Raw genomic sequence first — 72,089 nt, forward strand, 5'->3', positions numbered from 1 at the left:
GCTGTTATTACACATTATATCTCAATACTTATGGGTATTCTCTCTTATTTTACAAGGTTTACCATGAAGAGGGGGAATGCCGGTAGCTGGAATTCTGGCTGGAAAAGGAGCAAACATTGGAAACCTATTCTGCACTGCTCCAAAAATCCTAAAACTCCACGAAACTTGTTTTCGGAATTAATAAGAGTTATTGAGCGGAAGAAACACCTCAGGGGGCCCACACCTTGGCCAGGAGAGTGGGGGGCGCGCCCACCCCTACTGGGCGCGCCCCCTTGTCTCCTGGGTCCCCTGGTGGCCCTCCGGTGTCCATCTTCTGCTATATGAAGGATTTTACCCTGGAAAAAATTCGTGGGCAAGCTTACGGGACGAAACTCCGCCGCCATGAGGCGGAACCTTGGCGGAACCAATCTAGGGCTCCAGCGGAGCTATTCTGCCGGGGACACTTCCCTCCGGGAGGAGGAAATCATCACCATCGTCATCACCAACGATCCTCCCATCGGGAGAGGGCCAATCTCCATCAACTTCTTCACCAGCACCATCTCCTCTCAAAACCCTAGTTCATCTCTTGTATCCAAACCACAAATTGGTACATGTGGGTTGCTAGTAGTGTTGATTACTCCTTGTAGTTGATGCTAATTGGTTTACTTGGTGGAAGATCATATGTTCAGATCCTTAATTCATATTCTTACTCCTCTAATTATGAACATGAATATGCTTTGTGAGTAGTTACGTTTGTTCCTGAGGACATGGGTGAAGTCTTTCTATTAGTAGTCATGTGAATTTGGTATTCGTTCGATATTTTGATGAGATGTATGTTGTCTTTCCTCTAGTGGTGTTATGTGAACGTCGACTACATGACACTTCACCATTATTTGGGCCTGGAGGAAGGCATTGGGAAGTAATAAGTAGATGATGGGTTGCTAGAGTGACAGAAGCTTAAACCCTAGTTTATGCGTTGCTTCGTTAGGGGCTAATTTGGATCCATATGTTTAATGTTGTGGTTAGGTTTACCTTAATACTTCTTTTGTAGTTGTGGATGCTTGCAATAGGGGTTAATCATAAGTGGGTTGCTTGTCCAAGTAAGGGCAGTACCCAAGCACCGGTCCACCCACATATCAAATTATCAAACTACCGAACGCGAATCATATGAGCGTGATGAAAACTAGCTTGACGATAATTCCCATGTGTCCTCGGGAGCTCCTTTCTCATTATAAGAAATTGTCCAGGCTTATCCTTTGCTACAAAAAGGATTGGGCCACCTTGCTGCACTATATTTACTTTCATTGCTTGTTACTCATTACAATTTATCTTATCACAAAACTATCTGTTACCTACAATTTCAGTGCTTGCAGAGAAAACCTTGCTGAAAACCGCTTATCATTTCCTTCTGCTCCTCGTTGGGTTTGACACTCTTACTTATCGAAAGGACTACGATAGATCCCCTACACTTGTGGGTCATCAAGACTCTTTTCTGGTGCCGTTGCCGGGGAGTGAAGCGCTTCTGGTGACTTGAACTTGGTAAGGAAACATTTATATAGTGTGCTGAAATGTTTAGGGTTTAGGGTTTAGGGTTAGGGTTTAGGGTTTAGGGTTTAGGGTTACTTGGCGCTATGGAAACTAATCCTTTGAGGGGCTTGTTCTGGGTATCTTCACCCTGACCAGAAGAGCAAAGAGTTTATCCTCAACCTACTGAACCTATTGAAAATATTTACTTTGAGATTCCTTCGGGTATGATAGAGAAACTTCTAGCTAATCCATTTGCAGGAGATGGAACATTGCATCCCGATTTACACCTTATCTTTGTGGATGAAGTTTGTGGATTATTTAAGCTTGCAGGTATTCCTGATGATATTGTCAAAAGGAAGGTCTTCCCTTTATCTTTGAAGGGACATGCATTGACATGGTATAGGCTATGTGATGATACGGGATCTTGGAATTATAAACGATTGAAGTTGGAATTTCACCAGAAGTTCTATCCTATGCATCTTGTTCATCGTGATCGTAATTACATATATAATTTCTGGCCTCGCGAAGGAGAAAGCATCGCTCAAGCTTGGGGGAGGCTTAAATCAATGTTATATTCATGCCCCAATCATGAGCTCTCCGGAGAAATGATTATTCAAAAATTTTATGCTCGGCTTTCTCTTAATGATCGCAACAACCTCGATACTTCCTGTGCTGGTTCTTATATGCTGAAGACTATTGAATTCAAATGGGACTTATTGGAAAGAATTAAACGCAACTCTGAAGATTGGGGTTCCGACGATGGTAAGGAGTCAGGTATGACACTTAAGTTTGATTGTGTTAAATCTTTTATGGATACCGATGCTTTTCGTGGATTTAGCGCTAAATACGGACTTGACTCTGAGATAGTAGCTTCTTTCTGTGAATCTTTTGCTACTCACGTTGATCTCCCTAAGGAGAAGTGGTTTAAATATAATCCTCCCGTTGAACTAAAAGTAGTTGCACCTATTACAGTCGAAGAAAAGACTGTCACCTATAGTGATCCTATTGTTCCTACTACTTATGTTGAGAAACCTCCTTTTCCTGTTAGGATAAAGGATCATGCTAAAACTTCGACTGTTGTTCGTAAGAGTAATACTAGGACTTATACACCTCCTGAGCAAATCAAAGTTGGACCTAGTATTGCTATGGTTAAAGATCTCTTGGATGATTATTTAGATGGGCATGTTATTTATTTCTGTGGTGAGACTGCTAATATTGTTAAACCAGATGCTAAGATTCATAGACCTGTTGTAGGCATGCCTGTTATTTCTGTTAAAATGGGAGATCACTGTTATCATGGATTATGTGATATGGGTGCTAGTGCTAGTGCAATACCCTATGACTTATATAAAGAAATTATGCACGACATTGCACCTGTTGAATTGGAAGGTATTGATGTTACTATCAAGCTTGCCAATAGAGATACTATTTCACCAGTTGGGATTGTTAGAGATGTTGAAGTCTTGTGTGGGAAGGTTAAATATCCCGCTGATTTTCTTGTTCTTAGTTCCCCACAAGATGACTTTTGTCCCATTATATTTGGTAGACCCTTCTTGAACACTGTTAATGCTAAGATTGACTGTGAAAAGGATATTGTTGAAATTGGCTTGGGGGATATGAAACATGAGTTTAACTTTGCTAAATTTCATAGACAACCTCGTGATAAAGAATTGCCTAGTAAGGATGAAATAATTGGTCTTGCTTCTATTGCCGTGCCTCCTACTGATCCTTTAGAACAATATTTGCTAGACCATGAAAATGATATTATTATGAAGGAAAGAAGGGAAATAGATGAAGTGTTCCTTAAATAGGAACCTTTGCTGAAACATAACCTTCCAGTTGAAATTCTAGGGGACCCCCCTCCACCCAAGGGTGATCCCGTGTTTGAACTCAAACCATTACCTGATAGTCTTAAGTATGCTTATCTTGATGAAAAGAAAATATATCCTGTTATTATTAGTGCTAACCTTTCAGAGCAAGAAGAAGAAAGATTATTGAAAACTCTGAAGAAGCATCGTGCTGCTATTGGATATACTCTGGATGATCTCAAGGGCATTAGTCCCACGTTATGCCAACACAAAATTAATTTGGAGGACAATTCCAAACCAGTTAGAGATCCTCAACGACGATTGAATCCTAAGATGAAAGAACTGGTAAGAAAGGAGATACTAAAGCTCCTTGAGGCAGGTATAATCTATCCCGTTGCTGATAGTGATTGGGTAAGCCCTGTCCACTGTGTTCCTAAGAAGGGAGGTATTACCGTCGTTCCTAATGATAAAGATGAATTGATCCCGCAAAGAATTATTACAGGTTATAGGATGGTAATTTATTTCCGTAAATTAAATAAAGCTACTAAGAAAGATCATTACCCTTTACCTTTTATTGATCAAATGCTAGAAAGACTATCCAAACACACACATTTCTGCTTTCTACATGGTTATTCTGGTTTCTCTCAAATACCTGTGTCAGCGGGGGATCAATCAAAAACTAATTTTACTTGCCCTTTCGGTACTTTTGCTTATAGACGTATGCCTTTTGGTTTATGTAATGCACCTTCTACCTTTCAAATATTTATGATGGCTATATTCTCTGACTTTTGTGAAAAGATTTGTGAAGTATTCATGGATGACTTCTCTGTTTATGGATCCTCTTTTGATGATTGCTTGAGCAACCTTGATCGAGTTTTGCAGATATGTGAAGACACTAGTCTCATCTTGAATTGGGAAAAGTGCCACTTTATGGTTAATGAAGGCATTATCTTGGGGCATAAGATTTCTGAGAGAGGTATTGAAGTTGATAAAGCTAAAGTTGATGCTGTTGAAAAGATGCCATGTCCCAAGGACATAAAAGGTATAAGAAGTTTCCTTGGTCATGCCGGTTTTTATAGGAGATTCATTAAGGACTTTTCTAAAATCTCTAGGCCTCTGACTAATTTATTGCAAAAAGATATTCCTTTTGTCTTTGATGATGATTGTGTAGAAGCATTTGAAATACTTAAGAAAGCTTTGATCACTGCACCTATTGTTCAACCACCTGATTGGAATTTACCTTTTGAAATTATGTGTGATGCCGGTGATTATGTTGTAGGTGTTGTTCTAGGGCAAAGAGTTGATAAGAAATGGAATGTTATCCAGTATGCTAGTAAGACTCTTGATACTGCCCAGAGAAATTATGCTACTACCAAAAAAGAGTTCTTAGCAGTTGTGTTTGCATGTGATAAGTTTAGACCTTATATTATTGATTCCAAAGTTACTATTCACACTAATCATGCTGCTATTAAATATCTTATGGAAAAGAAAGATGCTAAGCCTAGACTCATTAGATGGGTTCTCTTGCTCCAAGAATTTGATTTGCATATTATTGATAGAAAGGGAGCCGACAACCCCGTTGCAGACAACTTGTCTAGGTTAGAGAATGTTCTTGATGACCCACTGCCTATTGATGATAGCTTTCCTGATGAACAATTAGCGGTCGTTAATGCTTCTCGTACTCCTCCTTGGTATGCTGATTATGCTAATTATATTGTTGCTAAATTTATACCATCTAGTTTCACATACGAGCAAAAGAAAAAGTTCTTTTATGATTTAAGACATTACTTCTGGGATGACCCACACCATTATAAAGAAGGAGTAGATGGTGTTATTAGACATTGTGTACCTGAGCATGAACAGGAACATATCCTATGCAAGTGTCACTCTGAATCATTTGGAGGACACCACGCTGGAGATAGAACTGCACACAAGGTATTGCAATCTGGTTTTTATTGGCCTACTCTCTTCAAAGATGCTCATAAGTTTGTCTTATGTTGTGATGAATGTCAAAGAATTGGTAATATTAGTAGACGTCAAGAAATGCCTATGAATTATTCTCTTGTTATTGAACCGTTTGATGTTTGGGGCTTTGATTATATGGGACCCTTTCCTGCCTCTAATGGTTATACACATATTTTAGTTGCTGTTGATTACGTTACTAAGTGGGTAGAAGCTATTCCAACTAGTAGTGTTGATCATAACACTTCTATTAAAATGCTTAAAGAAGTTATTTTTCCGAGGTTTGGAGTCCCTAGATATCTTATGACTGATGGTGGTTCACATTTTATTCATGGTGCTTTCCGTAAGATGCTTGCTAAGTATGATGTTAATCATAGAATCTCATCTCCTTATCATCCGCAGTCTAGCTGTCAAGTAGAATTGGGCAATAGAGAGCTCAAATTAATTTTGCAGAAGACTGTCAATAGATCTAGAAAGAATTGGACCAAAAAACTTGATGATGCATTATGGGCCTATAGAACTGCATACAAAAATCCTATGGGTATGTCTCCGTATAAGATGGTTTATGGAAAAGCATGTCATTTACCTCTAGAACTTGAACATAAAGCATATTGGGCTATTAAAGAGCTCGACTATGACTTCAAACTTGCCGGTGAGAAGAGGTTATTTGATATTAGCTCACTTGATGAATGGAGAACCCAAGCCTATGAGAATGCCAAGCTATTCAAAGAAAAAGTCAAACGCTCGCATGACAAAAGGATACAAAAGCGTGAGTTTAATGTAGGTGATTATGTGTTATTATTCAACTCTCGTTTAAGATTTTTTGCAGGAAAACTTCTCTCTAAATGGGAAGGTCCTTACGTTATTAAGGAGGTCTATCATTCTGGTGCCATAAAAATCAACAACTTCGAAGGCACAAGTCCGGGGGTGGTGAACGGTCAAAGAATTAAACATTACATCTCAGGTAATCCTATCAATGTTGAAACTAATATTATTGAAACCGTAACCCCGGAGGAATACATAAGGGACACTTTCCAAAATGTTCCAGACTCCGAAAAGGAATAGGTATGTGGTACAGTAAGTAAACCGACTCCAAAACAATTCTAATGGCAATTTTTATCAGTTTTGGAATATTTAAGAATTTTAGGAAGAAAGAAGTAGTCCGGGAAGGACACGAGGCCTCCACGAGGGTGGAGGGTGCGCCCACCCTTACTGGGCGTCCCCCCTATCTCGTGGCCACCTCGTGTACCTCCCGGACTATGTTTTCTTGCACATTACGTATTCTGTTCGGTAAAAATCATTATATAAACTCCCGAAGGTTTTGACCACCGTATCATGCAAATATCCCCTGTTTTTGTTTCGAGTTGTTCCTGTTGCAGTTTAGGAGCAAGATGCCTTCTCAAGAGTTAGTCAGGGAGAGTCGGGTGTCTCACCCGACACCAGGTCCAGGAGCAAATAGTGATGCTTATATCTTTGGACCATCAATGGAGGATGAGATGGAGGCCGAATTGAAAAGGATAGATTCCATGGAGGAAGATCAAGAAGTCACCTCTCGTCTCCAAGCAGAATTCATGATGGGGGAACTACATAGCTCGGCTATTCCAAATTCGGTCATCCCTTCCAACTTTAGATTTCTTTCTTATGAAAATATGAAAAAGAGCGTCACTTGTTGTCCAGAAGCTATGCAGCATCCTTGGGTAAAGGGAGCTTTAGCCGTTACGGGCAAGCTCCACAAAGAAATTATGGACCTCAAACAACAAGTCAATAAGCTCGAGGAGGAGAATCGTATCCTGAGGGGCATCATTGCCAAGAAGATCATAACACCAACTGTGAAGAAGGAGGCATAATTATATGGGTATGGGCACTCCCCTTGGCAACTGCCAAGCTTGGGGGAGGTGCCCCGGTATCGTATCACCATCACACTCCTATCTTTACCATTTTATTTAGTTCGATCCTTTTAGTAGTATATTGATCTAGTAGATTGAAGTTTTAGTATCAAGTAGTTTTGAGTTTTGCTTTGTGATCTCTTTATGTAATCGAGTCTGTGAGCTATCTATAATAAAGATTAGTGTTGAGTCAAGGGCTTTGCTATGTTGTTATGATCTTGAGAAAGTAGAAAGAATAAAAGAGTTCATATTGATCTTATGGATAGTAATGACTTCACACATAGAAAGTATGAGGCATAAAATTTGTTGAGAGTTGATAAACATAGTTTTGGTCATTGTTGCAATTAATAGGAAGTAATAAGGAAAGAGAGGTTTCACATACAAATATATTATCTTGGACATCTTTTATGATTGTGAAGCACTCATTAAGTATGACATGCTAAAAGAGTTGATGTTGGACAAGGAAGACAACGTAATGGTTTATGTTTTCTCACATCTCAGTTAAAGTATATTGTCGTTGACCTTCCAAACATGTTGAGATTGCCTTTCCCCCTCATGCTAGCCAAATTCCTTGCACCAAGTAGAGATACTACTTGTGCTTCCTAATATCCTTAAACCCAGTTTTGCCATGAGAGTCCACCATATCTACCTATGGATTGAGTAAGATCCTTCAAGTAAGTTGTCATGTTGCAGGCAATAAAAATTGCTATCTAAATATGTATGACTTATTAGTGCAGAGAAAATAAGCTTTGTACGATCTTGTTGTGGAAGCAATAAAAGCGACGGACTGCATAATAAAGGTCCACATACAAGTGGCAATATAAATTGATGTTCTTTTGCATTAAGATTTTATGCATCCAACCCTAAAGCACATGACAACCTCTGCTTCCCTCTGCGAAGGGCCTATCTTTTACTTTATGTTTTTTACTTTATTGCTTGAGTCAAGGTGATCTTCACCTTTCCCTTTTTCATTTTATCCTTAGGCAAGCTCCTCGTGTTTGAAAGATCATGATATATATATATCCAATTGGATGTAAGTTAGCATGGATTATTATTGTTGACATCACCCAAAGGTGAATACGTTGGGAGGCAACTCAGTAAGCCCCTATCTTTCTCATTGTCCGGCTGAAACTCCATAACCACAAGTATTGCGTGAGTGTTAGCAATTATAGAAGACTACATGATGGTTGAGTATGTGGACTTGCTGAAAAGCTCTACTTTTGACTCTTTCTGATGTTATGATAAATTGCAATTGCTTCAATGACTGAGATTATAGTTTGTTAGCTTCCAATGAAGTTTTTGAACCATACTTGACATTGTGAATTGATTGTTACTTGAGCATAAGAATTCATATGATAAAATCTATATATGTTGCTGTTATAAGAATGATCATGATTCCCTCATGTCCGTATTTTATTTTTATCGACACCTCTATCTCTAAACATGTGGACATATTTTTCAATTTCGGCTTCCGCTTGAGGACAAGCGAGGTCTTAGCTTGGGGGAGTTGATACATCCATTTTTAATCATCCTTTTATATCAATATTTATTGCATTATGGGCTGTTATTACACATTATATCTCAATACTTATGCTATTCTATTTTATTTTACAAGGTTTACCATGAAGAGGGGGAATGCCGGCAGCTAGAATTCTTGCTGGAAAAGGAGCAAACATTGGAAACCTATTATGCACTGCTCCAAAAATCCTGAAACTCCACGAAACTTATTTTTGGAATTAATAAGAATTATTGAGCGGAAGAAACACCTCAGGGGGCCCACACCCTGGCCAGGAGGGTGGGGGCATGCCCCTGTCTCCTGGGCCCCCTGGTGGCCCTTTGGTGTCCATCTTCTGCTATATGAAGGCTTTTACCCTGGAAAAAAAAATTGTGGGCAAGCTTACGGGACGAAACTCCGCCGCCACGAGGCGGAACCTTGGCGGAACCAATCTAGGGCTCCAGCGGAGCTGTTCTGCTGGGGACACTTCCCTCCGGGAGGGGGAAATCATCACCAACGATCCTCCCATCGGGAGAGGGTCAATATCCATCAACATCTTCACCAGCACCATCTCCTCTCAAAACCCTAGTTCATCTCTTGTATCCAAACCACAAATTGGTACATGTGGGTTGCTAGTAGTGTTGATTACTCCTTGTAGTTGATGCTAATTGGTTTACTTGGTGGAAGATCATATGTTCAGATCCTTAATGCATATTATGACTCCTCTGATTATGAACATGAATATGCTTTGTGAGTAGTTACGTTTGTTCCTGAGGACATGGGTGAAGTCTTGCTATTAGTAGTCATGTGAATTTGGTATTCGTTCGATATTTTGATGAGATGTATATTGTCTTTCCTCTAGTGGTGTTATGTGAACGTCGAATACATGACACTTCACCATTATTTGGGCCTGGAGGAAGGCACTGGGAAGTAATAAATAGATGATGGGTTGCTAGAGTGACAGAAGCTTAAACCCTAGTTTATGCGTTGCTTCGTTAGGGGCTGATTTGGATCCATATGTTTAATGTTGTGGTTAGGTTTACCTTAATACTTCTTTTGTAGTTGCGGATGCTTGCAATAGGGGTTAATCATAAGTGGGTTGCTTGTCCAAGTAAGGGCAGTACCCGAGCACCAGTCCAGCCACATATCAAATTATCAAAGTACCGAACGCGAATCATATGAGCGTGATGAAAACTAGCTTGACGATAATTCCCATGTGTCCTCGGGAGCTCCTTTCTCATTATAAGAAATTGTCCAGGCTTATCCTTTGCTACAAAAAGGATTGGGCCACCTTGCAGCACTTTATTTAATTTAATTGCTTGTTACTCATTACAATTTATCTTATCACAAAACTATCTGTTACCTACAATTTCAGTGCTTGCAGAGAAAACCTTACTGAAAACCGCTTATCATTTCCTTCTGCTCCTCGTTGGATTCGACACTCTTACTTATCAAAAGGACTACGATAGATCCCCTACACTTGTCAGGTGCCTTGGGCATCCCCAAGCTTAGGCTCTTGCCACTCCTTATTCCATAGTCCATCGAATCTTTACCCAAAACTTGAAAACTTCACAACACAAAACTTAACAAAAAACTCGTAAGCTCCGTTAGTATAAAAAAATAAACCACCACTTAGGTACTGTTGTGAACTCATTCTAAATTCATATTGGTGTAATATCTACTGTATTCCAACTTCTCTATGGTTCATACCCTCCGATACTAGTCATAGATTCATCAAAATAAGCAAACAACACATAGGAAACAGAATCTCTCAAAAACAGAATAGTCTGTAGTAATCTGTATCAAACGTATACTTCTGGAACTCCAAAAATCATACCAAATTGGGAAAACCTGAGAAATTTGTGTACCAATCCAGAGCAAAAATAATCAGATCAAAATCATGTGTTTGTGAATTATCAAAACTAATTTACTGGGTGCAAAAGTTTCTGATTTTCAGCAGGATCAACACAACTATCACCTAAGCTATCCTAAAGGTCTTACTTGGCACTTTATTGAAACAAAAGCTATAAAACATGATTACTACAGTAGAATAATCACGTGGACACACAAAAACAGTAAGAGTAAATATTGGGTTGTCTCCCAACAAGCGCTTTCTTTAATGCCTTTCTAGCTAGGCATGATGATGACAATGATGCTCACATAAAAGGTAAGAATTGAAACATAACGGGAGCATCATGAAGCATATGACTAGCACATTTAAGCCTAACACACTTCCTATGCATAGGTATTTTGTGAGCAAACAACTTACGGGAACAATAATCAACTAGCATAGGAAGGCAGAATAAGCATAACTTTAAAACTTTAAGCACATAGATAGGAAACTTGATATCATTGCAACTCCTACAAGCATATATTCCTCCCTCATAATAATTTTCAGTAGCATCATGAATGAATTCAACAATATAACCAACACATAAAGCATTCTTTTCATGATCTACTTGCATAGAAATTTTACTACTCTCCACATAAGCAAGTTTATTCTTTATGGCATACGTATCATCACAATAGTCATCATAAATAGGAGGCATGCTTTCATCATAATAAATTTGGTCATCAAAACTTGGGGGACAAAAAATATCATCTTCATCAAACATAGCTTCCCCAAGCTTGTGGCTGTGCATATCATTAGCATCATGGATATTCAAGGAATTCATACTAACAACATTGCAATCATGCTCATCATACAAAGATCTAGTACCAAACATTTTAATGCATTCTTCTTCTAGCAATTGAGCACAATTTTCCTTTCCATCATTTTCATGAAAGATATTAAAAAGATGAAGTGTATGAGGCAACCTCAATTCCATTTTTTTGTAGTTTTCTTTTATAAACTAAACTAGTGATAAAACAAGAAACTAAAAGATTCGATTGCAAGATCTAAAGATATACCTTCAAGCACTCACCTCCCCGGCAACGACGCCAGAAAAGAGCTTGATGTCTACTACGCAACCTTCTTCTTGTAGACGTTGTTGGGCCTCCAAGTGCAGAGGTTTGTAGGACAGTAGCAAATTTCACTCAAGTGGATGACCTAACGTTTATCAATCCGTGGGAGGCGTAGGATGAAGATGGTCTCTCTCAAGCAACCCTGCAACCAAATAACAAAGAGTCTCTTGTGTCCCCAACACACCCAATACAATGGTAAATTGTATAGGTGCACTAGTTCGGCGAAGAGATGGTGATACAAGTGCAATATGGATGGTAGATATAGGTTTTTGTAATCTGAAAATATAAAAACAGCAAGGTAACTAATGATAAAAGTGAGCACAAACGGTATTGCAATGGTAGGAAACAAGGCCTATGGTTCATACTTTCACTAGTGCAAGTTCTCTCAACAATAATAACATAACTGGATCATATAACTATCCCTCAACATGCAACAAAGAGTCACTCCAAAGTCACTAATAGCGGAGAACAAACAAAGAGATTATTTTAGGGTACGAAACCACCTCAAAGCTATCCTTTCTGATCGATCTATTCAAGAGTCTGTAGTAAAATAACATGAAGCTATTCTTTCCGTTCGATCTATCATAGAGTTTGTACTAGAATAACACCTTAAGACACAAATCAACCAAAACCCTAATGTCACCTAGATACTCCAATGTCACCTCAAGTGTCAGTGGGCATGATTATACGATATGCATCACACAATCTCAGATTCATCTATTCAACCACCACAAAGTACTTCAAAGAGTGCCCCAAAGTTTCTATCGGAGAGTCAAGACGAAAACGTGTGCCAACCCCTATGCATAGATTCCCAAGGTCACGGAACCCGCAAGTTGATCACCAAAACATACAACAAGTAGATCAATAGAATACCCCATTGTCACCACGGGTATCCCACGCAAGACATACATCAAGTGTTCTCAAATCCTTAAAGACTCAATCCGATAGATAACTTCAAAGGGAAAACCCAATCCATTACAAGAGAGTAGAGGGGGAGAAACATCATAAAATCCAACTATAATAGCAAAGCTCGCGATACATCAAGATCGTACCACCTCAAGAACACGAGAGAGAGAGAGAGAGAGAGAGAGAGAGAGAGAGAGAGAGATCAAACACATAGCTACTGGTACATACCCTCAGCCCCAAGGGTGAACTACTCCCTCCTCGTCATGGAGAGCACCGGGATGATGAAGATGGCCACCGGTGAGGGATCCCCTCTCCGGCAGGGTGCCGGAATAGGGTCCCGATTGGTTTTTGGTGGATACAGAGGCTTGCGGCGGTGGAACTCCCGATCTCTTGTGCTCCCCAATGTTTTTAGGGTATATGGACATATATAGGCGAAAGAAGTCGGTCAGGGGAGCCATGAGGGTGGGGGCGCGCCCAGGGGGGTAGGGCACGCCTCCCTGCCTTGTGGCTTCCTCGTTGCTTCCCTTACGTGCACTCCAAGTCTCCTGACTGCTTCCGTTCCAAAAATAACTTTCCCGAAGGTTTCATTCCGTTTGGACTCCGTTTGATATTTCTTTTCTTCGAAACATTGAAATAGGCAAGAAAGCAACAATTTGGGTTGGGCCTCCGGTTAATAGGTTAGTCCCAAAAATAATATAAAAGTGCTTAATAAAGCACATAAACATCCAAAACAGATAATATAATAGCATGAATACTTCATAAATTATAGATACGTTGGAGACGTATCAGGCATCAAAGCGGGCCACAAGAGGAGGGAGCAGGCAGTCCCGCCGGCGCTAGTTTAGGCGGCTGGAGCAGGAAGATCAGAGATTGCGTGTTCCAAAAAGATCGCTCCAGAAGGTTTGATTCTGTTTGGACTCCGTTTGATATCCCTTTTATTTGAAACACTAAAATAGGCAAAAAACAACAATTCGGGTTGGGCCTCCGGTTAGTAGGTTAGTCCCAAAAATGATATAAAAGTGTAAAGTAAAGCCCATAAACATCCAAAACTGGTAATATAATAGCATGGAACAATCAAAAATTATAGATACATTGGAGACGTATCAGTGGGATGTATATATGAACGGAAACGTTTCGCGGGGACTGACTGTGTGGGATTAACTTACGGCCGGAAATGATTTCGCCTGTATAATAGTACTTTTTTGAGCACTACTGTATGTATAACCATATTTGCTCGCTCGCCGGTCGCACACGACCTCATTTTGCCAAGCGTGTGTGCCAGGAGGGCATATCCCCGACGGTTTCTGGGTCTTGTCGGAAGGACCCCCCTATCGCCCACACTCACAAGGTGACAGTTCTGAATGCCGTCACGGAAAGGGTTTAAAAACCGTTTGTATAGCACCGACACGTGCCAGTGGAAGGTCGAAATGTGGAGGAGGGAGTTGGGGGCTAGATCATGGAAATCTAGCCCATAAAAGAACATCAACCCCCTCACAAAGGGATGTAGGGGAAACCCCAACCCCCTAAGGAAATGGGGGGAGAAATACAACCCGTTCGCCTGGCCAGGGGATGATCTGGCGCTGTTCAGGAGTCCGATGGGCAATGTTGACCGACAAATAGCCGGCCCGCTTTAGCTTCTGGATGTCGCTATCGGTGACAGTGGAGGCATCCCACTTCCCGTTGGCACCGGATCCGGCCATGGCTAGGGGGCGGGGGGGATGCGTTATGGAGCAGAGAAAACGGGGCGCTGGAGCTCTGAGGATCTGCATGAGCGGGAGGTGGAAGAAGGTGTGGGATGCTGACTATAGTAGCTCCCCCTTTATAGGCTGTAGACAGGTCAGGGGTTCCTTTTTCCACACCGTTGGCTTCTCCACTTCCCGATGTGCCCGCAATGTTATGTGCGGGGAGGGGAATCGAAATCATTGATTGTATCCCCTGAAAGGCGGAGCATGATCCCCACCATGATGAGACATGTCAAACGTGGGTGGGCCTCGAGCCACGCTCCGAGAAATACTAACCGCTTGGCGTTATGGCCGGACGTGACTCTTCGTTGAAAGAGAAAAGGTTGTCAGATGAAGGCACTGTTTAGTCCTGAATGTTTTTTTGTTATTGCCTTCGTTGTTAAGTAAAAATACCATTTAAGATTCCGGACATCACTTGGCTCCGAATATGAACAAAGCACATTAAAGAACTCACCTCGCAAGCCGGATATTGTTGAGTGAGCGGATGCCGGATACAAGCCTTGGCGTTGGAGGGAAGTTTGAGGGCTACTGAGGGAGTTAAGGACTAAGGGGTCCTCGGGGCGCCGGCCCATTGAATACGGGCCAGACTGGTGAAGCCGCATAGCGACGGAAGATCAATGAAGCCGTGGTGTGTCCTCCAAGTTAAGGATAGACATGAACTTTTTATCCCTTATTGTAATCTATCTCTGGTAACCCTAACCATATCGGTGTCTATATAAACCGAGGGTTGTAGTCTTTAGGGGAGATATATTCATTACCTCATCACCTTAGGGTTTAGCTTATGCTGATCGCGAGGTAGGTCTACTCTGTAAACTATACTATACATCTAATGTAATCAAGCATGACGTAGGGTATTACCTCTTCGAGAGGGCCCGAACCTGGGTAAACATTGTGTTCGCCGTCCCTTGTTCCCCATTGATCCTAGATCCACAGCTCGGGACCCCCTACCCCGAGGTCTGCCAGTTTTGACACCGACAGTGGGCCTCACTCCAAAAGTTCTTCTACTTGGCGCCCAAGACTTCGCCTTGTAAATCACCCTGGATCGTTAGGCCGACAGGACCAGACTATGGCTCTTGTAACCCTAGGCCTCATCCTTCTTTATAAGCTGAGGCCAAAGACTACTCCAGGGCATCTCATATTCGCATAGGTGAAATCCTAGCTCTAGTATAACCTTCATATTCTCCATTGTAATCCTCATACAAGGCACCCATACACCAATCCAATCAAAGCAGGAGTATGGTATTACCTTCAAAATGTGGGAACAAACCTATATAAACACTTCGTGTGCAATCCCTTATGTTTCTTTGGACCGACAAATCCTCTTCCATGGCTTCTTTATGTTCATAAATTTCAACAATAGGCGATGTCCCTCGTGTGCTATTGCGTACCACGACCATTGCTATTTTACTAGTGTCGAAGTTTACCTGTGGGCAAAGTGGGCCGAGATTCCACCTCAACTCTCCTTTTTTGTCCCTTCCAAGATCACGCTCAAGCTCCACCACCGATGCCATGCATATCCGTTAGATGTCACATCTGCCCATCCTAAATGGCTTTCGCACCACGACCAAAACAACCCCTCCCCACCGCACCACGACAACAACCCCCCCCCACCGCACCACGTCAACAACAACCCCTTCCCCACCGCACCACGACAACAACAACCCTCCCCCACCGCACCATGGCTACAACAACCCCTCCCCCACCGCACCCCGACAACAACACCGCATCCCGACAACAACAAACCCTCCCCCACCGCACCACGACAACAACAACCCCTCCCCCACCGCACCACAACAACAACAACCCTCCCCCGCCGCACCATGGCAACAACAACCCCTCCCCCACTGCACCACGACAACAACAACCCCTCCCCCACTGCACCATGGCAACAACAACCCCCTCCCCCACTGCAGCACGACAACAACAACCCTCCCCCGCTGCACCACGACAACAACAACCCCTCCCCCACCACACCATGGCAACAACAACCCCTCCCCCATCGGCCACCGCACAATGACAACAAACAACCCCCTCCCTCCACCCCAAGCTTCCTTGTATCAACCCTCGCCAAACATTTGTTAGAACACAACTGTCACGGGCTACCTCACTGCCGGCATCCATATACACAAACATGGAACTACTGGAGTGGCAACCAAATGCATCACAAACACGAGGCGGATGATACAACCATACAAAATACCTATAATGACGTGAAAAATGACCGATTACGCCTAAATAAAGGGACACATACCGCCCGTCCTTTCAGCCCGGGTGGCGACAGTAAATTAGGAAATCATGAGCGTGATGATACAAAGATTATTGTCCATTCAAGAACATAAATACCACGTATTATTGCTAGAAGTTAACCCTATTTGTTAACTGTTAAGTTAACCTTTTCACACTAAGAGATTTCGTCCGTGTGCTATTGCACACCACAACTGTTGGTATTTTACTAGTGGCATAGCTTACCTGTGGCCAGAGTGGGCTCGGACGCCACCTCGACTCTCCTTTAGGATTTTGGTCCCTTGCAAGATAGTGATGAAGCTCCACTACCGATACCATGCATATATGTCAAATGTCGCATCCGCCCACCCCCAACGGCTTCCGCATCACGACAGCAACAACCCCCCTCCCCCACCCCAAGCCTCCTTGTAGCATTTCTGGCCGAACATTTGTTAGAACACATCTTTCATGGACTACCTCACCGCTGGCATCCATACACACAACCACACAACTACTGGAGTGCCTGCGAAGTGCATCACAAATGCGAGGCAGGTGATACAACCATACAAAATATATATGATGGCGTGAAAAGTTACCGATTACGCCTAAACAGAGGGACACATACCGTTCGTTCTTTGGGCTCGGGCGGCGACAATAAATTAGGAAACCATGAGCATGACGAGACAAACATTATTGCCCATTCAAGAACATAAACATATTATTGCTAGAAGTTAAGCTTTTTTGTTAACTGTTGAGTTAGCCTTTTCACACTAAGAGATTTCACCCGTGTGCTATTGTGTATCACAACCATTGGTATTTTATTAGCGATGTAGCTTACTGTGGCCAGAGTGGGCTCGGATGCCACCTCGATTCTCCTTTATGCTTTTGGTCCCTGATAAGATCATGCTCAAGCTCCACCGATGATACCATGCATATCTGTTAGATGTCTCATGCACCCACCCCAAACGGCCTCCGCATCACGACAGCAACAACCCCCCCCCCCCCCCCCCCCCCACCCCACCCCACCCCACCCCAAGCCTTCTTGTAGCCTTCCTCGTCGATCATTTGTTAGAACACATCTGGCATGAACTACCTCACCCGCTAGCATCCATACACACAACCACACAACTACTGGAGTGCCAGCAAAGTGCATCACAAACGCGAGGCAAGTGATGCAACCATACAAAAACACATAATGACGTGAAAAATTACCGATTACGTCTAAACAAAGGAACACACACCGTCCGTTCTTTGGGCCCGGGCGGCGACAATAAATTAGGAAATCGTGAGGGTGACGATACACACATTATTGCCCATTCAAGAACATAAATACCACGTATTATAGCTAACCCTTTCTTTCCTGTGAAGGATTCGTTCTCCCTAAAAGGAGACTTATTCATAAAAAATAATATATGAAATCAAAACTGATAATGCATCGCATTAGGCACCCATGAAAGGTACGCGAAACCAACGAGACGGCTGCCAAACGTGTCAGCGGTAACTTGAGCGACCCGGGCTCCCTCCCGTCTCTCCATCCAATCCAATAATTCAAACTGGCGCTTGAAATCGCACGGCTAGGCCGAGCAGAGAACACCTGCACACCACCGCCAGAAATACGCTTTCGTGCGCCCGCTGGTAATCTCCCCCTGTCGACGCCACCACCCGGATCCAGTTCATACGTAGCACCGCCACCAACACGGACCACGCGGGGACCATTTCGCCTGCCATGTCACGCGCGCACTGCCTCCGACGCGTTCGCGGTATATAAACAGCTCACCACCCAGTCCCACCACCCTCCCTCCCTCTCCCTGTTTCCTCCTCCCCCAATCTATTCTCCCCCCGCTCCGAATTCGTAGTCGCAATCCCCAGATCGAGAGCTCCGGCAGGTTTCGCGGCGGCCGGCCGGTCCGCCCGTCCCTCTCTCCGTCCGTCCCTCCCCGGCGCGTCGTCGGCGGCCTCGCCCTCCGCCCGCGGGTCGGCGGCGCGCCGCGGGTGTTTTCTGCGCGCGCGCGCGCGCGTGCGTCCCTGTCTGACGGATTCCCCCGGGGTGGATTTTCCGATCAGGATGCCTTCTCCGCGCCCGTACGTAAGCTTCTGATGCCTGGGCTTTTCCCGGATCGGTGGGTTTTATCGGGGTGCCTGTTTGACGGCGCCAAGCAATCGCGGGCCTGTCGATTCCTGCGAGGAGCTCCTCCGGCGATCGCGAGGCATTTGTTTTTTGTTTGTTTCGCTGTTCGTTAGTTGCCGCCGTAGGCTTGCGCCGCCCGCCGTCTCCTTAGTCCCTGCGTGCTCCCCGGCCATCGGGCTACGCCTCGACGCCCGCCACCTCTCTCCTGCCGCGGACAGTCGTTGAGCGTTGCTGTGCCGCCGGCTTAGTTTTTTTTACCAGAGTTGCGTGTGCTGCATCCGGAGGTCAGGGGCCGAACATTTGGATGCATCCGTAAGTCTATGGGCTTAAGAATTTTATATTTGACGACATGATAGGTGAACTACATGTGGACTCGGTGCTTTCCACTGTATAGATTATTTGGCGTCTGGCTACTACTGTTGGGACAGTCGGTGTCCTTCAGCAACACCTGTTTTTGGAACTTTTTAGTTTACTTGCCCATGTTCTTAGAATCCTAGTAGTACGTATTATTTTCGGGAGTACTGTACACCATTCAAATTTATTCTGTATTATTTTCGGATGTTACATGAGCTTAGTGGTGTGACTTTGTAGAATCCACTGGTTGCTATTATTTCGACACAGTAACTTATTTTGCACTATCTCTGTAATTCTGGTGTGTCCTCTGAACTTCTGCTTCCAAATTCCCAATTTACGCTGGAACTTACAAACCAACGTACAACTAGACAAGCTCAATGCGAATAACTGGAGATTCTTGTAGTGCTGACCTGGATATTTGTAAAATTCTTAGATCGCTGTGATGGATATTATATATTTCTATGCGTAGTCCCTTCAGTTCTGGGACTAGCAGTCAAGATGATTCAGGGCTATTATATTTGCAGGTGGTCATATTTTTTGCTTGATAATCTGGTAAATCTGTGTCATGAGTAAAATGTGTCATGCAGTTGACTCAGAAGAGGCAACCATGGATGGGGAAAATAACGTCCTTACCTGTAGTGATTCTTGCTGGTACAAGTGTAGCCATGGTATTGATTCATCAGTTACAAATGGTGAGATGGAATGGCTGAGCATGCAGACAAGCTCTTGTGGCACTCCTTACAACACTCCTTACGGCTCTCCCCGTTTTAGCAGAGGAAGTTCTTCTTCCAGCTTTGCTAGTTGCTTTTCAAGCTTTGGTAAGTCTCTGTGCACCATTCTCTTATAGCTAAAATACTACCACTTCTATCATTCTGATTATTTGTTGACTGAACCTAACTATATTTTTGCTCCGTATTTCTCAGGTGGCTCCCTCATGGATACCGACTCTGAAGAGGAAATTGAGCTCCTAGATACCGGTCAACTTCATCCTGATATCTTCGTCAGTGATGAATTTATGGAGCAAGGAGAAGAGAATCTAGTAAAAGAGGAAGAATGTGAACCCAGTCATACTACTGTATTCAGTGGTGGTGCTAATATTCCCATCCCGCCTGACCAAAATATTCTATCTAGTCAAACGCAGTTGGAGACTGATCAAGGTGCCACCAAGGAAAGTTTTGATGCTGGTAATGTCATCTTGGACACAAATGTATCTTCCGAACCTGATCGAGATATCCTGACCAATGATCAACTTACAGGAACACAATATGGTGAGGAGGTTACTAGCCTTCCCATGCCAGGAGGTGAAATAGTTCCATTGAATGAGCAAGTTATGGATCAGGTTGACAGTAATAAGGAAAATACTATAGTTTACAACAACATATTGAATGCTGAGTCCGGCATGAAAGCAGATGCTGACTCTGAGAATGGAATTAACTGCCTTTATCCACTAGTTTTGCCCAGTTTTGAGACAGACCCTTTCATTTGGTTACCACCAGACCCAGCAAATAAGGAGGAGGATGTTGATACTCTTGCTAACCCCGATGATGATAGTGACAATGATACTAAGTGGGGTCAGTCAAGTTTGAATCCTAGCTTTGACGAGGAAGGAAGCAATAATAGCCGTGAAGATCAATTGCAGAAAGCAATGTCAGAAGTTATGAATGGGCAATTCAAGATCCTTGTTAGTCGTTTTTTGGCTGCTGAAGGATTCTCCTTGTCTGATGGAGCAACCGATAATATCTGGCTTGATATTGTTGCTTCGTTATCGTGGCGTGCTGCCTTACTCGTCAAGCCTGATGCCAATATGGGAAATGCAATGGATCCAGGGTTGTATGTAAAGGTGAAATGCATAGCTTCAGGATCTTGCCAGCAGAGGTAACGTGCTAGCGTTCCTCCTCGTACTGCTCATTTTGTTGCCTTATGATGCCTCAACTCTGTACTCACTCTCTTTCTTTGATAGTGAAGTGATCAACGGTCTTGTTTTTAAGAAGACCGCCGCACATAAGCAGATGCGTGCCAACATTAAGCATCCTAAACTGTTGATTCTTAAGGGTGACATTGGTCAATTTTCCACAGGGCTATCATCAATGAATTCAATGAAACAGGTGTGCATGCATGCTCTTAGTTAAATTTATTTATGTTACAGAGTTACAGTATCAGGTGATAAAGAGAATTTACAAAATTCCCATTCATCATCATTGGCCAGGAAAGCGAGCAGTTGGAGAAAACTCTCAGCGATATGATAGGCAAATGCCGGCCGGATGTTATATTGGTGGAGAAAGCGGTTTCACGAAATGTAAATGAATATGTTCAGAAACAAGGAGTTACCTTGGTTAGTGACATGAATATCCATCGCCTGGAAAGAATCGCTCTTTGTACTGGTTCTCCAATCATCTCATTGCAGGATGTTCGTACGAAAACTAACCTTATTAAGCAGTGTGAATCTGTCAATTTCAAAAAAATTGTTGAGGAGCATAATCTAACTGCAGAAGATGGAAGGAGGTCATCCAAAACATTTTTATTTCTAGAAGGTTTTCCGAAACCTATGGGATGCACAGTATGTCTTCTTCTTTTTCCTTATTTTTATGTCATCTTTCCTCTTTCTGCTCTGCAATTTCAACTTTGTGTTTTTTTACTTCATAAAATATTTTTTGATGTTTATATGTTACTACCTCCTTTTTGGTTTAAAAGGCCCACGTGTATCCCTAGATCGATAATTTGACCAATGTAACACGAGTAATATATCACAAAAATATACCATTAGAAAAACTTCAAATGTTATATCTTCTAATGGTACAATTTTTGTGATATATACAATTTGTATTATATTGGTCAAATTGTTGTCTGGGGATACGTCTGGTCCTTTTAACCAGAAAGGAGGGAATAGACGATTCATTTTATGATCATTATTAGGACTGAGTTGAAGCGTTTGTGGCTGAGACTGAGGCAGTGCTATTCTTCCTTCTCTATATATATTGTCTCCTTTTTGGTAACTTAGAATAATCTAGCCTTTTTTCTTCTGTTTCTCGGTGGTTTGTACTTTCACTTTCTAAAGCTTTTTCTTCTAATACAAAATGACATACATTTAGGGGTGTGTTCGAGAAAGAAAGTACTGAGTTGCTCATGATGCAGCTGGTAACACCATTATTCTGTTTGTTTGCATAGTATTGAATCGGAAATTCGGGATGCATGAGCAAGGGTAATCTATTTCATTGAACCTTATATATAGCGAAGTGCACAGAGTACACATTTTTGCTCTTTGGTTGTGCTAAGATGTCCATTTGTGTTCAGTATCCTATATTGTGTGCTCTTTTATTTTTGCTCTTTCTGATTAGCTTGAACTTCTCTTGTAGATATTGCTAAAAGGATCAACAAGTGAAACATTGAAGAAGATTAAGCGTGTTCTCCATTTCACTGTCTTTGCAGCTTACCATTTGATCCTTGAAACATCATTTTTCACCGACCAAAGATCATTTATAACCGAAAAAAATGCTTCCCGTAAAGAGGACTGTTTAAAAATTGATTCACAGCTACATTTTCCTGGTCGCACTTCTGATGAGCAGTATGCTAATATGGAGGAGTTAGCCGACACTAAAAACTCCATGTCGCAGCATCTTCATGATTCCGACATTACGAATTCCAGCGATTCCAACAGCCAATGTATTCAGTCATCGCGGCCTGATCCAGAACCCTCGACAGATATTATTGGGGACATCTCATATATCAGCTCTGCTGAGTCAACTTCAGGTGATGGGTTTGATGGGTCAAATATTGCTGCTGCTCCAGAAAAGTTAAATACGCATAAAAAGGAAGCATCTGGCAAGAAATTTAAAGAAACTTTTGATGATGAAACGCACACGGGGACTAGGATTTCTCTAAACCCTCAGACCATACTAATTTCGATGTCCAGCCAAAACATCAGGAATAAAGCAGTTTGTGAGCAGAGTCATCTTTCCAGGATAACTTATTATGGGAATTGTGACACATCTCTTGGGATGCATTTGCAAGATACTTTACTTAATGAGGTCATACATCTTAATTATTGTTATATTAATTTAACAAATCATTCATTGGCTTTAATTATGCGTCAGTAACAAGTAGATTACTTGCAGAAGCACAATTGCTTATCATGTGGTGAGCCTCCAGAAGCTCACATGTACTCTTACACCCACCATGATGGTACCCTCACTGTTCTTGTGAAAAGCCTTCCATTGGCGGAAGCACTTTCCGGTGAGGGTCAAAGAAGAATTTGGATGTGGACCAGGTGCTTGAGATGCAGTGGTATGCCCACACCGAGGGTTATAATATCTTCCTCTGCACGCAACCTCTCGTTTGCGAAGTTTTTGGAACTCAGTTTCTCAACACATTCTTCTGCTAAGAAGCTGTCAACATGTGGGCATTTGCTGCACAGGGACTGCCTACGTTTCTTTGGGTAAATTTTAGCAGGATGTTCCTACGTAAACATAGAAGTTCATTTCCAAAATGATATCACTAAAAATTTCTTCCTCTTGCAGGTTGGGATCGAAAGTTGCTGTGTTCAGATACTCATCTATTGAAATATATTCCGCTACTAAGCCACCAATGACTTTGCAGTTCCATAACCCAAACAGAAAAGATTGGCTCGATGTTGAAGTTCAGAGTGTGCGTTTCTACAAATATTTTGCTGCAGCCGTACATTTTTATTTAGCTAAATCATTCCTCATCTTAACATACTTCTATGCTTGAAGGTCCTTGTTGAATGGAAGCTACTTTTCTCTCAAATTGAAAACACAATACAAGGCTTGAAATCAAGATACTCTGGTGAAGCCATGGGGAAGAACACAAACAGTTCAGCATATGAGGGAATATTTTTGGAAGTCAGTAGTATGCTTGCACAAGAAAGGAATGAACTTGAGGTAAGCCTATTTTTTTCTCTAGGTTGATTCTTCTCCTGACCCAAGGGTTGAGTTTTTGACATGTTAATATATCTTCTATATACTAGGTTTCTCTGAAGGCATTTGACCACATTGCAAGGCCTGAGACTTGTGCTCACGAGATTCTTAGCTTGAACTGGCTGTATCAGCAACTTCTTCTTGGATTCTATGTTTGGGATGTCCATTTGTATCATCTTCTTCAGTACATTAAACTTGATGGCGCATCTTCACACAATTCTAACCACAAAAGCATACCGGAGAATGAGCTGAGTTCTAAAAATATTTCCATACCCATACATGGGGACGCACTATCTGTCCTGAATATTGGAGTGGAAAGACTGGGAGCAACTATAAATTCTTCTGACGATTTTGACAATTCTCGTGGTGGCATAATTTCAGAGAAGGATCAGCTTACTGAGAAATCACCAATTAAAGAGCTTGGGTCTTCTCCAGGTGAGGTTGATGAAAATGGGTCACATCAAAATGTGTTACCAGTTAAGAATGATGAACACCCTGCACCAGCCAGAGGAAATGAAATTTACCCTGTTGCCATGCCAAGTAAACATTTGCCTGTATTACAAAACTTATTGGATTTCATGAGTGATGACACCAGAGAATGGGTCTGGAATAAGTTGAGTCACTTGGAAATGGAATACAAGAAAGAAATTGAAACTGGTGATTTGAATAAGTTCCATCTCATCAACAAATACACCCCAACTTCTTCATCACTGACACAACTCAAATGTCAAATGAATTTGATGCATTTTGTAGCTGGCCCCTGTGGTAATATTTTGTCAATTGTTGATGAAGAGATATCTAGCATCATTGCTTATGCACTGGCTATATCTGAAGAGCAAGGAATTTATTCTGAAGCTGCATTTGAAAAGGATGAACTTTTATCTAAAAGAAAGCTTGATAAGGTTGCACCTAGCAACTTGGCCAGAGGTACCTCTATGCAGTCATCAGTTATCTCTTCGAAGGAGTCTTTAGAAAAGGATCATAGCCTATTAAACAATACATCGTCATTATCATATGAGGAATCAACATCTGGATTTTATGATTCATTTCTGTCAGCATTAAAAGATATGCATCCTGAAATTTGTCTGAATAGTGAAAAGCTAGGTTTGAAGAGCAAATACACTGTGGTTTCTGTATATGCAAGGCAATTCTATGAGCTTCGGAAGATATGTTGCCCATCCGAGCTTGTGTATATTTCATCCATAAGCCGTTGTAAACTATGGAATGCACAAGGTGGTAAGAGCAATGCTTTTTTTGCGAAATCAATGGATGACAGATTTATCATAAAAGAAATCAAGAAAACAGAGTTTGACTCGTTCTTAAAGTTTGGTCTTGAATATTTCAAGCATTTTAGTGAATCTCAGGTCTCAAGTAACCCTACTTGCCTTGCAAAAATTCTGGGAATATATCAGGTACAGAATGCATTTTCTGCAAAGCTCTACCCTGTTAATGCTTGCACTATTAATTGTTTATGTTCTAATTATCTCTAACCACTATTGTAGGTCAAGGAAATTAGGAATGGCAAGGAGGCAAGGACTAGTTTCATGATTATGGAGAATCTTTTATTTGGCCGTAACATACTGCGTAGATATGATCTGAAGGGTGCTCTTTTCTCACGATATGTTGCTGATTCAACAAATCCAGAAAGTGTACTGTTGGATCAAAATTTTATTGAAGACATGCGTACCATGCCTATCTACATTAAAGGAAAAACCAAAAACTTCATGGAACGTGCTCTTTGGAATGATACATCCTTTCTATGTGTAAGTATGCCTATATTGCCGCAAAGTCGAGTTCATATGCATTTGGGCGTATGTCCATTACGTTGCCTGTGAAGCTCATAAGTTGTGTTTCTTGTGTTTCCAGAACATGAATGTCATGGATTACTCCTTGTTTGTTGGAGTGGACAAACAGAAGAAGGAACTTGTATTCGGGATAATAGATTACTTGAGGCAATATACCTGGGACAAACAACTGGAGTCGTGGGTGAAGACATCGCTTGTGGTCCCCAAGAATCTATCTCCAACAGTAATCTCTCCAAAGGAGTACAAATTAAGATTCAGGGCATTTATGTCTCAGTACTTCAAATCAGTTCCAGATGGTTGAGCCTCGAGGCGTGATCATTTGTGATGTTGGTGCCTGAACTTATCTTGAACTCTTGAGTATGATCCATGCTGCCATGGTCCTTGTCTTGCTGGAAAATATGGTTGAGTCCATGTTTAGCATGCCAACAGAGTCTTATATATGTGTTCAGTGTTTAGTTTCGTTATGTTCATATTTGTGGTGTGTGTATGATTGTCGATATTGCTTCTCGGCTGGTGTACATAGCATTAGGACTTGAGATACCCGCAAAAAGGTCAATGAATGGTGATTGGCATGCACATACCCAAAGAAATGATCTTTGTTGATGATCCTAGGGTGGAACATGTGTAATCAAATTTTGAAATTGGGAATAGATGCTGGTAATAAAACTGTCGAAAATGACTCTCAGAATGCGCAGGGGAGCCGCGCATCTTTCCATAGTGTGAAAGTTTGAGGCTTCTATGTTTTACTTACTTTGTTTAAGCAATGACCGGTAATTTGTGTCTATGAATTTCCATTAGTAGGTCGAGCCTTCTTTTACTACTAATGTTAACGTTTTTAAAATGTTTTCAGCCATTTATTAAACAATACTAGTACTCTATATCATTGCTTCAACAATCCGTTAATTGCTAGAAGATGGTTTGGTTATTAGATGTGTGTAGCCCATATGTACACGAGATTGTTTCTATTAGGTGAACTATGGCGTGCATTAGCGAACCTGAACCATTTCAATTAAACAAAAAGAATGAGGATATAATGCAACAATTACGAATCATAGTAGAAGACACTTGCACCAGAAAGAACAAGGGAAACCGATACAAAATCGGAAAGTGAGCAACGTCTAGACTACGACCAGTGGAGGCAGGATTTGCAAAATCTGAGTGTTGGAGGGGGCGGCTAGAGTAAAAAGTATATAGTCTGCCTGTTCATATTGGAATTAGGCGTCTTGCCGTCGAGACGCCTCCAGACTACACAAAAGAAACACCTCCATGTTTGCCCAACGGCCACTCTATACCTTAAGCCAGGATTGTCAGTGGCACCGTTCAGACTAGCCATAGTGAGAGTAACTTCAGCAGTAACATTGAGTCCAACTCAGCAAATTTGCTTATGTGGCAATGAGTTAATGAGGAGAGAGGTAGTTTGAGTAACTTAGCTAGTTACTGTAACATCACATGTCCCAATGCAATATGAGTCTATAACCTAATAAATGAAGCTCTGCATGACACCGCAATTATGTTACTATCCACTATCAAGGTAGTAACATAGTCTAGGGATATGTGTATGTTACTAGGGTATGTTACTCTTCATTGTGGAGTATCACACACCACCGAGATCACATCGCGACATCAGGGGTGATGCCACCGAAGAGCAATGTTCCATCAAGATGATAGATCTGGACCTCAAACTCGACAACCATGACCATATGAGCACTATGCAAAAGGAGGAGAATGCCATACACTATTGAAATGAAATGGCGAACAGTCGGAACAAGGTGGATAGAGTACTTAGGGAATATCCAACGATATACATGAAAACATACACACCAAATGTGTGTGGACACGTTCGGACATGTCCCCGGATGGCTTTAGGGGAGCCGACCATCCAACCCGGTGCGTCAAATAAAAACTGGCATGACATTTTTATTAGTATTGGGATTTTTTGCATAGCAAAAGTTAAGGGTTTAAACCCACCCTAGTCTAAATCTTCACCGGCCATGGCACGTCCAGGTCCCACGTCCTTTTACATAAATAGAAATATTATGGTCAAGTCTTACACATCAATGCCTCACGAGCGAAACTCCAAATGAAAAAGCGACAGAAACTCCAACGATAACGGGAGCCCTAGCCATCATGCTTTATCCCTACATGCATTCTGACTGGGAGGTGTCCTAATTCGCAGGGGCGTCGTCAACAAACTCATCCTCTAGAAATAAATCCTCCACGCCTGACCAAGTTAATAGCCAGGGACAACAATGTTAGATGAGTACTTTGAATGTACTCGCAAGTAACCCAAAAAAGAGTGATAACAAAATATTCATGCGGGCAGGGATTAATACAAAGAAAGGGTGCTTCTATACTATATTTCATTATCTGCGGAAAGCAATATTTGGACACGTGTGATCCTACCGATTTTGCAAAACATTTTTAAAGCATCTAAATATGATCCTATGGGTCATTGTTCTTACTCTGAATCCAACCAATAATATATATTCATGATTCACCATAATCCAAATTCCCAGTTCATACTATCATCAAAAACCAATATCCTCATAATAAAATTCCATATAGGTCATTATCCCGGGACAAGATCCACGTTTAAATGGCCATTCCACAGTGCATCACGCCGAAAGTACCACCTGCCATGAGTTTTTAAACCCAAAACACCCCACAAGTTTAGCGCGGCCTCACTAGCCGTCCTTGACCATGGTCACGGCTATTCGAATAGTTATACACTTTGCAGAAGTTGTATACTTTACCCACAAGATTCGAAATGCTTATTGTGTTAGCCATGGCTTGACATACATTAGGATTGATAAGTATGTCTAGAAGGGGGTGAATAGACTACTAAGATCAAGAAAGGATTGTTTTCCCAAATTTAAGTTCTTGCCAGATTAAACTTTTCTAACAATTATAGGAGCACCCTACACATGCATATTACTCATATAAAGAATGTTGGAGTATCCGCTTCCTGGGAGTCTTCGTGGGTTAGAGTGCCTCTGCGCCGACCGTTTTGTGCACGCATAGTGCGGCTGACTCCCTGGGGTCCTTCATGTTGTCCAATCTGTTCGGACAAGCGCACCCGGGCGGCGTGCCTCGGAGGTCCATGACGGGTGACGGGGTCCTAAACCCGGGGTACCTAACGTAAGGGAGCCTGGCCTCGACCTTACCTGGGCCCACTAGGCCCAAGGAGCATCAAGAAACCCTAAGAAGGCGAAGAAGGAGGGCGTGTTCCCCAAGATAGAGGGCAGTGACCTTATTGATCTAATCTCCCCCCTGTGTAAACCCTAGACCTCTCATGTCTATATAAAGGGAGGCCTAGGTCCTCATTAGGGATCCAATCTAAAACTCAACTCTCGGTAGACATCTCCAACACCATTGTAATCCTATGCACAAGGTATCCCCGCACCAAGAATAACAAGACAAAGCAGGATGCGGGGTATTACTCTCAGAGGCCCGAACCTGGGTAAATCATGCGTGTAGACCCTGTATCAGTACTTCCGGTCTCTTCATGAACCCTACCGAGGGATCTGACAAGAATTTGCTCCGTCAAGGGTGGACCCGCAGGCGTGGGCAAGGCCACCATCATGTGGTTTTTTTGGTCGCACCTGCGTGCGTCCTCTAGCACACTGCCCGCGTGTGACAGGGAGGTTGGGTCTGCCTGTCCGCGCCTTCAGCCCCATCGGCCTAGTTCGATCATGACAAGCGGGCCGTACATCATGCCCGCGTATGTTGAATCGCGTGTGGGTCGGCCTACACCGGGTTGGTTCGCTCGCGCCAGCCAGGTCTTGCATCGCACCTACTCGTGCATGGGTCCAGCCTGTCAAGACTGTGTGCCCCGTGTTGGGTTGGTTCGCTCGCGCCAACCGTGTCCTGTGTCGCGTCTACAGAGCCGGCTCACGCGTGGGGCCATCCTGTTAGGCTATTCGGTTGGGCCTGTCGGGTGCACACGGGTAGCTTGGAAAACCTACACACAGTAGGACAGGCCCCACGGACGGCCTCACCTATGGGCTTTTTGGGATTTTCCTTAAGGCAGTGGAGTTTGGTGGCTGCATAAAAGGACACCCTCCCGATGTCCGACAACCTCAACTTATTTTCCTATCTCCCTCACCTAATCCCTTCGTAACTCTCTCTTCGCATGCTGCAGCCGGCAAGAGAGGGGCAGAAGAAGATGGGAGCTCGATGGCGGGGTGGATTTTGTGGCAGTGATATGTACGCATCAGAGGATGGCCCGCGGGGAGAGCCTGATGTGTTGCCGGTGAGGTCCCTCTTTCCATCTTTCATATACCGAAAAAGGCTTTCGCCCCGCTTTATAAATAAAGCAAACCGCCAGGAGCACACATACACGGACTAGTCCAGAACACACACACCCAAGCCACACAACAAGAAGTACAAAGGTTCTGCTGAGGGCACAACTCAACAAGCCCAGAAACATAAAAAAGGAAGTCGAAGAACATGTACGGTGTCTAATCTGGCTCCGGAGGTGGCAGAGGGGGCGGCGGCGACAGTCGGACGACCATCGAGCGAAGGTCGGCGATGAAGGCGGAGATGGCGTCTCGGTCCTGTGGGCGGCTAAGCAGCCACCAAAGCTGCAAGTAACCAGACAATTCGAAGAGAGAGTCAGTAGCCCGTCGAAGAGGGTTGCCTGAATCACAAGTTTATTGCGGATCGTCCAGAGGGTCCAAGCGAGTGCCCCAATCTCAAGCCACCTAATGTGGCGAGAGGGCAGGGGGAGTTCTGGAGTTCGGCGAATAGGTCGGGGAAGTTGGTGTAGCACCAATTACCACCCACCACCTCTTTAAAGCAGCTCCACACGAATTGAGCGGACACACAAGATAAGAAGATGTGATTCGAATCTTCGGGGGTACCATATAGCGGGCAAAGGCCGGTACTAGGGCCGTTGCGCTTGCGAACCTCCACCCCGGATGGGATCCATCCGTGGATCCATTGCCACATGAAGATCCAAATTTTCAATGGCATGCAGATGGACCACATGGCCGGGAGGGGGGAGGGGCGGTGGAGGGGGCAATGGCCTGATAGAGGAACTTGGTGGAGAATTGACCTGATGGCTCAAGACACCACCGAACCTCATTCGGGCCAGCATCCACTACCGGCTCGTGGAGAGCGACGCAATCAAGCAGCTCCTGCCAGGCGGCAGCTTCCGGAGGCCCAAATGACCTCCGGAAAGCAAGGCGCCCTAAGTCAATAAGGGCCCTCTCAACTAAGATCGAAGGGTTGACGATGACAGAGAAGAGGTCGGGAAGCAAGCAGCGAAGGGGGTATCTCCCACCCACCGGTCAAACCAGAACAAAGTCGCAGCTCCCGATCCGACCGAGATAGAAGTCCCAATGCGGAGGACAGGGAGGAGTTGGCTGACTGACTGCCAGAACTGGGAACCGCCGGACCTTTGACAGAAGGTCAGGGGTTGCCCACACAGGTACTTGATCCGGATGATGTCTAACCAAAGGCCGTCATGCCCTTGAAAAATGCGCCAGAGCCAGCGGGATAGGAGGGCAATATTCATGCGCTTAGAGCACATGATACCGAGGCCTCCTTGTTCCTGAGGCTTGCAGATGTCTGGCCAGCTAACCATATTGTTGGGGATATAAATATTGGGTATGACCCGCCCAGGAGGGGTCGGGTCATGCCACTGGCGGTTCATAATGAAGAGGCCCAAGAAGATGTTGAAGATGGCGGTTCATGAAGCAAGCTTACTTAAGGCCCAAGACCCGGAGGAGACTTGAGGCCCACGGGCGTAACCGCCATATGTTTAACTTGTACGTTAAGGAAAGTTTAGTTCTGTCACCAAGCCGGACACATTGTGTATGAGCCGGCGGAGACTCTGTAAGCCGCCGGGCATCAGCCTATGTATATGAAGGGTGACCCGACGGTGGGTTAAGGACAGGAAACAGTAGGTCAAGAACTAGGTCAAGCGTATTCGCTCCTTGGGAACGTGGCTTCTTTTCGCCTTTGGATTGAAATACCCCCTAATTCTAGACCGGGCCCATCGGTGAATTCGGTTTGGCGGTTCAAGTAGTGAAATTATCTGAACAATTCTACAGTGGGATCTTGTTCAAGGTACACCTCACAAAATACTTGAAAGTTGCAAATATTGGAGACAGAGTTTGGCCCAATATCTTGAGGATGGAGTTGAAAAAAGTGAAGCACGTCTCGGAAGAATTTTGAGTCGGGAGGGCTAAAACCCTGGAGCATATGATTAGTGAAATCAATTACTTCGCCTTATTTGGGTCGAGGTGTATTTTCTATGCCAGGAACCCTCCAATGGATGACATCTTTGGGTGCTAAGACGCCAGTCAGAACAAAGTCATTCAACGTTTCTTCGGTAACCCGGGAAACTACCCAATTGCAGGAGGTGTATGTCTTTGGCATGTTTGAAAAGGAAGATATAAAAGGGAAAGGTTGCCGGTTTAAGAATATATTATTAAGCCAGTTATTGATGCAGAGACGAAATACTATAAAGGATCAATATGTTAAGCGGGAGGGTGACATTCAATTATGAAATAACTATTGGCGGCTTAAGAGGGGACTAATGGTATCTGGCGGGTTACGGTTTATAAAGTTAAGCCGCCTGCACAGCTATCAATTTTCAGATCTGTGAGTGAAATTTGCTAAGTGTTGGACAAACAACTTTCATAGATCGATGCTACAATTTTGGATCCACGGCAGTTCAAAAAATTAAGGAAATTTCTAAACCTAAGTTGTGGCAGCAGGGAAGTTCATGTGCTTAGATGGGATCTCTCACGGAGAGGAAGCGTTCAAGTGTCAAAAATGAGCACTACAACAGATGCCGCGCAAGATGTGCATTAAAACTTGGATCAAAATTACCAGAAACAGTGAAGAACAGAGAGGAGCGGAGATGAACTCTGACGAACTCGCAAAAACCCTAAAGGGATCTATAGTGAGAGAAGGAAAAAGCTTACCGGGGATGTTGAAACAACAGAGGCGCGCAGACGAGTTCTGGTCCGTTCACGTTGATGCATCGGCCACAGGTGAGGAAGTGACGAAGGTCGACGGCGGCGGTGGAGCTCGGGCCCTGGAAGCATCGTGAGGAAGAAGATGAAGATGAGGAGGTGTTCGTACACGAACACGTCACCGTGTATCTTCGATGCCGGGGGTGATGCACTGCAGCTCACGTCGAACGAGACCCGTCCAGAAGCGCCGTACGCAAGACAATCCTGCGGGCGCTTTTGTAGACACGAAACCCCACACGCCCGGGAGGGACCCCGTCAGGGCGCACGGAGGCTATGGGCTACCCTAGGTCGACCTGATCGTCCCTAGGGCCTCGATGTTTGCCGCCCTGCAACAAGAAGAATAGACGAAGAACGAGGAAGAAGAAGAACTAGGGTTAAGGAGAAAAGATAAAAGATAAAAAGTGGTAGATGATTTGATCGATTGTGTGTTGTTCAATCGACCGTCACCCCTTAGATATATAAGAGGCGGCTGAACTTCCCGTGCAAGGAAAGGCTTCAATTCTTGTCCAAAACCCTAGTCCAACTCGGATTGGGTTTGTCTGAACTTTCCAAAACTGTTCGGTTTAAACTGGCTGCGGCTTGCGGGTAATGTTTTATGTGGTAAACGACCTCAGATGAAAACAAGCCCAAAAGAAATCTTGACCATTTTGACGAGACGAACAACTTTCATGTTGAACATTATTTTATAGAGCTCATCTTGAGGGTCGAATCGCTCGCGCAAAATAGTCTATTATTCGCGCTACCCATCAGACAAGGTGTGTGGTGGGGCGCGCCATTTTTTGCCTGCTGACAGAGCTGCATTCCGATGGCTCTAAATTTTGCATATGAAATCGGGTTGGAATGATTTTTATATCAAAATCGATTATTTTGACGAGACGAAGACAATCCATGTAGATCAGTTTTACATTTGAGGTTGTCTTGGGGGCTTAATAGGCCAAACTGTACTCTGAACATAAGATCTTAGTACTTTGAGCATAGTTTCGGCCTTCGAGATGAAACCGGATGGCGATGACCCAAACTTCAAAGATGTTCATTTCAACAATAGGAATTCTTTCATGTAGATCACTTCACCATTTGAGGCCATCTTAAATAAGTTCTTGACTGTGCCAAAATATGGTGTCAACACATGCCCCCCTGCTTTTCGGCAAAGCTTGTCTGCCGAAAAATAAATTGCACATAACTTGCTCTAAGGACGATGTCAACACTCCATCGGCCATTTTGCATATTCTTAGGATCATAAGTTTATATCGGCCATTGCTTGCGTGAATATTTTGATGCAAGCTTGGGTGAAACTTCCTCAACTTCATTAATCCGACTATAAAGTTTCATAGATATGCATGTCAAAATCATCCATCAACCATAATGTCCACCCTTCTGCTAGGATCTTTCAGATAATCAACAATGAACTTTTTCGAATCCTTACTTTGCTTGCATAAAAGTTTCATTAGAGGCCGAGGTGGTGAGCTCCAATTCGGCCTTACCTATGTTGACAAGAATAAACATCGGCTATTGATATACGTGCAATACACCATGACCAACATGGTAGCCGTATGTTTTCTATGCCAACCCTCTCCAATTTTCATGCCTAGATATATGATCAATTTTAAAGCAACCCAAGGTAAATTTTGCATCTAGACATACCCCAAGATAAACTATAAGTGATTCGTCAAAACATTGATAACCCTTGGATATTTGTTGCACTACTCATAACGAATCACCGGAAGCCTCAATATGTTTAGCACATATGGCAAAAGTTCCAAACCGAACAAAATTTCATATTCGGTTGTGATTATTGTCCAAAAATAGTTGAAGCGGCATGAGACCTCACAAAATAGCACCATATGGAGATATATAATCAACACTGACATCGTGGCCATTGTTATGAATTTAAACATAAAAAATAATCTACATAGTACTAGAAAGACAAGGGTAATATCACTTAACATGTACCTTGTCTCGGTCTCCAACTGAACTAAGGACGATGTTAGAATTGCACACTGGCCATGATTAGATAGTTTCTTAGGACGATAGTTAAGTATTGGCCATTACCATGAGGTCCATGTAGAATTCATCCACTAAAGCATGTATAGCCGAAATAAACAAATAAAATAGCAATAAAATATTTCGGCCCCTTTGTATTAGCAACAAAATGAAACTAACCAAATGTATAGTGATTTGGTAATACCCTCTCATGATATAGAAAATTAAGTTGCATCCATGGATCAAAATGAATCCGTGGAGGGTAATTGATCATACCTAGGGATGAATTCCATGGCAAAGGCATCAATGGCATGGTTGATGAAAATGGATGATGTGCTAACCGAAGATTTTGATGTTGTGATGCACACCTTCGGCTTAATTGTTTGTTGCTTCCATCCACCTCTTTCCTCACTTTTATTGTAGTTGTTGCAATAGAAGGATGCAAATCATTTTTGTTATGATTGGTCCTCTTGGGAACCCATGCCATGCTCTTCTGTCTCAGCTCTTGTGCGCTAAGATTTTGTAGTTTCTTCTTTTGCCAATACGATAAGCCAAGTGGGCATCTCGGTTGTGGTTCTGTCTTGACCAATGGTAATTCCTTCTTGGCCTTATGCACTCTCAACTTCTTTTCTTCAGATTTGGCACTTTGACTCTCAATAATTTGTTGCTTCATATCATTGCCTTTAGTAGCCAATGTCAACACTTTAATTGGCTCTTTTTCATTTGAGATCAAATCTGAAATAGCACTCTTACGACCATCTTTTTTAACACGGTAAACTTGTTTGACCACCTCTTTCTTCTTTCTTGAGCTCCGGACCGATTCCTCATGATTGAAACGGTCTTTGACACGTGATTGTTCAAATGTTGACCTTCTTGGAGCTGCATAGTATTGGTGAGATGGTCTAAAATAAGATGGAGAATGTGCCCTTGTATCATACATGTCCCATGATGAATATGGATCTATATGAGCATAGAGAGGCATCCACGGTATTGGCATTGGCGGCCCAAAATAGGGATATGAACATGTTGCATTACAATTATCACTTTGCCAATACCGATCCTCATATTTGCGCCTTGGGGGTGATCTTGGTTTCTTTGCATGATTTGGCCGATAAGCATTCTTCTCTTCACTCTTCTTTTGATATTTATCCAAAATTTCAGCGAAGGTGATTTTTGATCTCTTACACTTGCACTTATTTCGGCCTTTGTTTTCTTTTGGTTTGCTTTCATCGATCATTGGATTTGCTTGCTGCCCCTGAGTCCTTGGCGTCTCCATTGTAGCTTTGATGGAATTTTCGCCCTCAAGATTATGTTCATTATGCTCTTCAACAACTTCTTTACTTGAAAGCTTGATCCCATCACCTGCAATTTTTACCTTCTCTTTAAATGGATCGGCTTGAAGCAGCCGATGCAAAAACTTTCTACCATCAGGACCAATCGAAATAGACCGGTCATCTCTTGGTGTTTCAACAAATTTCAATCGTCCTTTATCAATGGCCGATTTGACTATTTGATGAAGCATATTGTAATCCTCAAAATTATGCTTGGACGAATCATGCAACTTACAATACATTCATCCTTTGGTTGATGGCTTGACATGGTGATCAAGGATTCTAATGTAATTATTTTTCAGCAACAAATCAAATATTTGATCACACATGCTTGAACGGAAGGTATACTTCTTGTTTTCTAGCCAATCTTGGTGTGCGAACGGCTTTGGAGTTAAGCAAACGAATGTTTCATATTTTGCATCACCCCATTCGGCTATGCATTGTGTTTTGCACTCTATCTCCGATGTCTTTGGATAAGAAACTATACTGGCATCAGTTTGCTCAGAAGATTTTAACCTTGGCTTTAAATTTCTGAAACGAAAATAGTTAGAACATACATGTCTTAATTGAGACCAAGTATAAGACAAGTAAGAAATAAGCAAAGCTACCCAATTAGATATGAGCTTTAGATAAAGCAATGGGGAAATGCTTGGCTGCAATAAATTTTCGCCATCGGTCTTTCTTAATGTTGCAATGTGCTGACCGATATGCTTTGTGACAATCTCATTGCTAACAAATAAATTACCCTTCTTCATTGGTCTCTCAATATTTCTTATGAAGATTTTTATAATATATGCATCAACAACTACGTCATGACCAAATCTGAAAATAGGTAAATTAATTGCTAGACATACCTCTTCAAATATGTTGGGAGAGCATGATGGTGGTGTGACTTGAAGAATATCTTGCTCCGCCTTCGGATAGCTCCCCAACGCCTTGTCATCACCTTTTTCTTGATTTCGTGCATCATTAGTTTGAAGATCTTTGTCCACCAAACTTTCTTCAACTACTTGTTCTTGTTCTTGAAGCTCGTCAATTTCTATGGCACGAAACTCATAGGGCAGGAAGTAGGTTCCATTAACTTGAGAAAAATCAAGTATGGTTGTCTTGATATACTTTCCATGCCCTTTCTCAACAATGTTTGCCTCTTTGGATTTGATGGATTCGGAATATATACTACTTGATTCGGCTTTTTCGACCGAAGCACTTTTAGTTTCTGAATCATCATTCTTTTCACCGGTTATATCAATTGGCAAGGCTTCTTTTATTTGAGCCAATTCCCAATCAATTCTATCTTGGTGGAGTACTTGCACCCTATCGCGCAAAGCTTTAACTCCCCTCTCAATTTTAGCCCGCTCTAGATCAGTTTGCCCCCCAATGATTTTAGGATCTTTTGGCAATGAATTGTTAGTGTTGCCAAAATTTTGCAATTGTGTAGAGGGTGTATAATATGTTGCGGTACAAGGTGAAGGTGTATGCACTACTGTATAACCATATGCTCTCTCACCAATACTATCAATTGATGAAGTTTCATCTTCCTGCAAAACTCTAGCCTTTATTGCAGCATAATCAGGAAACAACCCCCTTTCATATTGTTCAAGGCAAAGAGAACTAATTCTCTTGTTTTGTGCCAAGCTCTTTTTTAATGTAGCCACAACTGCTTCTAGAAGGGAATGCTCCACAATACTTTTAGATTCTTTCGGCAATGATTCGTGAGTGTTGCCAAAATTCTTGAATTGCGTAGAGTATGCATTATATGCTACAGTATTTGATGACGACACATGTGTTCCTGTAAAATTTTCACTTATTCGGCTATGACCATGAAGATGTGGGCCCGAATTATGAACATCTACAGTTGCATGCGGTGCTGAAAAATTACTAACATGAGGTGTAGCATATGATGGTTGAGAGTAACTGGCCGAATATCTAGTAGTAGCATGGCCAATTCTCCAATCCATCGCCAAGGTTGGATTCACATATTGCAAATTAGTTGCGGATGAATAAAAATGTGAAACACTTTCTTGTATGCTATTGGAAATTTTAGCATGAGGTGTTTCAAATTGATTAACCAAATCCATCATGTTGTTCATCGGCAAATGGATTTGTGGGGTTGCCGATGCATGAGAGTTTGGATACATATGTTGTACGTTGCTAAAATCATAAGAATTTGAAGCATGAAAATTGTTTTGCATTAGCCCTTCTGCACAATTGGATGCATGATTGATAAAACTAGGGCTAGCCGATACATTATGCTCATTAGGTGATCTAACAACAACATATGGATTATTTGCATCTACAAAGGGGAATTGGGTGTTCATATTACCTTTGTAGATTGCAGCAACTTGCTGACGATCTCTTCGTAGCAAGAACGGGCTGGAGACTGTTCAAAGCTTTGTTCCCAGCGGAGTCGCCAAAAAGTGTGTTCGTATATGAACACGACACCGGGGGTGATGCACCATAGCTCACGTCGAAGGAGACCCGTCCGGAAGCGCGGTACGCAAGACAATCCTGCGGGCGCTTTTGTAGACCCGAAACCCCACACGCCCGGGAGGGACCCCGTTAGGGCACACAGAGGCTATGGGCTGCCCTAGGTCAACCTGATCATCCCTAGGGCCTCGATGTTCGCCGCCCTGCAACAAGAAAAACAGACGAAGAACGAGGAAGAAGAAGAACTAGGGTAAGGAGAAAAGATAAAAGATAAAAAGTGGTAGATGATTTGATCGATTGTGTGTTGTTCAATCGGCCATCACCCCTTAGGTATATAAGAGGCGTCTGGACTTTTCATGCAAGGAAAGGCCTCAATTCACGTATAAAAACCTAGTCCAACTCGGATTGGGTTTGTCTGAACTTTCCAAAACTGTTCGGTTTAAACTGGCTGCAGCTTGCGGGTAATTTTCTATGTGGTAAAAGACCTCGGATGAAAAAGAGCCCAAAATCAATCTTGACCGATTCGACGAGATGAACAACTTTCATGTTGAACATTTTTTGATCAGATGTCATCTTGTGAGTCAAATCGCTCACTTAAAACAGGCTATTATTCGCGCTACCCATCAGACAAGGTGTCTGGTGGGGCGCGCCATTTTTTGCCTCCTGACAGGGCTGTATTCCGATGGCTCTACCTTTTGCATACGAAATTGGGTTGGAACGAGTTTTATATCAAAATCGATCGTTTCGACGAGACGAAGACAATCCGTGTAGATAAGTTTTCCATTTGAGGTCGTCTTGGGGGCTTAATAGGCCAAACTGTACTCTGAACATAAGATTTTAGTAGTTTGAGCATAGTTTCGGACTTCCAGATGAAATAGGATGGCGATGACCCAAACTTCAAAGATGTTCATATCAACAATACGGAATTATTTGATGTAGATCACTTGTCCATTTGAGGCAATCTTAAATAAGTTCTTGACTGTGCCAAAATATGGTGTCAACAGGAGGCAAGGGGGAAAAGTGAAAGGGACCCCTGCCCCTATTTATAAGGCAATGGATGGAAGGCATGCGCGAGAATTGAGGAGCCAGGAAAATGGATATGTGACAGCACGTACGCCTCGATTTTTGGACGTTCATTAAAATTGACGACATATTAAGATTTGGGCCTCATGTGTTATTAATGTGAGATGATGTCATGGCGGGTTACCATGATTTTGTGAGCTGACGTCATGGCGGGTTACACGGTTCTATAAAGGCTGATGAGGAAGGATTTCTTCTAAGTGTTGAAGATTGATATGAACAAGTTCACATCAACCTGGGGCCTAATGTTGGGGATATAACTATTGGGTATGACCCGCCCAGGAGGAGCCGGGTCATGCCACTGGCGGTTCATAATGAAGAGGCCCAAGAAGATGTTGAAGATGGCGGTTCACGAAGCAATCTTACTGAAGGCCCAAGACCCGGAGGAGACTTGAGGCCCACGGGCGTAAACTGCCATATGTTTAACTTGTACGTTAAGGAAAGTTTAGTTTTGTCACCGAGCCGGACACATTGTGTATGAGCCGGCCGGGACTCTGTAAGCCGTCGGGCATCACCCTGTGTATATAAAGGGGTGACCCGACGGTGGGTTAAGGACAAGAAATAGTAGGTCGAGAACTAGGTCAAGCGTATTCGCTTCGTGGTAATCAGAACTCAAGCAATACAACCTAAAGCAGGACTAGGCCTTTACCTCATCTCGAGGGGCCGAACCTGGGTAAACTCTTCGTGTCCCTTGTCCCGTTTAACCCCTTCAAGCTAACTACGTGCGATGGCTCCACACCTAAGTCCTTATGCTAGGACATCTGTCGTGACAATTCCACGAGAGTTGGTGCCCACCATGGGGCCCACGCACGGTAGTTTCGAGTTCTTGAAGGGCAGCTTCACAGGGCTCAAGGGATACGCTATGGGCCGGATGACTAATAGTCGTCGCGGCAAGCTTTACATCAATGACACGGGCTGGGGCCCAGAGGCCGGCTTGATCAAGTACGGGTACCGGGTCCCCTTTGGCGGAATTCATGTCTTCATTGGCAAGATTGGAGAGTCGAAAGTTGAGTCGGACACATGCGCCGACATCGTCGAGACAGCTCAACGGGTTCGACCCGCCAAGGTTCAAGCCGCCTCGAAGCGTGTCTTTGTTGATTTTACTCAAGGAGTGGATCTTGAGGGTGGATCTGTGTTCGGTGGAGTGACGGCCATCTATTTAGGCGATAAGTCATCAATCGGCAAGACCAATTCCATGTATCAAGTTCAGGATGGCGGGCTTGGGGGTGCTCCGATGGTGACAGTATTCCGGACCCCTACGAGCCGCCAAACCGGGTTACCATCTTCCTTCATGGCCGGTACACAGCCAGGGCAGAATTCTTCAACGGCGGCAGCGATGATCTCCGGTTTAGCAACGACAGTCGAGGCAGGAGGCCCTGTGCGCACGCCGGCTCAGGTCTTATCTGATCTTTTGGAGGCTCTGGCAACGTTGTTAATGGCAGAGGTGAAACCGATGACCTAGAAATAGCATAACACGGACGTTGCAAAGTTGTGTGATGAGATAGCCGAAGCTAGGGAGGATCTGAACGCTGAAAACACTCAGATGGCAACGGAGCGAGCCACCTTGCAGAGGGAGGCGGAACGACTTCAAGCAGAGAATTTGCGGTTGAGCATAGATCGGGACGCATCAAACATTGTCTTTAATAGGAGGCATGTGAGTCGTCTACCTCCGATTTATGATGCAAGAAATCTTTTCAACACGCCTGGGGCAGGAACCAGTAATCCGCCAGTGGTAGATCGGGCCATTGAGGCGCCGGCGGCTGGAGCACCGGTTTAGCCACGTACTGCAGAGCCCCCGCGTTTAAATTTGACCCTTCCTCAGCATGTTTCGACGCCCCATGTTCATTTTTCTAATCCCTTGGATAATATGATAGCCGCGGCTACTAGACTGGCGGCTCTCTCGGTTCAAGATGAGTCTCCAGCAGCGATGGAAGTACGACGAGCCGCAGAACTTCTTCAGATAGCTATGACTCAGCAGGCGTGATACGTCTCCAACGTATCTATAATTTATGAAGTATTCATATTGTTATATTATCATTCTTGTGTGTTTTACAATCATTTTATAGCAACTTTATATCATTTTTTGGGACTAACCTATTGACCCAGTGCCCAGTGCCAGTTGTTATTTTTTGCTTGTATTTACATCGCTGGAAATCAATATCAAACGGAGTGCAAACACCGCGTAACTCCACAGAGATTTCTTATGGACCAGAAAGAACACAATGGGCCAGAGATGCACCTGGGGGGTGCCTCGAGGGGGGGGGGGCACAACCCACCAGGGCCCTGGCGCGCCCAGGTGGGTTGTTCCCACCTCGGTGGCCTCCCGCAGCCCCTCTTTGACCTATAAATTCACAAATATTCTGAAACCCTTCGGTGTTAACCTAGACCAGAAGTCCCGCCGCTGTAAGTCCTCTATATCCATGAGATCCAATCTAGACCCCGTTCCAGCACCCTGCCGGAGGGGGGAATCATCTTTGATGGCCATCTTCATCATCCCGGCGGCCACCACGGTGAGGAGGGAGTAGTCCACCCTTGGGGCTGAGGGTTTGTACCAGTAGCTATGTGTTTGATCTCTCTCTCTCTCTCTCTTGTGATCTATATCATGGGCTTTGTTAATATAGTCGGATCATATGATGTTTCTCCCCTCTATACTCTTGTTATGATGAATTGAATCTTTACCCTTCAAAGTTTTGTCTTGTCGGATTGAATATTCAGATTTGAGAACACATGATATATGTCTTGCATATGAATACCCGTGGTGATAATGGGTGTCGGTGTCAAAACCGGCGGATCTCGGGTAGGGGGTCCCGAACTGTGCATCTAAGGCTAATGGTAACAGGAGGCGAGGGACATGATGTTTACCCAGGTCCGGGCCCTCTCTATGGAGGTAATACCTTCCTGCTAGATTGATCTTGATGATATGAGTATTACAAGAGTTGATCTACCACGAGATCGATGAGGCTAACCCTAGAAGCTAGCCTATGATTATGATTGTTGTGGTCCTATGGACTAAACCCTCCGGTTTATATAGACAAGGGGGTTAGGGTTACATCAGGTCGATTACAGAGAAAGGAATCTACATATCCGAATCGCCAAGCTTGCCTTCCACACAAAGGAGAGTCCCACCCGGATACGAGACAAAGTCTTCTATCTTGTATCTTCATAGTCGAACAGTCCGGCCAAAGTATATACTCCGAGGACCCCTTAATCCAGGACTCCCTCAATAGCCCCGAACCAGGCTTAAATGTCGATGAGTCCGGCGCACAGATTGTCTTTGGCATTGCAAGGCAGGTTCCTCCTCAGAATTTTTCCAAAGTACCTGTTGTAAAGAGCAGTACTCGACTCCTCATTTAATGTTACGCTTCCTCGGCTTTTGTACTTCAATAATTTCCAGCTTCCACATGTCAAGCGAATGCGAGGAGTCGAGGCATTTTTACACTTGCCACCCTAACCACTTAAATAAAACGTCTATTTAAAGAGACGAAGATCTTCAGATCTAATCCACACCATCCTCCCCAAGCGAAGAATCATCAGAGCGCACCCGAAAACACCATCCCAACATGGCCGGACCCCGTAGCTCCTCCTCCTGCCCTCACAGCGCCAAGCCGGCTGATTGGGAGAAGTGCACCGTATCCCACGGTCAATTAGTGAAGTTGCAAACCCAGGGGTTCCTCCCACCTACATACCTAGTCCCCGTCCGAGCCGGATTAGCTACTTTCGATGGCGGGGAGCAAGCGGAGACTTTCCCTAATCCATCTGCGGGGGAGCGAGTATGCCTTGTCCCTTATCTGCTGAGGGGCGTCGGATTTCCAATCCATCCCTTCCTCCGCAGGCTCTTGGAGTACTATGGTCTCCAGCTGCATAACTTCACCCCAACCTCCATATTGCATATCACAGGCTATGTCTCCCTTTGCGAGATTTTCCTGGGCTGTGAAGCTCATTTTGAGCTATGGAAGAGGCTGTTCTGCCTCGTCCCTCGTAACCAAGAGGGATCGATATTCCAAGTTGGCGGAGCCGAGATATGGCGCATCGCCGGGACCGGATACCTATCCGGCACACCGAAGAAGGTATCCGAAGAATGGCCTTCTGAGTGGTTCTATATAGAGGACGTCTCCCTTCCTAACCCAGTTCAAATGGGTCTCCGTGAGTTCACAAGTACTCCATTGGTGAAGCGCCGCAACTGGCGTCCCCGGAGCCCCAAGGAGGAAGAGAGCAGAGAGGTCCCGCAATTGATGAGCAAGATACGAACGCTTGCTGCATCCGGATTAACAATAATCGAGGTCATGGCCGTATGCATAATGCGGGGGGTACAACCACTCTAGTACCGAGGGTGTCCCATGTGGCACTTCAATGGCGAAGACGACGCCACCCGCTGCGGCAGGAAAGGCCCGGACTCCTCCAATGCTCTAGTGAAAATATTGTCCGAGCTATAAAAAGGAGAAGAAGAGGAGTTCGTCCGCATTAAGCCATAGGACGGATTTTCTATGTACAACCCTCCCAGTTGGGTGAGTCACTATCCCTCGCTCAACTCTATCCGCTCTCCCAGTCCTTTAGCATGAATTTTTACACTGTCCAACCATAACAGGAATGGCAAAAGTTCACCAAGGAGATTAATAGCCCGGCTCCACAACCAGAGGACCGCAACCGAGCCCTTGACCCCGGATTCAAAGTGGATCCGGACATATTTGTGGAGCTCGTCGAAGGGGTGTTCTACCTGGCGAGTTGTGACGGCACCGAAGTAGCTATCTTTGCTGACTATACTAGCCTCCTCCTTGTATCACAGGTTAGTAAATAGGAGACTTATCTTTCCGAAAAGGATTCACTCTTTCCGCCTTACCCACAGCATAATGCTTTACGTTTTTTAAAGGGAAGGCGATCGGGGCCCCATGTCGAACCCGAGGCAACTCGCCATCAGGGAGCGCCCACGCCGGGTAGGCTTCCAAAAAGGAAGGCGAACAAAAATGCGGCTGAGCCATCATCAAAGAGGTATGGTTTTATACGTGCTCCGCGATAGTCATCTTAAAGTATGACACTGTCCTTTGCGTCTTAGCAGGAAGAGCATCCGCCGGACTATATCTAGGGATCCTGCTCGCCACGCCTCCACCAGCCGGGCTCCGGAACCGGCCTCGAGGGCAGAGGTTGATACGAGGGTGACACCGGACAACCCTCATATGGAGGATTCAGATATAATACCCGCTACAAACTCCGAAATGGAGAGCGCCGTGAATCATCGGCGTCGGCGGGCCGCACTTCGTGACCCTGGATTTTTCGAAGAGGCTTTCAACGCCTTCAGTTCGGGCGATGCGTACATCCGAGCTGCTCGAGATGGGCTTGTTAGAGCCACAGACCAATATTTGAAAGATATACGGGTAAGTAAAATCGGATAATTATGTATATCAGTAGCCTTGAGACTTGAAACAGTTGGTACAACTGATTTAAGGATCATTCTATAAACAGGTTCTTTCAGAGAAGAATAATCTGCTATCTCAAGAGCTGGAGAGGAGTCAAACCCAGCCGAGGTCAAAGACTACCGAACTAGAGGGATCCAAAAATACCACAACTGGTAATACTTTTCTCTATCGAAAAGACGTCATCACGTATACCAGCAGTTTTGACATGTTGCCAAACTGATGATAGATTCCGCAGATAATCCCGGAGTGAATCCGGATATCCTACAAGAGGATGAACAGAGAGCTCAAAGGCATCACGATGCTGGCGAGCGTATACTTACACTGGTCAGGCAGGAGAAAAATGATCTCCTAGATGCCAATACCCGGCTTAGCGTACAATTAAAAGACATTCGTGCTCAGCTAGCTGACTCCGTGAAGGAGAATAAAAGGCTTCAACATGGCATTTTCAGTAAGTGCTCGAACGAACTATATTGTTTATATATATAGTTCGGCGAAGAGGCGGTATAACAGCGTTATGTCTGTAGGTATGCTGACTGGTCGTCCCAGAGAAGAGATGCCCGGATCCGCAGGCGATATGCTGTAAGAGCTTGCGCAACTGCACGAGCAAGTTCGGCAGGTTATGCACAGCGTCACCAAAGCCTTGTGGCCTTCTGTTTCCCTGCCAGGAGGCATGTGGGAGCTTGTACAACTGCTGAAGGGAGCACGGCGGTGCTTCCAACTATGGAAGATATCTGCTTGTCATCAAGGTGCAAGAGAAGCTTGGGCGATGGTAAAGACGCGGTACACCAAGCTTGATCCGAATCATATGGCCTGGGTCGGACCTGTAGGGTCAGATGGGAATGAAATCCCCGTTAGCCTGGTATATGACTAGGTAGAATTAGCCGCAAAGTATTCCCATCAGGACTGTAGACTAGACAGTCTGTTGGAGGGCGTAGAAGAAGAAATGTCTTAGTCAAATTGACTATGTGCTTCAATGGACATATTTTGTCCCTAGCCGGATTGTAAATCATTTGTAATGGCAGACCTTTTCGCTTTGACCTCTTGACGCAATAGTCCGGAGTGTTTCCAATACCCGCTCAGTTATAGAAACCGGGGTACACGTGGAAACCAGGCGTAGGGGTCATAGTTGCTTGAACAGACAAGTATCCAACTAGTTATGTTATATTACATGGGTAGTAAGAAACATCTTCCAGAGAGAATAGTTCCACTAAGGGTTCCTTTCGCTGGGTACGCATGCATTAATGTGCATGCCCGAACTACGATTGAAAGCACAGTATATGAAAACATCTGGGGGTTTTGTATTATGAAAGGTAAAAGACATCTTTAGTTCACCGACCGAATATTCCCTTAAGAATGCTAGCTTTCGGCTTCACCCAGTCTAAGGTACACATCAGGAGGACCCGGAAGTAACAATCGCAGAGGTGCTCCCCTTATGCCCTAGCCGAATTAACGGGAACGTAGGGCATAAACACAAGAGCCAGGCAACCCAGATTGGCCAAAACTTAAGTCATATCGATGCATATAATGGCGAAGAAAAGGTGCATACGGAAGAAAGTCACATATGCAAGGGCCGCAAAGCCCGGAATGTAATTATATTAAGCTTCTGTATAAGAAGCCCCCAGGTATAACGAGCGCACATATTTTAAAGGTGGTGCATCACGAGTGTGTAATTGAGTCACACTATAGCATTAGGGCTAAAAAATCGAAGGGAGAGTATACAAATTAGAAGTAAGTAAAAAGGGACAGAGGGAAGGAGACGAACAAAGAGTTCGGCGCTAGGCATAGAATCTTTGGAGTGTGGCCGCGTTCCATGGGTTTGGCTCGAGTCGATTATCTGCTGCATCACACAGGTTGTACGCTCCCCCGGTGAGAACTTTATCAATGATGAAGGGACCCTCCCACTTGGGCTTGAGCTTGTCCTTTTTCTTCTCCGGTAGGCGTAGAATGAGTTTGCCAATATTATAAGTTTTGGCCCGTACTTCTCTGCTTTGATACCTACAAGCTTGTTGTTGATAGAATGCGGAACGGGCTTTTGCGACGTTGCGTTCCTCCTCCAAGGCATCTAAATTGTCCTGCCGATCCAACTCGGCTTCTCTTTATTCGTACATGCACACTCGAGGTGAGTCATGAATAATGTTGCAGGGCAAGACAACCTCTGCGCCGTACACCATGAAGAAGGGTGTATATCCGGTCGTGCGGTTTGGCGTGGTCCGCAGCCCCCAGAGTACGGAGTCGAGCTCCTCGACCCAGTGCATGTCTGATTCCTTTAAGGATCGCACTAGTCTGGGTTTAATGCCGCTCATAATGATACCATTGGCGCGTTCAACTTGACCGTTTTTTTGAGGGTGATAGACAGAGGCGTAATCGAGCTTAATGCCCAAGTTGGCGCACCAAATTTTCACCTCATCGGCTATAAAATTGGAGCCATTATCGGTGATGATGTTATGGGGGACACCATAACGGTGTACGATGCTCGATATAAAGTCTATTACTGGTCCGGATTCGGCCGTCTTAACAGGTTTGGCCTCTATCCATTTGGTGAATTTATCTACCATGACCAACAAATATTTTTTCTTATGACTTCCCCCTTTAAGAGGTCCAACCATATCCAGCCCCCATACCGCAAAAGGCCAAGTTATGGGGATTGTTTGGAGAGCGGTAGGCGGCATATGGCTTTGGTTGGCGAAAAGCTGACATCCGACGCAATGTTGGATGAGGTCCTATGCGTCTGCCCGGGATGTCAGCCAATAGAAACTTGTACGGAAGGCCTTGCTTACAAGGGCTCGAGCTGCGGCGTGGTGGCCGCCGAGTCCGGCATGAATTTCCTCCAAGAGCTGTCGCCCTTCCTCTTTGGAGATACATCTTTGAAGTACTCCGGTAGCGTTTCTCTTATAGAGTTCTCCATCATGGACTTTATAGGCTTTAGAGCGCCAAACTATGCATCGTGCCTCGTTTCGATCCTCGGGGAGTTCTTGCCTATTAAGGTAGGCTAAGAAGGGTTCGGTCCATGGTGCAATGTCAACCATGATTAGATGGGACGAGGGTGTTATTTCGATGGCGGAGCCCCCGACTATGTCAGTGTCTATGATATCTGGGGTTGTGTTCAGATCTGGGCTAGTATTGCCGGTCTCCCCCTGCGACACCACGGATGGCTTAAAAAGCCTTTCCAGAAAGATGTTAGGTGGGACTGGGTCGCGCTTAGCGCCAATGCGGGCGACAACATTCGACGCTTGATTGTTTTCCCGAACCACGTGATGGAATTTGAGCCCCTCGAATCGAGCTGACATTTTGAGGACGGCATTTTGATAAGCCGCAATTTTTGGATCTTTGGCATCAAAGTCTCCATTTATTTGAGATATTGCAAGGTTTGAGTCCCCACGCACTTCCAGGCGCTTGATGCCCATGGAGACGGCCATCCGAAGACCATGCAACAGAGCCTCGTATTCAGCTGCATTGTTGGAGTGTGTATATAATATTTGGAGTACATATTGGACAGTACCTCCGATGGGGGAAGTTAGGACGACAACTGCTCCCAGACTTGCAATCATTTTAGAGCCGTCGAAGTGCATGATCCAATTGGAGTATGCGCCGTACTCTTTAGGGAGTTCGGCCTATGTCCATTCGGCGACAAAGTAGGCCAGTACTTGTGATGCCCGCCGTGGTTTATAGGTGATGTCAAATGGGAGGAGCTCGATGGACCACTTAGCAATCCGGCCCGTCGCATCGCGGTTGTTTTATCATGTCATTGAGTGGGACTTCGGAGGCCATCATGATTGAACACTCTTGAAAGTAGTGTCGTAGTTTTCCGGATGCCATGAAGACCGCGTATGCTATTTTTTGATAGTGGGGGTACCGAGATTTGCACGGTGTGAGAATAGTGGATACGTAGTACACCAGCTTTTGAAGCGGTAACCTGTGTCTGTCCTCCTCTCGTTCGACGACGAGTGCTGCACTCACAACTTAGTGTGTTGCGGCTATGTATAGCAACATGGGTTCGCCTACGCTTGGTGCGTCCAGGATTGGGTTGCTCGATAAAAGAGCTTTTATTTCTTCCAGTCCGTCCGTCGCTGCATCCATCCACTCGAAGTGTTCGGTGCGTCAAAGAAGGCGATAGAGTGGCAGTGTGTCGTGGTATTCTCACGGGAGGGTGCAAGACGACATATGCCACAGGGTGGCCTCGTGTGAGGGCAAGACTGTTGCTGATAGGCCCGGGAGCGGGTATGCGAGTAACACGCGGTGGTTTACCCAGCTTCGGAGCTCTTCAGAGAGATAATACTCCTACTGCTGCATGTCTGAGCGTATCTATCTGGGGTGTACATCGGGCAGTACAAAGTGCTCCTGGAGCTGTATCTGAGATCAGTGCCAAGTGCATCTGATCTCGTATATGCATGCGTATGGCCGGCTCTAGTGGCCATGTATGGCCATGGCTTGTGGCCGTGAGTGGCCTTGTGGCCAAATGAATGTGGCCGTGGGAGTCCATCCCATGGATGGATGGATGTGTGCCTTTATATAGGCAAGGCTAGCTTACTTCCTAAGCTATGTGGTGGTATGGGCAAGGCATGGTGGAGTGTCATCCTTGTCCCCTGGGTCACTTCATAAATAGTGCCAGGGGACAAGTGACACTATACATGATGGCATCGAGGTACAACCGTCTCGTCCGCAGTATGGCTGCCACGTCGGGGTTTTGTCGGTGTCGCTTCGGGCTGCAGTCGGCAGCCGGCTGGTTGTCGGAGTCGGCAGCCGGCTGGTTGTCGCAGTCGGCAGCCGGCTAGAGCGTCCGGGCAGTCGGACTGAGGGGCTTTGCTAGCCCCGATGTCTTGAAATATGGTCTTGCCGTCTTTGGGATACCCGTGTCCAATTACTCCGACAGTAGCCCCCAAGCCTCCGGGCAACTTGGCAAAGTTGGGCGGAGGTTTTTTGGCGAGTGTTCATGAAAATGATCATGAAAAAAGACAAAGTTAGTCCATGCAGATATATCAAATGTTTGCTTTAGCATTGCAAGTTTTATGCGGAGGGTGCCGACTCGGTTTCGTCCGAGCCCCTTTCTATCTTTTTCATGTCCCCTCTGCTCTTTGGCTTGTGCTCTCGCTAGTCGGACAACCGCTCTGCGGTCTGTGGCTGAGAGTGGGCCGTGGAGTGGAGCGTACAATACTCAGACTCTGGGAGCAAATTTAACCGAGTAGATACTCATAAAGGAAATGGTCGGGTCGCCCGAAGCGTTTTTCTTCCCGGACGTTTTTCGCGTGGGTGGCCTCCAGCGTTCACTCTTGCCAGTCGGACAGCCGCTCTACGGTCTGTGAATAAGAGTGGGCCTTTGGTACCGCGCACGCTACTAAGCCGTCAGCGGGAACTAACGTCTCAGGCCAAGCGGCCAGCCCCCGGGCCAACTCTGGCTGGCGCCGGGGCGAACAGTGATGCAACTGTAATAAAATGCGGAGATAGCCCCCCGAGCATCGCTTAAGGTTATCTGTGCTTTCGCGATGCAAAAAATATGCAGGTGAGGAGCTCACATTGATTTTCGTGTAGTCACGGTCATCGAAGACAGCCGGCGCAACTCGGCGCTCGCGGAGCGCGCCGGCGCACCCGCTGGGTGTAGCCTTCGAGCCCCTGGGTGCTCGAAGGGGGGTCCCGGCCGGTCAGGCTCGACCGGCCAGGTGGCGAGGTAACTTGCAGGACCCTTTTCTTCTTTTTCTCTTCTGCCGGCTGCTGGCAGCCAGACAAAACTCTTCTCTTGTCTGCAATCTTCGTGGGGGCGCGCCAGCGCACCCGCTGGGTGTAGCCCCCGAGATTCGGGCCGACTGCTGAGCAGTCGGGCCGGATCTCCCGGTGACTACTTTGTCTTCTTCTTCGCGGGGGCGCGTCAGCGCACCCGCTGGGTGTAGCCCCCGAGATCTGGGCCGACTGCTGAGCAGTCGGGCCGGATCTCTCGGCAACTACTTTGTCTTCTCTCTTCGCGGGGGCGCGTCAGCGCACCCGCTGGGTGTAGCCCCCGAGATTCGGGCCGACTACTGAGTAGTCGGGCCGGATCTCCCGGCAACTACTTTGTCTTCTTCTCTTTCTCTTCAGCCGGTTGTGCCCGGACGGACCGACTCGTCGGTCGGCCAGGCAGTGAAGCGGGCAGAAGAACCAGCTGGTCCAGTGGCAACGCGGGCTGTTGACCGGAGCAGTCGGCTGGACTACAGTCTGCAAAGTCGGATCTTCCTTTTCTCTTTTTTCTTTCTCTGCCAGTCGGCCGTGGGCACCCGACCTTTTCTTCACCCGGCTCTGGGCAGCCGGATGCACACACACATTACTTTTTCTTTCTTTCTTTCTTTTTTCTCAGCACCCGACCACTTTCTCAGCCGGACGCGGTGCTCTTTTTTTTTTGCACTCGGCCACTCTCTCTCTTTTCTCTGCAAAGCCAGGCATGTGGACCCGGTCTGTCCGGGAAACCGGCACGACGCGGCCATCTGAGTGGCGGGAGCCGACCACTTTTCTTTTCTCTTCTTTCTGTCCGACTCCATGTGGGCAGCCGGACCCTTCACTTTTTTTGTCAGCAGTCGGCTCGGCCACGCAAGAAGCCGGCCCTTGACTTTTTCTTCTTGTCTTGCTTTTTTGGCCGGGTGTCTAGTCGGCCCCATTTCTTCGGGTACCCGGCCGTAGTAGGCTGCTAGACCTGGAGCGCAGCAGCCGGCAGCAGGGCAGGCCGAGCCGGGTGCGGGGCGGAGCCGGCCGTCCAGGTGCGCGGCTGAGCGCGATGCAGGCGCAGAGCAGCAGTTGTCCAAGGGCGACACGGACGGAGGAGTCCGGGATGCCGGGGAAGCCGGCACACGGGAGCCGGCCAGCCGGGTTGCAGGAAGCCGGCGAGCGCAGGAGCCGGCCGGAGCGGAGGCGGAGTCGGCGCTGTGTGCGGAGCGGACGGAGGCGCGAGTTTGGACCCAGCCGGGCACCGGGGAGCCGGAGCCGGCGCAGAGGACCCGGCGCAGGGCATCCGGCCGGGTGGAGTTGGCGCGGAGAGGCCGGAAGTAGGGCCAAGTGGCGCCAGCGACTAGAGGCCGAGCTCGGGGCGCGGGCGCGCGGGCTGTTGGAGGCGGAGGCGTTTCGGCCAGGCGGAGGAGAGGAGACGGCGCCGATACGGGATGTAGGCGGAGTCGGCCGCGGGCGGGCCCGGCAACGCGCCGAGCCAACCGGAGCTGTGAGAGTCGGGCCGGGATGGGGCCATAGCCGGCGCAGGCAAAGGAGCGCGCAGGGGCGCAGCGGCCGGGCGCGAAAATGGCGGCAGCGACGCGAACGCAAGCCGGTGGGCGGGCAAGCGAAGTAGGTGGACGGGCTTGGAGGTGGAGCAGGCGCTCGGGAGGCCGAGAGCGGCCGGCCACAGGCGGGGCAGACCCGGCAGCCGGGAGGCCGACGAGCAGCACGGAGCGCAGCGACGTGACGGGCACCCGGCCACGGGCGGAGAAAGCCGCGCGGAGGCCGGCACAGGACGGCGCGAACGCGGTCCCGTTGCGCAGGGGCCGGCCGGAGTGCAGGGCGCTAGGAAAGAGCCCGGACTGGGATGCAGCAATCCACAGCGGCACGGGCGCGGCCGGAGATGCACGAGGCAAGATGCAGTGCAGGTGCTAACAACAAGTCACGCCGTTGCTTGCATAGTGTATGGATGGTTTGACCATTGACTTGCGTCTAGCTAGCTTGTATAGGCAATAAATGGAGGAGCGAGCGCTCGTGTGTCGGCCAAAACAAGGCGCAACACAGAGGGAAGCAAATGCAAGCGGCGCATGGATGGCCACGGTTAACCAAAACGAGGCCCCGCGCGCGGTGCTCGCGCGGACGGATAGCCGGAGTCGCAACGGTGGTGATGACGAAGGTGGTGAGGCCGACGACGAGGGCGCGCCGTCCCGCACGGCCGCTCCGGGGGCGGGTCGAAGTCGAGCCCCCGAGCGCTACCGGAGAGACGGCGCGACGCCGCGGCGGGGAAGACGAAGATGGTCCCGCCCGGACAGCGAAACCAGCAGCAGCGTGGTAGCATAATAGTAGTACCGCCCCATGGTGGGCGCCAAATGTCGTGGTATTCTCACGGGAGGGGGGGGGGTGCAAGACGACATATGCCACAGGGTGGCTTCGTGTGAGGGCAAGACTGCTGCTGATAGGCCCGGGAGCGGGTATGCGAGTAGCACGCGGTGGTTTACCCAGCTTCGGAGCTCTTCGGAGAGATAATACTCCTACTGCTGCATGTTTGAGCGTATCTATCTGGGGTGTACATCGGGCAGTACAAAGTGCTCCTGGAGCTGTATCTGAGATCAGTGCCAAGTGCATCTGATCTCGTATATGCATGCGTATGGCCGGCTCTAGTGGCCATGTATGGCCATGGCTTGTGGCCGTGAGTGGCCTTGTGGCCAAATGAATGTGGCCGTGGGAGTCCATCCCATGGATGGATGGATGTGTGCCTTTATATAGGCAAGGCTAGCTTACTTCCTAAGCTATGTGGTGGTATGGGCAAGGCATGGTGGAGTGTCATCCTTGTCCCCTGGGTCACTTTATAAATAGTGCCAGGGGACAAGTGACACTATACATGATGGTATCGAGGTACAGCCGTCTCGTCCGCGGTATGGCTGCCACGTCGGGGTCTTGTCGGTGTCGCTTCGGGCTGCAGTCGGCAGCCGGTTGGTTGGCACAGTCGGCAGCCGGCTGGTTGTCGGAGTCGGCAGCCGGCTGGTTGTCGCAGTCGGCAGCCGGCTAGAGCGGCCGGGCAGTCGGACTGAGGGGCTTTGCTAGCCCCGATGTCTTGAAATATGGTCTTCCGTCTTTGGGGTACCCATGTCCAATTACTCTGACACAGTGCCTTTTCTCCCAATCTGGAGATAAAGCGGCTTAAGGCTGCCACACATCCAGTTAGTTTCTGGATTTGTTTAAGATCTGCTGGGGTAGCCAACTGTGACAAAGCTCGGGTTTTGGCTGGGTTTGCTTCGATTCCTCTATGGGAGATGATGAAACCTAACAACTTTCTGGCGGGGACGCTGAAAACACATTTTTCCGGATTGAGCTTGATGTTATATGTTCGGAGGTTGTCGAATGTGAGCCTCATGTCATCTAATAGAGACTCGACGTGTCTGGTCTTAATGACTACGTCGTCCACGTATGATTCAACTGTTTTGCTGGTTTGCTTCTCCAGGCATGTTTGAATCATGCGTTGGTAGGTTGTCCCGACATTTTTAAGCCTGAAAGGCACAGTGTTGAAGCAAAAGGGGACGTATGGGGTGATGAATGCCGTTGCGGCTTGATCCGACTCCGCCATCTTGATTTGATGGTGTCCGGAGTATGCGTCGAGGAAACATAGTGCATCGTGTCCTGTGGTAGCATCGATGATCTGATCAGTGAGGGGGAGAGGGAAGGGATCCTTAGGGCAAGCTTTGTTTTGGTCTTTGAAATCGACACACAGGCGCAAGGATTTGTCCTTCTTTGATACCATCACCACGTTTGCTAGCCAATCCGGGTGTTTAATTTCTCTAATGAATCCAGCTTCAAGTAGCTTGGCGAGCTCCTCTCCCATGGCTTGTCGTTTGGGTTCGGAAAAGCGTCTAAGTGTCTGATTGACTGGTTTATATCCCTTCAATATGTTGAGGCTATGCTCGGCCAGCCCGCGTGGGATCCCTGGCATGTCTAAGGGGTGCCAGCCGAAGATTCCCCAATTCTCGCGTAGAAACATTCGCAGTGCAGCGTCGATGGTGGGGTCCAGCTTTGCCCCGATGGATGTTGTCTTTGTAGAGTTCGTTGGATGGACTTTGTCGTGGAATTAACACGTCAGATGTCCTTGTGAATGGACTTAGTCATGGAGCCATCGCGTCGGGTTAGCTTGAAGGGGTTAAACCGGACAAAGGACACGAGAGTTTTATACTAGTTCGGCCCCTTACGATGAAGGTAAAAGCCTACGTCTAGTTGTGATGGAATTTATTGGGTTTCGATGACCAGGGGGCGAATACACTTTTCCTGAGTCTCGAGTTGTTGTCTCTTGTTCCTAAACCGCCACTGGGTCGTCCCTATATGTATACACAGGCTGACGCCCGGTCGGTTTACGGAGTCCCGAGGCCGGCTCATACAAGTGTCTGGCTCGGTCTCTGCCTTCCTAACTTACAATACAAGTTATACGACTATGGCGGTTTACAACTATGGTCCCTAATCCGCCTTTGGGCTCTGGGCCTCTAAGCTTCATCAGTAAAGCACCATCTTCTTGGTCTTCATGGGCTTCAATATAGTTGAGGGTGAACCGGCCCCTCCTGGGCAGTTTATACTCAGTAGTTATATCCCCAACAGTAGGCCCCAGATTGATTTGAACCTGTTCATGTCAATCTTCAACACTTATAAAAATTCCATGAACATCTTCTTACGATTCTCGTAAACCGCCATGATGTCTTCTCCTGTTAACTTTGTTAAAACGCCATGATGTCATCTTCCGAATATCACAGTGAATCATCATGACGTCATCTCTGTATAAAAAGATAAAAAAGGTTCCCTTCATTTAATTAATTCCCAAAAATCGAGGCGACAACTACGCCCCTTGCCACTTTAGGCTCCTTGATTTTCGGGCCTGCCGCTTATCTCCTTGCCCCTTATAAATAACACCCGGGGGGTCCTTCCATTTTCTCCCCTTGCCTCTTCACCTCGTCTTCCTCCTCACGACCCGAAGAACTCAATATCGCCGCCGCCGTCGACCTCGAAGCTCTGCATCATCTCAGGCCGCTGCATCAACTTGAACACTCCAGAGATCTCCTCCGCTGCTCCTGAGAATCCGGTAAGCTTTCTTCCTTTAACCCTAGATCTCCATTAGGGCTTCGTGTTTATCCGTGTTCATCGATGTTCATCAGTACTTATCTGTTTTTCCCTTAGCATCTTACTGAATCTAGCTAGGCCTGATAGCCTCCTTTTGCGGCTAGATCCATAGCTTTAATCTGCCATACTATCACATCTTGCTGCTCCTGGATAAATCCCATCTGGACCTTCTCTGTTCTGCTTAACGCCATTGTAGGACTTAGAAAATTTTCTTTACTGAACCACAGGTAGATCCAAAATTATATCACTATTTTGTGAAACTTGTTTCTGCAGCTCTTAGTGAATTTCAGCTCTGCTGCTTCCCTCATGGCGGTTTAACTTGTAGAAAATCATAATCCGCCTGGTACCATTAGCCCTCATTTAAACCGCCATCCTGACTTGAGTAGCAATAGCCGGTTTAACATGTATATATACCTTAATTAAATTCCCCAGTTTGTGCACATCAATCTCGAGTCATAAACCGGCCTTCGCACTTCTTTTTCAGTTTATCTTCCAAAATGACCAAGAAATTCACCGCTTGCAGTTGGGTTCCTTCCCGAATCACAAAAACGCAACTTAACGGATATGTTCTAACTCGCGCTTTGGCCAAAAAAGATGTTCTTCATTGGCGAGTTCCTGGCCCTGAGTGCCCTCCAGTACCTCAAGATGGAGAAGTGATTGTATTCATGCAGCATCTAGACTGGGATTTTAGCCCTCCCAGTTCAAAGTTTTTCCGGGATGTGCTTGCTAGCTTCCAACTCCATCCTCAAGACATTGGACCAAATTCTATGTCCAACATATGCAACTTTCAAGTGTTCTGTGAAGTTTACCTTCAAGAAGAACCAACTGTTGAGCTCTTCGGAGACTTTTTCCACTTAAACCGCCGAACCGAATTCTCTGACGGCGCCAATACTGAACTTGGTGGCGTGTCGATTCAGAAGAGGAAGGAAGTCGATTTCCCTCATGCCAAACATCACAGCCATCCGAAAGACTGGAATCAAACATGGTTCTATTGTCAGAACACCGCGCCTACTGATGAAAACCCTCTGCCGGGTTACCTGCTAACCATGGCTCACAACCAAAGAATGACAAGCTTATGCACCTCAACTTGCTAAGCTCCAGGCTTTTCTAGCAAATGGCTTAACCGACATTGACCTCGTTCGTTGCTGGGTTTCATGGGGTATCCTGCCCTTAAGCCGCCGCTCCAGTTTGATGCATGAGTATACCAGGAACATCAAAGACCCTCAACAATATCATGAAATAGAAATGACTAACAATGAAGTCACTTAATCTGTGAAGAAGATGCTAGATGAACCGATCGCTGAATGCAACAAAACCGGATTGGCCCCCTTCTATACCTCCAACAAACTACCAGCAGTAAGAAGTTTACCTTTTCTACCTTCATTGATCCGTCTCCACTTTAATATTGTTATGATAACCCTTTGTTTGATTTTACAGGCCAAAGATCCTTTCTGGAAGAGGAAAGCTTCAGAACTACCGGTGAGGGCTCCTCGTGCAGAAAGCAAAGTCACAAAGAAAGCAGCCAAGAAGAAAACCATCAAGTCTTCTGATCCGCCCGAAGACGTTGATGAGTCAGATCAAGAGGTAGAATTTGACTCCCTTGGTTCATTTTTCATACACCTTATTGACAATGACTATTCCCAGGATGATGCAGAGGTCAGTCGTGTGGACCATGTAGAGGTAATCTCTCTTTCCTCCGATTCAGATCATGTGCCAGTTCAAAATTTTTGCCGTGCAGTTCGGAAAGTAAAATACTCTCACCCTCTTGCTCATTTGGATCCGCGATTTTCTTTGAAGACACAGCAAACTGAAGGTCATCGCACAACCCGACATAGTGGCCAGCAAGTGACTTCCTCCGGTTTGCCAGACACCCCAAACCGGAAGCGTCGTCCAGAGGTCTCTTGCTTTTTCAATAAACCTTATCCCTTGAAGGGTTGCTTCCGATACTCCCTTAATCCGGCTGATTCAAATTATCAGGTAACTTCTAACTCTTCATCTGGTGATTCATCAACCACGCAAATGCCTCCCCTCAAGACCGTCCCTTGGTAAGTATACTGGCTTTAACTTTGTTTTCTTGCGCCGATTTACCAACTAACCTCTGTTTTAATATTACAGTGCCAAAGCCCGACTAAGCAAGAAGGCAAAAACCAATGTTCCCACTGAGGAAGTTGACCCGGGAAGGACTTCAGAAGGTGGTGGCAGAGATGCTGACATCGCTATGGATGATCCTATTCCTCAAGGTCAGGATATCTATGCTGATCCGCCAGAAGTCAACCCGGCCAGTCCTCATGCTGATCCTCCAAGCCCAGCCAAGGATGAAGATGTGCCAAGCCCAGCCAGGGATACTGTCAATCCGCCAAGCCCATCAAAAGGTCACGATGATGATGTTGTTATCACTGGTACTGGTCACACTATCCCTGGCAACCCAGTTGCCTTGTCAAAACATACTGCCAAGGAGGAATTTGCTGCTATGGGCAAGGGGAAAGGGAAGACAGATTTGTCCAACTTCGTTAACCTTAGCGCCGAGGAGCTCCATTCCTGATTCTTAAACCGCCTATATACAAGCCGGGATTATGAGGCCGGTTTGGTGAACTTAATGAAGGAGCGCTATGAGGTAATCTTCAAAACACTTTAAATTTGCTTGTTCTGTATTCCAATTCCATTGTAGCCCCCAAGGGCCGGTGTATCTCTTGAAGACAAACCGGGACTTCTAAAATCAAGAACACTTCAACTGAGTAGCGCACAAGGGCCGGTTTATCTCATCAAGATGAACCGGGACTTTTTGTTAAACCTTTTGTCTTTATGAACTGCCTCCACCTTTGATTTGACTGATCAATTAGGCATTAGCCCCCAAGTGCCAAGCTTAATACTTGTATTGAGCCTTGGGACTTTAAAATATCCGTTTTAAGAAGCAATCCGCATTAGCCCCAAAGTGCCAAGTGTATAACTTGTTATGTGCTTGGGACTTTAAGAGAAATACTAACAGCTTCATCATCTGACTTTTGCAGGCCGATATAAATACCAAAGATTCCCAAATTGCCAATCTTCAAGAAAACATCAAGTCCCAGCAAGAAGAGACCTCTAAAGCCAAGGAAGAGCTAAAGGGCGCTTTAACAGCCATGGAACAATTGCAGGATGGCTTCAAGAATGAACGCACCAACTAGGAAACTGAGAAGGCTGCTTTGTTAAAGCGGGCTGAAGATACCGAGGCAACTCTTAAACCGGTGGAAGAAGAGTTAACTGGGCTGAAGCATCAAGTGAATGCTATGACTTCGATGATATTTGGTAAGCATCTTGTGTAAAGAGTTTGCATATCCATCTTTGAAATTGCCGGCTTAACAGAATTTTTTTTGAACCGTTACAGGTAGCCGGATTACTCATCTGGGCTCAGACATGCGTATGAAGCTGAAAGCAGTATATACGTTGATAGAGCAACTGTACACAGGTGCCCAACGAGTTATCTGTGCGGCCTCATATAACAAACCGGCACTGTAGGAGTAATGGGCCACGGGTAGGCTAACCCGAGCCCCAGGACATTTCAAGACATCGGGGCAGGCCGCGCCCCTCAGGCCGAGTCCCAGGAGCGACTCCAAAACATGCCGAGTCCCAGACGGCGACTCCCAGATAAGCCGACTCCAAGCTGGCGACTTCCAGAGAGGCCGACTATGGAGAGTCGGCCCAAGACTCCTCCCTTATCCCAAAGTACGACGCGGGGTACGGTCACGGCATGGCCGTTTCCCCCTGCTTACGAAGGGTCGGCATGGCCACAGTGAGCCGTATCGCGGGAAGATCTCCGGCGAGCTGCGGCACTGTTGCCATGCCTGCCCTGATCTCAGCCTCAGTACGCAGTACACTGTGCCCACGACGCTAGCCTGTACGACCCGAAGGCGGTGGGGCCGCCTGTCAGTGGGTGGGCCGAAGGCGGCCTGGGCGACCCAAAGATGGACCTGTGGGAGTCGGCCTCGCTGGAGTCGGCCGACTCCTCCCGGGGCCCCACGAGCCATTAATCAGATAAGATGGGGAATGGTGACAGTGATCGCCCGATAGACGGCGGCACTGTTGCCACGACCCGATGACCGAGCCTGCGTCATCAGGAGTGCCACTACAGTATCAAGCCTGTCCATGGGACCCGCCAGTCGGCGGGCCCCAGAAGCCGGCGGGAAGGACGGCGGCCTGAGAGACAGATGGCTGGGACCCACGCCCAGCCAGATTACTATTATACCCCCAGCGGGTAGGCCTATATAAACCCCCCGGGGCACCCATGCAAAGGGTTCGGACCTAGAGAGAAAGATAGACCAGATAGCCCAGGGAGGAGAGAGCTAGCCTTGCCCTTTCCTACCTCCCGAAACAGCTCCAGGAGCACCATTGTAGTCACTTTGCTTTAGTGATCATGCGGAGACCCCGCAGAGCAGCAGTAGGGGTGTTATCTCCTAGGAGAGGCCTGAAGCTGGGTAAGTTCCGCCGGCGTGCATGTCTTCTCCTAATCCCGCTTCCAGGAACCAGCGATGTTCTACTCGCTCCCACCATGATAAGCCATCCTTTGGCATATGTCGTATCCAACCCCCGACATTTGGCGCCCACCGTGGGGCGAGGTGCACCGTCGTCCGGAGATCTGCTCTGGACGGGAACCCTGTTCCTCCCCGGCGAGCACAGCCAGCCCGGCACGCCGGACAGCGTCTGTGCCGACGCGCTACGCGGCGCTGAGATCGCTTGTGCAGCCAGCTGCCTCGCCGATCTTGTCGGCGAGGTTTGCCTCTCCGACGAGCCTGCGCCCGACGCAGGCACGAGTGGCCCCGAGAGCCTCCTCGCGGGCCTCCTCGACCAACTCCACGTCGCCGGCCAGCCTGCCGCGGACCTGGAGTCCATAGGATCCACCGACCCGATGCTGGTCGACTCCGACACCGCGTCGCTCGACGCGTTCCCCACCAATGTGGTGGACTACGACGAGCCGCTCTCGTGCGCGGGGAGCGGCGGAAGCACCGTCACTGAGGTCCTCGTCCTCGAGCACGGCGAGCGCTCCGGCGAAGGAGCGCATGACCCGTTTGACGCGGCCCTGCGAGACCTTGCAGCACCGGTTCCGAAAGACGCCGACGCCGGGACGCTGGAGGCGCTCCGCCTTCAGCTCATCGAGGGCGCGAAGAAGCTGGCAAGCATGAGGCGCTTGTCAGAAGCTTACCAATGAGAGATGGATCACGCCGTAGGCGGCTCACCGGCTCCAACCGGGCCTAGCCGCTTAGGCACGGTCCGACAGCAAGGCGCGGTAATCGCCAACCTCTTCGGAGCTGATCGTCCTGTGTATGCCATGCCCGCAGAGAATATCCGTGCCGCCCAGGCGGCAGCAGACAAGCTCGACAACTTCGAAGGCGAAGAGCACCGCATAATGATGGAGCGAATTCAGCAGCTCCTCGACGCGGCTGCCACGCCGAATGATGCCGGCTGCCACACCGAGGCGCCGCAGCGCCAAAACGATGACCCACCGCCTCGCCGAGACCAAGGTGCGACGTCTCGAACGCTGACTGGCGGGGCCCGTGGGAAGAAGGACAAGGAGCCGGCTGCCAGCCGTAGTCGGACTCACATCACCATCGAGCGCGACCAAGACAGCCGCCCTAGAGCGGTGGAACGGCGGGACGACTACTTACCTCCCCCTCCTCACAGAGAAAGACAAGTCTCCCCGCCGCCCGTAGAACATCCGACTCTCGGCGACCGCCTTGGCCGCCGAGAGGGAGTCAGAGAGAACGACGCCCGCCACCGGATCGACCGACTCCACCGATCCCTGGCGCTAGAAGAAGAAGACGAGTTGGGTCCCCCCTGCTTTGGACCCCGCATCCGGGACGAGCCCTTTCCCAAAGGGTTCACGCTCCCCTGAGACACGCCCAAATATACCGGCACCGTGAAGCCGGAAGATTGGCTGATCGACTACTCCACAGCCATCAACATAGCGAACGGCAACAAGCGTGTTGCCATAAGATACGTCCCGCTCATGCTCCAGGGCTCAGCCCGGACGTGGTTAAACAGTCTGAAGCCTCGCAGCATCAATAGATGGGTCGACTTCACCGAGGCTTTCGTCTGCAACTTCACGAGAACGTACAAGCGACCTCCCAAGCCACGCCAGCTCACCTTGTGCGTGCAAGGCCCTGACGAGTCTACTCGCGACTACCTCACGCGATGGGGCGAACTCCGGAACTCCTGCGAGGGCATGCACGAGGTGCAGGCCATCGAGTACTTTACTACCGGGTGCAGAGAAGGCACCCTCCTCAAGCACAAGCTCCTCTGCGACGAGCCGGAGACCCTCGATGAGCTACTGATCACAGCGGACAAGTACGCCACGGCCGACTCCTCCATGAAGGCGGCGATTCGGGTCAGCACAACTGGCAAAGTCGCCCCTCAGGCTCCAAGAACTCCGGCTAGAGACACCAGTCGGCGGCAACAGCAGAATGACCAGAGGCGCAAAGCCCCGCAGCCGACTTCCAGCAGTCGGCAAGTGGCAATGGCAGAGGACCAGCAGCTGGAGGGACCGCCTGCGGCGAAGCGGCAGAAGGGCGGCAAGTCCAACTGGCTGTCGGCTTTCTCCTACGAGCAGACTCTAGATGGTCCCTGCAAGTTTCACAGCGGCGCGAAGCTGTCAAACCACACCACCAGGAAATGCCACTGGCTGACCAGAATCGCCAAGGGGGACGGCCTGCTCCCTCCCGCTCCTCCTGGGCTGCCTCCTCCACCACCACCCCAGCAGCCAGCTGTCAGGCCAGTCGGCGCGATACAAGACGAGTTCCCAGATGAGCATGGAGCCTATGTGGTGTTCACCAGTGTAGCGGATGACCGGCGCAGCAGGCGCCAACAACAGCAAGAAGTGAATGCAGTTGCATCAAGCACTCCAGAGTTCATGCATTGGTCCGAGAAGCCTATCAGTTGGAGCAGAGCTGATCACCCAGAAGTGATGTCGAGTCCAGGCTCCTACGCCTTGGTCTTAGGCGCCACACTCGCCACGGATAGGCGGGCCGCTCGCTTCTCGCGAGTACTGATAGATGGAGGCAGCAGTATCAACATCCTGTACAAGGATACAATGGAGAAATTAGGAATCAAGCGAAGACAGCTTCAGAGCAGCCGGACTGTGTTCCACGGAATCGTCCCTGGCCTTTCCTGCTCACTAATCGGCAAGATCCTGACAGATGTCCTCTTCGGAGACAAAGATCATTTCCGCCGAGAGCCAATTTGGTTTGAGGTGGTGGACCTTGAGAGCCCATATCATGCACTGCTTGGTCGACCCGCCTTGGCCAAGTTCATGGCGGTCCCCCACTACGCCTACCTCAAGATGAAGATGCCGAGTTCCAAGGGAATCCTAACCGTGTCCGGCGACTATAGGAAGTCGTCCTGTTGCGCGGCCGAAAGCAGTCGGCTGGCCGAGTCCTTAGTGATCGCAGCTGAGAAACGGCTCCTTGATCGGGTCGTGGCGATGGCCGGCAAGCAGCCTGAGTTATCGCCCGACCCCAAGGAGTCGGAAGCAGAAGGATCATTCAAGCTGGCCAGAGAAACAAAGAAGATACCGTTGGACCCGGAGCACCCGGAGAGGTACGCTGTCATGGGCACAGGCCTTGACAGCAAATAGGAAGGCGAGCTCGTCGATTTCCTCCATGAGAATCGCGACATCTTCGCATGGTCCCCCAAGGACATGCCTGGTGTCCCGACGGAATTCGCCGAGCACAAATTACATGTCCGATCTGATATGAAGCCCGTCAGGCAGCCCTTGCGCCGCCTGTCAGAAGAAAAAAGAAGAGTTGTTGGAGAAGAAATAGCCCGGCTCCTTGCAGCCGGCTTCATCATGGAAGTATTTTTTCCAGAGTGGCTGGCAAACCCAGTACTAGTGCTGAAGAAGAACAAGCAGTGGTGGATGTGCATTGATTACACGAGCCTCAACAAGGCCTGCCCCAAGGACCCATTTGCTCTGCCAAGAATCGATCAGGTGATAGACTCCACAGCCGGATGCGAGCTGTTGAGTTTCCTAGACGCATATTCCGGGTATCATCAGATCAAGCTGAACCCGGCTAACAGACTGAAGACCGCCTTCATCACGCCGTTTGGAGCCTTCTGCTACCTGACCATGACGTTCGGCTTGAGAAACGCTGGCGCCACCTTTCAGCGTTGCATGCAGAAGTGCCTCCTGAAGCAACTCAGCAGAAATGCCCACATCTATGTGGATGACGTGGTGGTGAAGATAGAGAAGCATGGAACCTTGCTAGAGGATGTCAAGGAAACATTTGAGAATCTGCGCCGATTCCAGATCAAGCTCAACCCGGAGAAGTGCGTTTTCGGAGTACCAGCCGGCCAGCTCCTCGGTTTCCTGGTCTCCGAATGCGACATAGAGTGCAATCCAGTAAAGATCAAGGCCATCGAAAGGATGGAGGCACCCAGACGACTGTTAGATGTGCAGAAGTTCACCGGCTGTTTGGCATCCATCAGCCGATTCATCAGTCGATTGGGCGAGAAGGCTCTCCCCTTGTATCAGCTCATGAAGAAGACGACCTTCTTTGAGTGGACTCCCAAGGCGGACGAGGCTTTTCTCCAACTAAATAAGATGTTGACTACTCCCCCTGTGCTGGCGGCTCCGACTCCCAAAGAGCCCACGCTCCTATACATTGCCTCCACCAGCCGAGTAGTCAGCACGGTCATTGTAGTCGAGCGCAAGGAGGAAGGCAAGGCGCTACCCGTCCAGAGACCGGTATATTACTTGAGCGAGGTGCTGTTGACCTCCAAGCAGAACTACCCCCATTACCAGAAGATGTGCTACGGCGTGCATTTTGCCGCCAAGAAATTGAAGCCTTACTTCCAGGAGCATCCAATCACCGTGGTCTGCACAGTTCCACTGGCCGAGATCATTGGAAGCCGAGATGCTTCTGGCCGGGTGGCCAAATGGGCCATCGACCTGGCTCCCTACACCATCTACTATGAGCCCCACACCGCCATCAAGTCACAAGCACTGACCGACTTCCTCGTCGACAGGGCCGAGACCCAGTATCTGCCGCCAGCACCCGACTCCACCCATTGGCGGATGCACTTCGACGGCTCCAAAATGCGCACCGGCCTGGGAGCCGGAGTCGTCCTCACTTCCCCCAAGGGCGACAAGCTCAGATATGCGCTACAGATCCACTTCGCCGCCTCCAACAATGTGGCCGAGTACGAGGCGCTCATCCACGGGCTCCGGCTTGCCAAAGAACTCGGCATTCGCCGGATCCTGTGTTATGGCGACTCTGACTTGGCGGTCCAGCAATCATCTGGCGATTGGGACACCAAGGACGCAAATATGGCGAGCTACCGTTTCCTCGTCCAGCAAATCGGCGGATACTTCGAGGGGTGCGAGTTCCTCCACGTGCCAAGGAACGACAACGACCAAGCATACGCCTTGGCACGAATCGGCTCCACCCGCCAGGCAATACCATCTGGTGTCGCCCTCCGGCGCCTCCTCAAGCCTTCTATCAAGCCGTCACCAGAATCAGATTCAATCTATGTGCCGGCTCCACCTGAGGAGGACGGATCCGACTCCAAGAAACATACAGTCGAAGCCGGCCCGGGGACTTCAGAACCCGGCCCGGGGACTGCAGTAGCAAGATCGAAGACTCCAGAGCTCGGCCCGGGGACTGCTCCAGTCGGCCCCGGGACTTTGTCAAATCAGCAATCGGCTGCGGACTCCAACCCGCCGCCTCCCAGCCCGGCCGCCCTTATCCAAGTTGCGCTAGTGGTAGTTGAAGAAATAGCAGCACCTTCATGGGCCCAGCCCATCCTCAGATTCTTAGTAAACAGAGAGCTACCAACTGATGAAATCTTGGCTCGGCAAGTGCAACGCCGAGCAGCAGCATACACCTTAGTCAACAGAGAGCTGGTCAGGCGCAGCGTTACCGGTGTCTTCCAACGCTGTGTCAAAGCAGAATAAGGTCAGGCAATCCTCAGAGACATCCACGAAGGCGAGTGCGGTCACCACGCGGCCTCAAGGACCCTCGTCGCCAAAGCCTTCCGGCACGGTTTTTTCTGGCCAACCGCTCTGGAAGAGGCCAAAGAGTTAGTCCAAAAGTGCAAGGGGTGCCAGATTTTTCGTTCCAAGCCACTTCAGCCGGCTTCCGCACTCAAGACTATCCCCATCGCCTGGCCCTTTGCAGTCTGGGGCCTGGACATGGTGGGACCATTCAAGACGGCACGAGGTGGCTTGACTCACCTACTTGTCGCAGTGGACAAGTTCACCAAGTGGGTGGAGGTGAAACCCATCAAGAAATTGAATGGTCCGACTGCAGTGACCTTCATCGCTGACATCACAACTCGGTACGGCATCCCACACAGCATCATCATCGACAATGGCACGAATTTTGCCAAAGGCGCCTTGGCCCGTTTCTGCGCGACGCAGGGCATCCGACTGGACTTAGCGTCCGTTTCCCATCTGTAGTCAAACGGCCAAGTGGAGCGAGCAAACGGCCTCATCTTATCCGGCATCAAGCCTCGACTCGTCATACCGCTGGAGCGATCTGTCGGCTGTTGGCTTGAGGAGCTGCCAGCCGTCCTTTGGAGTCTGCGCACGACTCCAAACAAGTCAACCGGCTTCACACCATTCTTCCTCGTCTATGGCGCCGAAGCTGTCATCCCAACGGACATAGAGTTCGACTCCCCGCGAGTCACCATGTACACCGAGGAAGAAGCAGAAGAAGCACGTCAAGACAACGTCGATCTGCTGGAAGAGGGCCGGCTATTGGCACTCAGCCGGTCCAGCATCTACCAGCAGAGTCTGCGTCGATACTACAACAGGAAGGTCAGGCCAAGATCTTTTCAAGAAGGCGACCTTGTGCTCCGGCTAATCCAGCGAATAGCCGGCCAGCACAAGCTGTCGGCACCTTGGGAAGGCCCCTTCATCATCAGCAAGGTGCTAGGGAACGATGCCTACTATTTGATCGACGCCCAGAAGCCCCGAGCGCGCAAGAGGGACGATTCCGGCAAAGAGACAGAGCGCCCGTGGAATGCAAATCTTCTTCGAAGATTTTACAGTTGATGCAGTATGTATCACACTACCCCTTTGTATTAAAGTACTAAGACTTTGGGCCCCTCGAGACGAGCTCGGGGACTGCCCTTTCTGTTATCTGTACGATAAGAATTATGCCCCCGAGTACATTACTTTCATTACAAGCCGCTTGGCATCGGGCCTGACTAGTCGGCCCGGGGACTCGTCGCCTTGCGCTATGAGAAGCTTCCCGCAGTCAGACAAGTAGTGCGCGGTGCCCAATCCGCCTCCTGGCAAAGCCGCAGCTCGCAGAGCGACTGTGAGGCAGGCAGGAGTGAGGAAGAACGGACACCCACACGAAAAATGGCTAAGGACCTAAAGCACGAACATAGCATAAGACGGCCTCCAGCATTTCTGAGGCGGAAGGCCGACTCATGAGTAGCCGGCTCGCCATCTTTATTAGCCTCTATTAAGGACGGCCGACTCTTGGGGGAGTCGGCATGTCGCTTTCTATCCGACTTTCTAAAGAAACTCTAAACGACCAAGTCTTTGCCTTCCCGAAGTAGCCAAGCACTTGACCCAGCGACAGTCCGCAGAGAGGCTGCTCGACTGACAAGGCAGCGACTAAAGGAAGGCGGCAAAAGGAAAAGCCTAAAGAGCAGTAAGCAAGGAAAGACGGAAAGCAGATTAATATTTACATAGGCCCTTGGCCGAATTTACGAATAGAAGTTCAAGATACACCCTGCGGGTGGAATTGTTCGAATCTAACAAAGTTTTCAAAAGATTACTAAGACAGACAAACAGAGGCGAAAAAAGCAGCCTAGGAGGCGGCATCTGGGATTGGAGGATCGGAGGAGACGGCGGTGTCAGGCGCCGGGGTAGTCGGCTGGGCGGTCTCGGTTTGACCGCCTGCGGCGGCAGTCATTTTCTCTTGACGCGGCTCATTGCTGGAGGCGCGGTCGAGCTGAGGCTGGCCGCCTGCTCCGTCTTCTGGCACCTCCGCCTCGCCTTCAGCCTCCGCCTCCTCCTCCTCCTCAGTGCTGGAGTCGATCACCTCCGCCGAGTCCTCGCCATACTCTGGGTTCATCCCGAACCACTCTGCCGGCACTTCCTCGCCGCCTTCAGCCCGCTCGGGAACGAAGACGCTGGTGTCCATGTATTCGGCGATGGCCGCCGCACGCTCGATAAGGGCGCCCTCCACGGCCTCCAGCTCGGCCTGGGCTTCTGACCGGAACGCGGCCAGGCGGTCCAGGTCCAGCCCTGGATACCACGCCTTGACGAACTCCAAGGCCCGGCGCGCTCCGGCCCGGGCCGAGGAGCCCTTCCAGGCCTCAAGACGGCCGGCAGCGACTTCCAGCCAGTCGGCGGTCCGATTGGCGGTGCGCAGAGCCGGCATATCCGGCCACAAAGCGGCAACCGCCTGGGCACCGGCACGCTGAAGCCGGCGCATCTGCCGGTGGGCCGGACGAAGACGGGCTTCAATGCTCAGGAGCTGTTCATCAACGGTTCGGGGGGCATTGGCGGCGATCTCCTCACCATTCGCCCTTCACGCCTCACGAGTAGCCTTGATGGCCAGAGGGACCGCTTGCGAGTGGCCAGGGAAGAAGTCTGCCAAGACAAAAAGAAGAAAGTCGAAAAATTAGAAGTCGGCCTGACACATAGTCGGAAGCCCGAAGAAGTGATAGAAACGTACCATCCACAATATCCTCGATCTCGTGGAAGCCGGAGGTCAGCATCGCCTCCCTGTCAGTCCAGGAGGAGCGCTCGCTCTCGAACTCGGCCAGGAGAGCGGCTTCCTTCTTCTCGGCCTCGTCCTACGCCTTCTTGAGCATCTCCTTCTGCTCGGCCAGCTGCGCCGCCAGCAAGTCGCGCTCCGTGGTGAGCCTGTCACACTCCTCCTCCTTGGCGCGATGGGCAGTATTGGCCTCGCCCAGCTGCTCCTAAAGAGCGGCGTTGGCTCCTGAAAAACGAAAGAGGAAACAAATCAGTCGTCAGCAAAGAAGATCGCCGGGAAGATCCGGCCGACTGCTCAGCAGTCGGCCTGAATCTCGGGGACTACAGCCCGCAGGTGCGCCAGCGCGCCCCCGCGAAGAAGAAGAACTCACTCCGGCTTTCCGACAAGTCGGCAACCCGCTTGCTCAACTCCTCAACATTACGGTTGAAGGCAGTGGCACGGAGGTTGTGATGCTCCTGCAGATAAGTCATTGAAGACAAAGTTAGTGTATGGAACTCGCCAGAGGGAGTTCCGAACCGCCTGCTCTGCAGCCGGCCCGGAACTCGGGGACTACACCCAGTGGGTGCGCTGGCGCGCCCCCACAGAGAAAAACAAGAATCAAGAAGGAGAAGAAACTTACCCGGACAGCCGTTCGCGCGGCCAGGTGCGCTCTGGTGCAGGCTTGAAGGGCGTCGCCTTCGGCCCGCAACTTCGCCTGGACTTCCAGGAGCAATTGATTTAACAGCCCAGTGCCACCTCCGTGCACCCACCCGGTGGGCGCGACGCTTGTGGCCTCGGCGTCTAGAGTTGCCGAGCTGGCAGCGCCGATCTCCCGAGGTCGCGGCGCCGAGGTCGCCCTCTCAAGACGGCGACGCACCGGCGAGGCGACTTGGAGAAGCAGCCGTGCTTCGGCCTCGTCCATGGCCGGCGGCTCCGACGGATCCACTGGCTGTTTGCCGTGCGGTCTCCCAGACGGCGGTGGAGGCGGCGGCGGCACGAGAGCGTCCGACATGGAGGCCTCGCCGCTCTCCTTCTCCATGATGGGGTTCTCGGTGCTGGCTCCCCCGGTCTGCCCCGTGAACTCCTGAGGCGGCGGTGCAGACGATAGTGGGGGGACGAGCATCGCCGATCGGCAACGCGCGGCCTCCTCGGCGCGCCATCTCGCCGCAAGGGCGGCTTCGGCATCATCCAGCTTTTTCTGGGCGGAGGCGGCCGCCCTGTCGGCCTCCGCCTTCTCCAAACGCGCGGCCTCCTCCTCCTCGCGCTTCTCGCGCGCATTCCGCTCCGTCGCCTCCCGGAGGTCGGCGGCAGGGTCGGGCCGCCGAGTATTGGCGGATGTCTCTGCCGACCCCATGACGGAGGGAACGGCGACTCTCTCAAGGGAAAGAGGGGCCCTGAAGAAGAATAGAGGGAGTATATAAACGAAGACTCGGACAAGATTCAACGAAGAAAATAAAAGAGCGTAAAGACTTATGCGGATACTAGCGGCGGCTTTCTCACTTCCCTTCAGAAGCGGTTGGCCTTCGCGGCCGCCTCCTCTCGTCTGTCGCGGCGGCCGCCCCCTTGAGCTTTTTCAGTTTGCCGCCGGGCACACTCGGCCTGGCGTGACGCCTCTTCGCGCCGCCTTGGCCGGCGGAGGGGCCGGCGCCCGAAGGGCCGATCCTCAGCTGGTGGCGCGGAGCGACTTCGCCTTCGGCATCGTCATCAGGACAGTCGGCGAAGGTGGCCGAGGGCCTGAAGTCGCCTTCGGCTCCTCCTCCCCCGCCTTCAGCATCGGCTTCCATCGCCGTCGCCCCCAAGTCGGGGTCGTCAACATCGCTCTCCGCGCGGTCGGGAACATACTCGCGGGACTGCCTCGTGGCGCCGGCGGCAGGCTGCATAAGAGGATTCTAGTTTAGAAGAAGCTAACAAGAGTCAGAAGCCGGAGTCGGCTGCGGAAAAAAGACAAAACAACAGGGGGACGCGACTTACCACTAGTGGAGGGTTGTCGCGCGAGTACGGCTCCTTGCCGAACTGCCAGTCCTCCTCGTACTCGCAGTGTGCGATGTAATTCACCATGTTGGCCACCTCCTTGCGGGGCATCTCCTTGGTGCTCATCCGACTTGGGTCTCGGAGGCCGCTCATCTGACAGATCAGGTGAGGCCGGCCTTGGAGCGGGAGAAATCAGCGCGCCATGAAGGCGGCCAGCAAGTCGGCCCCGACGAGTCCCTCCGACTGCGTCAGGACTCGGAGTCGCGCCACAGCGGCGGCTCCGGCAGGAGTCAGCGTCTTGACTCGGTGGGACCAGCTGGGGAGCCGCCCAGTCAGGGGAGCAGCGTTGTAAGGCGGCAAGTTGACCCAGTCGCCGTCGGAGGCGAGGTTCTTCACGTAGAAGTACGAGCGCTGCCACATCTTCACCGACTTGATCAGCGTGATGGGAGGAAAGGGGTTGTCGGCCGTCGAGCGCCGCATCGCGATGAAGGCGCCGCACTGGGCCGGCACGCCGGCGATGTGCGTGCCGAGCTTAGAAGAGAAGAATTCTCAGCACAGCTCGATGGTGGGGAGAACGCCGAGGAAACCTTCGCATAGGGTGGCGAAGGTGGAGAGCAGCACCACCGTGTTCGGTGTGAGGTGGTGCGGCTGAAGGCCGTGGAACTCCAGGAACGAGCGAAAGAAGCCGCTCGCCGGCAGCCCCAGGCCGCGCATAAGGTGCGAGCGGAAGATGACCCGCTCGCCCTCTTCCGGCGCCGGCCGGATTTCCCCCTCTGGCGCGGCGCGGGCGCGCACGAGGTCCGCGCTGGGGAGACGGTGGGTCTGGCGGAGGAACTCGATGTGTTCTTCCTCTACCTCCGAGCCGTCCCATGCGCCAGAGCGCATGACAGAGGCCGCGGCGGAGGAAGAGCTCATCGCCGCGGTATGATGTGCTCCTGCTCAACGGCGGAGGAAGGAGGGAGAGAAAGCAAGATGAGGCGGGGGAGCGGGGAAGAAGGGAGAGCGAGTTGTGCCGCTCCGCTTCCCCCCGCCTACTTATAGCCCTGCGGGCTGAGAAGCCGAGGGGGCGGGCGTGGGATTAACTGCGCACGATGCCCCACGCCGCCCCACGATTTACCCACAAAGTTACTGCGCGCAGTAACGGCGTGGGAAAACCAACCGTCCTCGGCCGTAACGGATCCGTTCGTATGCCGAGGCGTGGTAGTGGTGGGCCCCGCCTAACGGCCCGTCCCATGACGCGCGTGGGCGGGCAGACTGTTCTCCCGACGTGGCGCCACGCGATAGGACCGCCCTGATGGCCGCGGGGAAGCGTATCAGGCACGCCGCCTGGCTTCCCGCTGCGACTTTCGAACTGAGGCTCTTCACCGAAGCTCCAACTTTCGACAGTCGGCCCAAGGGAAGACGGCAGCCGAGTCCCAGAGTCTGCACTTTTAAAGATTGAAGCTGTTGAAGCCCCATAATACAGCGACCGCAGGGTTTCACCAGCTTCGGGGACTACTGTCGGAGTAATGGGCCACGAGTAGGCTAACCCGAGCCCCAGGACATTTCAAGACATCGGGGCAGGCCGCGCCCCTCAGGCCGAGTCCCAGGAGCGACTCCAAAACATGCCGAGTCCCAGACGGCGACTCCCAGATAAGCCGACTCCAAGCTGGCGACTTCCAGAGAGGCCAACTATGGAGAGTCGGCCCAAGACTCCTCCCTTAT

At 48.2% G+C, this 72,089-nt stretch overlaps 1 protein-coding gene across 6 annotated transcripts; it reads left to right on the plus strand.

Moving 5' to 3' along the window:
* Positions 1–18,150: 18,150 nt before the first annotated feature.
* Positions 18,151–26,389, plus strand: LOC123071593 (putative 1-phosphatidylinositol-3-phosphate 5-kinase FAB1D). 6 transcript variants are annotated; one of them, XM_044495176.1, is made up of 13 exons: positions 18,303–18,574; positions 19,499–19,792; positions 19,898–20,158; positions 20,231–20,849; positions 20,935–21,079; positions 21,181–21,531; positions 22,328–22,999; positions 23,087–23,406; positions 23,489–23,615; positions 23,702–23,869; positions 23,956–25,317; positions 25,408–25,668; positions 25,772–26,389. In XM_044495176.1, exons 2-13 carry the CDS (start codon positions 19,540–19,542, stop codon positions 26,009–26,011), a joined length of 4,779 nt encoding a protein of 1,592 aa, XP_044351111.1. In that variant the 5' UTR covers positions 18,303–18,574; positions 19,499–19,539; the 3' UTR covers positions 26,012–26,389. The 6 variants fall into 6 exon arrangements, with proteins under 6 accessions (XP_044351109.1, XP_044351111.1, XP_044351107.1 ...); XM_044495174.1 differs by lacking the exon at positions 18,303–18,574 and adding an exon at positions 18,151–18,252 and having other exon boundaries at positions 19,898–20,849; XM_044495172.1 differs by having other exon boundaries at positions 18,303–18,578; positions 19,898–20,849.
* The last annotated feature ends 45,700 nt before the right edge of the window (positions 26,390–72,089 follow it).

Source organism: Triticum aestivum, chromosome 3B (genome assembly GCF_018294505.1).
Source record: "Triticum aestivum cultivar Chinese Spring chromosome 3B, IWGSC CS RefSeq v2.1, whole genome shotgun sequence".
Lineage (NCBI taxonomy): Eukaryota > Viridiplantae > Streptophyta > Magnoliopsida > Poales > Poaceae > Triticum > Triticum aestivum.

Coding starts and splice junctions, on each gene's coding strand:
- LOC123071593 (XM_044495174.1), top strand. CDS start 19,540: ATGAGTAAAATGTGTCATGCAGTTGACTCAGAAGAGGCAACCATGGAT. Junction 19,793..19,897: donor TAGTTGCTTTTCAAGCTTTG/GTAAGTCTCTGT, acceptor CGTATTTCTCAG/GTGGCTCCCTCATGGATACC. Junction 21,080..21,180: donor CAATGAATTCAATGAAACAG/GTGTGCATGCAT, acceptor ATCATTGGCCAG/GAAAGCGAGCAGTTGGAGAA.